Source organism: Lithobates pipiens, unplaced genomic scaffold (assembly GCF_037356315.1).
Source record: "Lithobates pipiens isolate NorthernLeopardFrog02 unplaced genomic scaffold, aLitPip1_a1.2 Scaffold_22, whole genome shotgun sequence".
Lineage (NCBI taxonomy): Eukaryota > Metazoa > Chordata > Amphibia > Anura > Ranidae > Lithobates > Lithobates pipiens.
In genome coordinates, this window is record NW_027507784.1 from 261,861,113 (window position 1) to 261,933,201 (window position 72,089).

Here is a 72,089-nt window from a genome sequence, read left to right on the forward strand (position 1 = left end):
CCAGAGAGAATGGACCCATCTGTCGTATGACAGTGGGTCAACTGCGCTTGTAATCCCAGGTGATGTCAAGCAGGTATTGCAAGTTGGTGGTAGGTCCACGTAAATCACCGCGCTGTCTGCGGATTTCACGGACTTCCAGTATCAGAGGCTTGTGTCAAACCAGAGAGGTCTTCATGAATAAGATTTACCAAAGAATATGGGAAAATTATGCAGATCTCACATAGCAAAAGCCTGGAGTCCTTTATCACCTAAACCAGCCAAGGTTCTACAGTTGTTATCAATTGCTAGAGAAGCCTTCCGTTCTTCCATAAAATCTCTGTCTCCACTTACTTTGGTTATTGGTAATGGAGTTCAGGTCCCAGTATACGTGTGTAAAAAAAAAAAAAACGAACAAAAAAACAAAAAAAAAAAAACAACACATTCAGACTGCTCTTGTGCAGCAAGTTGAAATTCATGGAGTTTCTGCTTCTGAACAAGATACTATCCCACACAGACGTGGTACAGTCTTCAGTCCCACCTTTAGTTTTGTGGTGTGTCACAACTACACCACTTTTTGCTTCACTGGCAGAGAGAGAAGGATAATACCACATCTGATGGCATTTGAATCGCTTTGCCATAAGGAGGAACTTTTCGTCATGCCTTCTCTGCCAGTTAGGCATACCTGTTAACACTAGGTACCAAGTTCATTCCACCCCATCTTCAAAAATGGTAAACTTAACATCCAATTTACATCTCCCCTGCCCCCTAGCAAAAGGTGAAAAATAGGATTTTTGTACTCACTGTAAAATCCTTTTCTCTGAAGTTCATTGACGGACACAGCGTCTTCATCTTGACCTTAGGATTATATCGCCCCTTTAGGAGAGGACTAGGCAGAAAGTGCTAAAAACAGCAACACTTGCACAGGGGGCGGTCCTACTGGCTATAACCCCTCACACTGCATTCAGCAGCTCAGTTCATCAAAAGCAGTATAAAAACAGGAGGGGTGGGTGCTGTGTCCATCAATGAACTTCAGAGAAAAGGAGTACAAAAAAAAAAAAATTCTCTTTCATTCATTGACTGACACAGCATCTTCATCTTGACCTTAGGGATCTCCCCAAGCAGTGTCAAAGAAACGAGGAGTAGGAACAGCAAGAAAATAATTCCACCCATAAACAACCAGAGCTCAACAGAGTTGCAACACCCGCTTGCAAAACCTTGCGGCCGAAACAAGCATCCAAAGATGCGCTCACATCAATTTTCTGAAAGTGTGAACGGACGACCAGATCGCTGCCTTACACACCTGGGAAATGGACACCTGATGTCAGAAAGCCCAAGAGGCACCAATTGCCCTGGTAGAATGTGTCGTGGCAGGAAAGTGAGGCGCCCGCCCCCTTATGGCATAAGCCTGAACCAAAATCTGTCTGATCCACAGAGAAATGCTGGCAGATGAGACCGTCAGTCTCTTCTTCGGACCAGCCACCGACACAAATAGCGAGTCCGACCTCCGAAAAGGAACCATAGCAGACAGATACACCCACAGAGCCCGGACCACGTCCAAGGAATGCAAAGCCACCTCTTTGGTGTGTGACGGCCAAGGAAATAAGGACGGAAGCACAATGTCCTCATTTAGATGAAAGGCCGAAACAACCTTTCCCAGAAATGAAGGCTGCGGACGCAGCACCGCTTTATCCTTGTGGAGGATCAAGTAGGGAGACTTGCAAGACAAGGCCGCCAATTCAGAAACCCTCCTGGCAGATGTAATAGCCACTAGAAAGACTACTTTCTGAGAGAGTGACAATAAGGGGATCTCCCTAATGCTTTCAAACGGCTGTTTCTGAAGCACCGAGAGCACCAGATTCAAATCCCACAGAAGTAGCGGTGGTCGAACCGGAGGGGACACGTCGAACCCTCTGAACAAACGTACTCACCAATGAGTCGCCAAGGGTCGCTTAAAAAAAATAAAAAAAAAAAAAAAAAGACAGCCAAAGCTGATATCTGCCCCTTGATGGTGCTTAAGGCAAGTTTCTGATCCACTCCTCGCTGCAAAAACAGCAGGATCCTGGAAATTGAGTATGTGCACGGACGCTACTCCATCTCCTCACACATGGAGATGTAGGCCTTCCACGTACGATAAATCTTTGAGAAGATGACTTCCGTGCCCTCAGCATAGTGGATATTACTGAATCAGACAGACCTCGATCCCTTAGCACCTGGCTTTCAACAGCCAAGCCGTTAAAGCCAGTGACTGTAAAGCAGGATGAAGAATTGGATCTTGCGACAGAAGGTCCTCTTGCATCGGCAGTTGCCAAGGAACATCCGCCACCATTCATACTACTTGTCATGTTTATATTGCAACTATTGACATTAATGAATTGCTACACTAATAATTGTATATTTTCAGACTCCGGTAATATCCTGATGAAGCTATGACAGCGAAACTAGTTGAATAATTACCTCATTCGTCTCCATCAACGGAATCTTGTGATATTTTATGTATTTATTTTCTGTTTTCTCTAAATAAATCTTCTCTTTTTAAACATGACCCATTACCCTGGTATTAATATTTCTTTTGTATGATAAATATTTCATGTGCCCCGCAATAGTCCTTATGCTCACTTCCTCTTGTTGATGTCTCCATGGGGAGATAGGAGATATCTACATACCTCTTTGAACCATTCGTACTACGTCGGCGTACCATGGACGCCGAGGCCAATCTGGGGCAATCAAAATTACCAGAATCCCCTTGGCCTCCACTCTGCAAAGCAGACGTGGTAGAAGTGCATAAATCAGCCGATAATGCACCAATGCATCTGCCGCGTCCGCCCAGGGATCCTTTGACCTAGCCACAAACCTCTGTACCTTTCCGATTGACTCGCAAAGCCAAGAGATTCACATATGGCGTGCCCCACCTTAGGCAAAGGAGCTGAAATACATCCGGATGTAGCGACCATTCCCCTTGGTCCAGCATCCGATGGCTTAGGTAGTCCGCTTGCCAGTTTTCTACGCCCGGAATGTACACGGCCGACAGAGCCAGCACGCGCCGCTCTGCCCACCGGAGGATGTGAGCGACTTCCAGTGCTACAGCCAAGCTCCTTGATGGTTGACATACGCCGCCGCCGTGGCGTTGTCCAAATGGATCATGAACGGACACCCCTGCAGCCTCTGTGACCATGTGGAGAGGCACTGCCTGATTGCCTGAAGTTCCAGCACTTTGATCGGCAGGCTGGATTCTTCCTGGGTCCAGCGACCCTGGGCTGACTGTACGCCCCAAACTACCCCCCAACGGGTCAGGCTGGTGTCCGTTGTGATCACCGTCCAATGAAGAGGAAAGAATGGACTTCCCGGACCGAAAGGGCCGGCGACCTCAGCCATCAGAGCAGGGAATCCCTGACTAGCTGGCTCACCCGAATGACAATCCAAAAAAAAAATAAAAAAATAAAAACACGCAGCGACGACCACCTGCGGGACACCAACAATTTCACCACAGCCTGAAGAGTCCGCAGCTTGTCTGAAAGGAGAAAAAGATTCTCGCCTCTGAGGAGTCCAGAAGCAGGCCCAGGTACTCCAGGCGCCGAGTCGGCACCAACACCGTCTATCGGTTCAGTACCCAACCAAGCTCCTGAAGAGTTGGCATAGTAATTGCCACATCCTCCCTTAATTCTGAGGCGGAAGCTGCTCTCAGGAGGTTGTCCAGGTAACCCATGATTGTGATCCCTCGCTGCCTTAGCAGAGCCAAAATTGGGGCTAGCAACAGATTTGCTCGCAGGCTTATTTGGCTTGCAAAAGGGACACATTTGTCCCTCAGCAGGCAATTTGTCGGACTGGGAACGCTTACCTGCAGATCCAGGCCGACAAAAAATCTGCTTGCGAGTGGAAAAGGAGGGCCCTTGCCTACAGCGTGGCTCCTTCCCTTTTCTGGACTGTGAGAGCAATGTACTCCTACCCCCAGTAACATTCTTAATAATGTCATCCAGCGAGGCACCAAATAGCCTCTCTCCCTGGAAGGGCAAGTCCGCCAGTGCTTTCTTAGAGGTTTGGTCCGCAGACCAGCTTTTCAGCCAAATCAGGCGACTTGGCACTACTGCTGATACAGAGGCTCTAGAGAGCAAGGGGGCTGTATCTAAGGCCCTGTGCACCAACTGGTCCGCCAACTCCACGCAAACTGGGGAACCCCGTTGCTTCTCCAACTCACAGTGCAACAACTTTGCCCATTCAGTAAGCATCTGACACCAGGGTCGTGGCCAACACTGGCCGCAATGCTGACCACACCACCATAAACATGGACCGGGCAACCTCCTCGGCCCTTCTGTCGGCAAGGTCCTTGAAAGCAGGAGTCCCTTCCACCAGAATTGGGGTTACCTTATTTAACCTGGATACCGGGGGGTTTCAACAATCGGATATGTCAATTTCTTCAGGAAACTCTCCTCAAAGGGGTAACACACCGCCATACGTTTCAGGACTGAAAAGGCCACTGCGGTTTTCCCCACTCCTTGTAAACTTATCAAAATAAGTTGGTAAGGAAACACCTTAGCCGTGCGGGCCGGCTTGTGGGACCTGAAAGGGGCCAACACCTCTGTAGATACCCCCGCCATATCCTCCATTTTTAGGGTATCCCTCACTGCTGTAATAAGTGCTCCTACAAGTGCCTTTTCCTGCGCCGAGTCGGACACGGAGTCATCCTCACTGTACAAACGGTCCTGGTCTGCATCCTCTGATAAGTCAGAACAGGGGCCGCCTGTCACAGTGGGGCCCAAGTCTGAATCAGAGCTTTCCCCAGAAGACGGTGGGGGCGTTTCTACCCCCCCCCCCCCTTGCACCTGCACGTCGCTTCTACCCTGGCAACAAAGGCCCCCAGGACCAACAGTGTCCATAGGAACCGCAGGTGCAGGGGAACCAGTTGCAATAACAGGGTTGTCTGGGCAAGAAGCGCCAGCTCCCGACTCCATGCTGACCCACACTCTCCTGTCACCACTTAGGGACCTAAGGCAAGTCACAAAAAATGTCGACCCTCCTAGCTGCCACAGACTGAGGGGCCCCCCCGCAGGACTCACCACCCTGACCCAGGTACTGCGCTATGCTGCTGCTGTTGTTCACTCTCTCCTGTGTCACCCACGAGGTGTCTGTGTGAAAAGCGCGCTGTTCTAGGACGACACCAGCACTAGATTTAAAACTACCAGAGGCTACTAGAAAAAGTCCGCCACAGCAAAAACGACTGAGGGTGCAGAGAAAATGTCCGAACTACCAGAAAATGGCTGAAAGGCAAAAACTGTCTGTGGCTACAAAAAAATGGCTGTGGAGCACACAGCAGCCTCTCCACATCACACACAGCACAAACACCCCACCGTGGCCCAGGTATGTGCACCGCACCATGTGCCCAGTCACTCAGCGGCCCATAGCATGGGGAGGAGGGAAGGGACAGAGAAAAGAAAAGGAGAGAGACACCCCCTAGTCAACACCCCAGGGAATGCCCAGCTGCTCCATCCTACAGGTGGAACCATACTTACACCTCCTGCAGGGACTGCTGGATGCATGCCACGGACAGACCCATCACCCAAGCAGTACGGGGTGGCTGCCGGCCACAGCACACTGACAGACAGCAGTAGCCCAGTCACATGTGTGCTCTGGAGCATATAGCTCATCTGCCACCCCTGGATCAGACAGGGCATGTCGTGGCCGACCCAGCGCATAGCTAGGGCCTGCTCACGCTCGATGGCCTTGCCCAGATCACAGGAATCAAAAATGCAGAAAAAAATTCCCAGGACCCATGGTCCCACCGGGAGCCAGGCCCTTCTACACTAGGCAGAAACAAAAAGTGAGCTGCTGGATGCAGTGTGAGGCATTATAGCCAGTAGGACCGACCCCTGGGTGGTACTGTGCAAGTGTTGCTGTTTTTAAACACTTTCTGCCTAGTCCTCTCCTAAAGGGGTGCTATAACCCTAAGGTTAAGACGAAGATGCTGTGTTTTCTCCCATAGATCATTTATGGATAAATCAGCTCTACGATATTAACTAGATGGTACCTACCCCACTCCATCAAAATTTTCCCTCACGCTCCAGATAAGTGCTGGCAGTGTGGCAAGGAAAGGGGCACTGATGCACTTTTTTTGGAAATGCACTAAAAAAAAAAAGTCTTCAAATGTCTATAAATTTAAATCTTTCTGGACAGATGTCACCGGCACAATTTAACAACTCACCTCTGTATACCTGAGCAATAACCCAGTGGAATGACTTCTACATTTATTGGAGCAGCCCTATATGAAATACAAATCTTCTCTGACTATCTACCTAATAAATGTGGTGAAGACTTGCCTCCCTAGAAAAGTTATATGGTTATCTATAGTCAACGTAAATTCTAAAACATGGGAGGACTTTAAAAAGTTTTTGCTTTGAGGTGTGCAAAGTGTCAGTAGACTGCCTTAGCTTAGCAACACTTAATTTCACAGATGCTTAAACACCGACAACAACCCCCTAAACATATTGGCTGCATTCTTAACAGCTATATCCATTGAGCCCAACTCCAGCCTCGCCTCCCTTCAAAAGGAGGAACCCAACTTTAATTTTCACAAAGTTTGCTGCCTCAGTTTTTATGATGGCAATTTGCATATACTCCAGAATTATGGAGAGATCAGATGAATTGCAATGTTCCTCCTTGCCATGTAAAAAGTAATCTAAAAAAATAAAACATTAAATTTCCACTGCATTTGAGCCCCGCCACAAAAGTACCAGCTGATGGGTCAGTAATTCTCTCGTTAACACAGGTGTCAGCATTGTCAAGGACGAGGCTGGAAACTACTAACGCTGATTAAGCTAGAATAACAGACTGGAAGCTTTAAAGAGGCAGGTGGTGCTTGAAATCATTGTTCTTCCTTTGTTAACCATGGTTACCTGCAAGGAAACGTGTGCGGTCATCATGGCTTTGCATAAAAAAGGGGTTCACAGGCAAGGATATTTCAGCTAAGATTGCACCTAAATCAACCATCTACTGGATCATCAAGAAGATCAAGGAAAGGAGGTTCAATTGTTGTGAAGAAGGCTTCAGGGTTGCCAAGAAAGCCCAAGTGCCAGGACTGTCTCCTACAGTTGATTCAGCTGCATGATTGGGACACCACCAGTGCAGAGCTTGCTCGGGGATGGCAATAGACAGGTGTGAGTGCATCTGCATGCACAGTGAGGCGAAGAGTTTGAGGATGGCTTGGTGTCAAGAAGGGCTGCAAAGAAGCCACTTCTCACAAAGAAAAAACATCAGGGACAGACTAATATTCTGCAAAAGGTACAGAGGGACTGGACTGCTGAGGACTGGGGTAAAGTAATTTTCTCTGATGAATCTCCCTTCCAATTGTTAGGGGCACCTGGGAAAAAAATTAAAATAAAAACCTTGTCCAGAGAAGAAAAGTTGAGCTCTACCATCAGTTCTGTGTCATGCCAACATTAAAAAGCATACTGGGGCCATTCATGCATAAAGTTGCCTTTTAGTTAGGGGAGTTGGCTCACAATTTTGAGAACACAGCCATGAAGAATGGTACAAAAACATCCCGAAAGCAACTTCTCCCAACCATCCAAGACCAGTTTGGTGATGAACAAAGCCTTTTCCAGCATGAGAGCACCCTGCCATAAGCAAACATGATAAGTGCCTTGGGGAGGGGGGGGGGGGGGGGAGGGGACACATCAACATTTTGTTCATCCCAATGAGAACTTGTGGTCAATCTTCAAGAGGCAGATGAACAAAACCTCCACAAATTCTGAAAAACTCCAAGCATTGATTATGCAATAATGGGCTGCCATCAGTCAGAATGTGGCCCATAAGTTGATTGACAGCAAGCCAGGGCAAGTTTCAGAGGTCTTGAAAAAGAAGGGTCAACACTGCAAATATTGACTTTTTGTATAAACCTAATGTAATTGTCAATAAAAGCCTTTAACACTAATGAAACGCTTGTAATTATACTTCAGTATACCATAGTTGGGGGAGGGGTTAAAACACATGCACACTTAGGCTTGGTTCACACCTATGCAGTTTGCATTTCTGCAGTGCTTTTTGCACACACGTTTTGCATTTGTATTTTTGGCCAATTTGTTATGGGGGAATGGGTAAATAATGTGCAAATCGTATAAAAAAAAAAAAAAAAAAAAAAAAAAACTCACTACATGCTTTTCTGCGGCTTCTCCATTGAAGTCTATTGAACCAAAAACAGTTGATTTTTTAAAAAGTCTGACCCTTTTCAAAAAGCAGATGTGAATGTGTCCCATAGGAAACCATGTTATATGAACTGTAGTGCGTTTCTGCAAAAAGCAATAAAAACTTATAGGTGTGAACCAAGCCTTAGGCTCCATTTAAACTCGTACTCCTGCATTTAACTTTTCTAAATGGGAAGAATCTGTGGGAAGTATACTTTATGACTCCAAGATCATTTTCCTCCTTTTAGATATTCCAGGTTTACAGCAGGTTCACAGACAAGTGTAATCAGATCCTGGAACCATTGAGGTGGATGTACTAAAGGCAAACAGTGCACTCATTTTCCCCAGCGCTTAGCAAACATGGTAAAGCTTCACTTTGTAAAAAAGATATCCAATCAGGTGCAGGGGAGGTTGGGAAATGTTAATTTTTCTTGGCACATGATTGGATAATTGAAAAGCAGCAGAGCTTTACCACATTTACTAAGCTCTGGGAAAAACGAGCGCCACACTTATAAAGAGCATGGTCTATTTGCCTTTACTGAATCCATCCCAAATAATTCTATTTTCTTTACATGCAGCTAAAATTACTTCAAGTATAAAAACGTAGAGTGTGAATGGCACCATTGAAAAATCATTACATGCATTTAGAAATATCATCTAAAACACATATGAAAGCAGGTTTGACAGTGCCAGTGATAAGCCCTTACATTTGAAAAATAATTAAAAAAAGACAGCTTTTTGTAGTTTAAGGATTTATTAATTCAAACATGCATGTAAAACACTAAACTGCATTAGCAAAAGATGTAAAAACACTGTTCACAATTTTTTTTATTTTTTTGCAACATTCTCAAATGCGCTTTGAATTTGTTCTTTGTAGAAAGGTTGAGCCATGTCATGTCTCATAGTGTTTAGTTAGGGGTGTGCATCATTAATACTTGTTCTATAATTAAGACCTCACAGACCCTATGGGACAGAACCAATAGAAGAAAGAAGAAAAAAAAAAAAAGAAGATAATTTCACTGGGGGAGGGGGGGTTAGAAGGGTTGGGGGGCTGTGGGTTGGTTGGAGCGTCAAGATGACAATATGAATTAGCTACTAGATCGAGTAAAGTACAATTTTATAGACTAGGAAAAATAATAAAAATAGGAAAAATAATAAAAATAGGAAAAAACATAAAAAAAGGGTTACTGTGTATAGCAGGTTCACATGATTTGTACACCTAGTGTTACAGGAAATGTCATGAAACGCACACCTTTATAAGCAAAATAACATAAGAAAAAAGTATTAGGAATAAACTCCTATAAACTACAAAAATTTCCAAGCTACAATATTTAGAAAGATATTAAAATACAAGATATTCTACAAGCAAGCCAACATAGAAAGCCTGTGCATATTAGAATCTGTGGGAATGATGGTTGTAACCTACAAGGGCACTATCCCCAACCCTTTCCCTCTTTAGACAGGCACATATATAGTGGTTGATCATAAAATAGCACTACCACATAGCCAAGAATAAAGAAAACAGAACAATTCTATACATCAACCAATGACATATGTTACCCAAGTGTTTGGCTGTCCCAGAAAGGAACCAAACAGCCTAAGTGAAAAGATGGCATGGGGATTACCTGAAATTAAATACTCAACTGTTTCTACTGCATTTATAACACATCTTAGGGCTGGTAGTCAAGAGCATTTCACTGCCCCTCTTTGTGCCATCTGCAAGGCACCTGTCATAGTTAATGGTCCTATAAAGTTGACACTGATGTCCACATTTGTGGACACCAGGCTGAGAAGTAGAGGCAACTAAGGAAGATACATCCAACTAAGGTCAGCGACTTATGACTCCTGCAGCCAGCATAGAATGCTTCAACCATATTCCCCCCCCCCCCCTCCTGCCCAGGAGTGGTTAAACAAAGAAGCAAATCAAACAGGACCAGGCCTTATACAATAAGCTATTGAGTGGGGTAAAAAGAGGATCTCTACAAAAGACCAACACTTTCCAATTACTAATGGGACGAAATTGTGGGTAGAAGAGGGCTGTATCATGTCTAAGCCCTTAAGGCTGAGAGCTTGCTGCCCCCCCCGCCCCCCCCCCCCCCCCCCCCCAGCTGGTCTCCAAACACTAGGTTTCAAAGCCAGGCTTAGGCTTCACACAGACCTCAAGTCTCCAAAGTTAACAAGCAGATGGCTGTGAAGCACTAAAATTCCTCCTTAGAAAAAAGCAAAAACATTTTTAATCAAAAGTCTCAAAAGCAGTAGTGTCACTTTTAAATACTGTTGCTTATGTTTGCTAGTAAAATCCTGAAACCCATTTTATATTTTTGCCTAAATAGTTTCCGTCCAAAAGAGCAGATTAGTACCCTTTAACCAAAACTTTATTTTTAGCTCAAGCAGTAAAAAGATACATAATTGATCTAACATTCCTAAATAACAATTTTGATTTACAATGCAATACAGTGAATTAAGATTAATAAAGTGTTTAATATATGCAGTAAGGCTCCTGCCTACTGTCAGTTTTTTGTTTCCTCCATCCAGAAAATCAGATCTGAGTAAAAAGTCATGTCTCTAATAGATTCAATGGCTCATGTTTGTAGCAGAAAATATAGAAACTGAGCTGAGTGGGTGTTTTGGCAACATTTAATTAGTTCAAGCAAAAAGGAGAAACCGTTTTCAGAAAAATAAGGCTAAATAGAGTGATCTATCCTTCAGGAAAGGGTTTTAGTAGAGTCTGAAAAAGATGTGTCACTTAATGGATTTTATATTTAAGATTTTATAGGCAGAGAATGAATTCTTACAAATAGGACTGGGGGTTGGCATTTTTCGGTGTGGGACTGGGGTAGGAGAAGGAGTGCAAGGATTACAAAATCAGACACTTTCTCTTCCTCTTCTTCACTGGTGGTGGGCAGAGAACAGCTCTTATTGCTTCATCGAAAACAGTCTTCAGTCCTCTTTGCGTAAGTGCTGAGCATTCTAAGTATTTCACGGCACCTGTCAGGAGAAAGTCAAAGTAAGACAATCGTTTCCTTTCTCTGGGGATTTCCCCCATTTGATAATGAAAAAAATCTATTTACGTCCAAAAGGTAATACTGACAAACCCCTTCGAGCTATGGCAAAGCTTTTACAATGTCAATGACTGTAAAATGAATTTTCTTGTTCTATTGACACCTGAGAAAAAAAAATAAAAAATCTTTGGCCATGCTAATGACATTCTAAAATGGTTTGCGACACCAAAATAAGACAGCCAAGCATTTACCAGAGAAAATATTAAACCTATTCATTTAAAAGTGGTACACCACATCAATTTTTTTTGACCCTGCAAGGTAAAGGCATAATGTGCTAGTATGCATCGAATACTAGCACATTATGAAATACTTAGAATGGTGGTTCTCAACCTGGGGGATGGGACCCCCTCGGAGGCCGAATGACGATTTGACAGGGGTCACTAAATCCTCGGCTGTTCCTGAAGCCCGCACCACTCTCCCAGCCTTTTCATGGCTGCCCAGGTTTATGTAGAGCAACAATCCTTTTTTTCCAGATCCTGAGTTCTTTGAAATGAAGTGCCATGTTGAACTTCCAGCAAACAGTATGAAAGAATGAGAGTGATAACACCAAATTCAACACACCTGCTCCCCATTCACACCCACTCCCTTGTAACACCAATGAGTCACATGACACGGGGGGGGGGGGGGGGGGGGGAGAGAGAGAGATTGGCCCCAATTTGGACATTTTTCCCTTAGGGAAGGGACTCACTTTTGTTGCTAGCGGTTTAGACATTAATGGCTGTGTGTTGAGTTATTTTGAGGGGACAGCAAATTTACACTGTTATACAAGCTGTACACTCACTACTTTACATTGTAGCAAAGTGTAATTTCTTCAGTGTTGTCACATGAAAAGATATAAAAAAAATTGTTATTAAAACGTGGGGGTGTACTCACTTTTGTGAGATAATGTATTTCCACCCTCACGTGCCCCTTCCCCTGACTTCTCTGTCAAAATCAACAGCTCAACTAAATCAACCTGTCTCCACACGCCAAGGTTCTAGGTGTAATCCTGGAGTCCGAATTATCCTTTCGGCCCCACTTCCAATCTCCATCCCTGTCCACTTTCAGACAATTCCTGAAAACTCATCTCTTTAGCCCAGCTAGCCCCCCACCCAACAAATGTACATTTATTTTCTTCATCAGCCCATCTCTCCCACAATTACTACCTCTATCTCTTGGCCCTCTCAGATTGTAAACTCTAACAAGGAGGGCTCTCTGGTTCCTACTATATTAAAATTGTACTGTACAGTCTGCCTTTAAGTTGTAAAGCGTTGCGTAAACTGTTAGCACTCTATAAATCCTGTATAATGATAATTTCCATTTGAGTGCACCAAATTTCAGATTTGCATTTTAAATGGCTATGCAAATAGCATGCAACATCAAAAATTGCAACAACCACCATTTTAGTCTCCAGGCTCTCTGCTTTCAAAACAAATATGTTCTAGCAAAAAAACAAAAAAAAAAATATATATAAAAAAAAAAAAACACACACATACACTAAATATACTATACACACACACTTTTTTTTAAAACAGGAGAAGTGTCAGAATTGGCTCAGGGGTCAAGTGGTTAAGATAATGGACCTAAAGACTGTAAAAAAGGAGATATTTCAGATTCTGGAACAGGATATCAGAAGTCAGGTGAATAGCAGCTGATAACGTGCCAGAATACAGAATCTACTTTGCCAACGTAAACACATTACACAGCCTATGACTCATTTCTTATTGTACTTTGTCAGCTAACAGAGAGATAACATTGTATAGGATTTCAGTTCTGACTTATGTTTGCTTTTTGTGGGAGTAGAAACCTGTAAAATGCGTTTTAGTGTTAACTAGGCCCATGGATATTTGCCTGGCGAGTCCCTAATTTATTGAGTGGAAATTCCCCCTCCCCGCACAGAACAAAAATAAAAAGCTCATAATGCTTATTGGATGCCAGGGCTTCTAACCATCTGTGATGAAGAATTACTTTAACTGACAATTGTGTGGTCATGCAACGCTGTACACAAAATGAAATTTACCTAAAAAATTAAATAAAAATTCACACAAAGTCTTCTTTTGGTGGTATTTGATCATTAGGGTTTTTATTTGTTTGCGCGCTATAAACAACCCCCACAAGATTTTTTACTTTCTGCTATAAAACCTATCAAATGAAAATATGATTTTTTTTGTACTCGCCATAAAATCCTTTTCTCTGTAATTCACCGACCGACACAGCTCCTCTCTGTAACAAATGGGTTGTTAGCCTTATCACTAGGAGAATACTAGGCATAGTTGTAACACTCAGAACTCTTTAGTTTCGCCCAGGGAGGCGGTCCCTCAGGCTACAACCTCACACCCTGCCATGCAGCCATCAGTACATCAACAAGCAGTATAACAAAGATAAAAAGGAGGGGCAGGTGCTGTGTCAGTCGGTAAATTACAGAGAAAAAGGATTTTACGGCGAGTACAAAAAAAAAATCCTAATTTCTCCGACCGACACAGCTCCTCTCTGTAACAAATTGGACATCCCCAAGCAGTGCCAAACAAGGGGTGGGAAAAAAATGGCACCAAAAAAATAAATAAAAAACTTAATCCACCATGGCAAGTGGGAACTAGTGAAAACAGTGCGTGGAAAACCACCACAAAAAAACCAGGGTATCCTCAACAGGAGTGAGCACCCAAGACTGCACCAAATTGCGGAAGTAATGCAACAGTGCATTAACATAACAGTAGGTTTTTTTTTTTTCCTCGATAAAAACAAGGGAAAGAAACAGAAAACATTGCATATTCAGTTGCAACTAAGCAGCCGCCTGCAAAACTTTGCGGCCAAAACAGGCATCAGCTTACCTTGTAGAACTTGGCAAACGCATGGACAGACGACCAGGTCGCCGCTTTACACACCTGAGCGGCAGACGCTTGGTGTCGGAAGGCCCAAGACATACCGATTGCCCTTGTGGAGTGGGCCGTGACCGGAAAGGGGGGGGGGGGGGGGGGATCTGCCCCTTCAAGGCATAGGCTTGTAATACAATGTGTCTGAGCCACCTGGAAATAGTGGTCGAGGAGACCGCCATGCCTTTCTTTGGACCAGTCACTGACACAAACAGTGAGTCTGACTTCCGAAAGGGAGCAGTGGCAGACAAATACACCTTAAGAGCCTGAACCACATCCAGAGCATGGTCTACTCCTTGCTGAAGAAACAGCAGGATCCTGGATATGGAAAAGGAGCGCGGATGCCATCCTTTCTCCTCACACATGGAGATGTAGGCCTTCCACCTGGTATATCTTCCAAGAAAATGATTTTCTTGCTCTCAACACAGTTGGGATCACCAAGTTCGTCAGACCCCGGTGGCTTAACACTTGGCTCTCAAGTCAAGCTGTTAGCCATCGATGGTAAAGCAGGATGGAGAATCGGACCTTGAGACAGAAGGTCCTCTTGCAACGGCAGTCTGCCACCAGACGCACCAGGTCTGCGTACCAAAGGACGCTGAGGACAATATGGGGCAACCAGTATTCCTGGGATCCCCTCAGCTTCCACTCTGCAAAGCAGACGTGGTAACTGTTTCAGTGGAGGAAAGGCGTAGATCAGCTGGTACTGATCCCACGGAGCCACCAGCTTGTCTGACGCGTCGGCCCATGGATCTCGTCCTGGACATGAATCTTGGCATCTTCCGATTGATACGGGAGGCCAACAGACCCACGTCTGTTGTGCCCCACCTCAGACACAGCAACCTGAATGTCTCTGGATGCAAAGCCCATTCTCCTGGGTCCAGCATCTGTCGACTCAGATAGTCCACCTGTCAGTTCTCCACTCCCGGGATGTAAATGGCCAACGGGGCCGGTACGTGCCATTCTGCCCACTGAAATATGTGAGTGACCTCCCATGCAGAGGCTGAACTTCTTGTCCCCCTTGGTGATTGACGTATGCCACGGCCGTGGCGTTGTCCGACTGGATCCTGATCGGACGCCCTTGCAGTCTCATGGACCATGTGGAGAGGCACAGCCTGATCGCTCTCAATTCGAGCAGATTGATCAGCAACTTGGATTCTTCCGTCGACCAGAGGCCCTGAGCCGACTGAACCCCCATCACTCCACCCCAGCCAGATAGACTGGCGTCCATTGAGATCACCGTCCATTTCAGAGGAAAGAACGATTTTCTGGACTGAATCACCGGGGACCTCAACCACCAGATCAGTGAGTCTGACTGGCTCACCTGGATCTGTCGATCCAGGGACAATGGAGATTTGTCCCATTTTGTCAAAATCGCCTTCTGCAGGACTCTGGTGTGGAACTGGGCATAAGGTACTGCCTCGAAGGAGGCTAACATGAGCCCCAGTATTTGCATGCAAAAGCGGAGCTACGATCACTTGCGGTTCATCAGCAGTTTTACCGCAGATCTGAGAGTCTGCAATTTATCTGAAGGGAGAAAGACTCTCGCTTCCCTGGAGTCCAGCAGCAAGCCTAGGTACTCCAGATGCTGGGTCGGCACAAGCACCGACTTAAGGTTCAACAGCCACCCAAATTCTTGCAGCGTCTGCATGGTGATCGCCACATCCTCCTAATTCTGAGGTGGAAGATGCCCTCAGGAGGAGATAGTCTAGGTATCCCACAATCGCAATCCTATGTTGCCATAGCAATGCCAAAACTGGAGCCTATACCTTGGTAAAAACTCGGGGGGGCGGGGCTGAAGCCAGACCAGAGAACACTGAAAAAATGTGTTCAGGCTTCCAGAAAATGGCCGCCAGTGTCCTGAATAGGAGATCACTTGGAAAATGCCCGCTGAAGCCCAGGAAGGCATGCTGCCTCACCCACACCTAAAATGGGCGCCAGCAGCTCCATGAGGTACAGAAAGAAAAAAAAGACAGACACAGCGCCGCACCCGACCACAGCAGACCCTCACAGGCACCTTCCGGGAGCTTAACACAGAGGACCCAGGACACCTCTAGCCAGCCAACCCCCATCTCAGTTGAGAGCACACATACACCACTCAGCAGCCACATGCAGCATCCCCCCCCCGGGGGAGGGAAGATGGGGACAGGGGAGAGAAGAGAGGGAGGTGAGGGACCCCAGAATCAACCTCGAAAGGAAATGCCCAGCCGCTCAGCCCCACTGAGGAAGGGAGATCTGTACTTACCAGTCCTGAAGAGCTGGGAGACATTCCATAACTACTCACTGATCAGTACAGGGTAGCTGCTGGACTCGGCATACTGTGACGCAGACATCAGTAGCCCGGTCATATGTACACCCCGGAGCATAAAAGCTCACCGACCAACTCTGGAGCTGAGGTTTAGTCATAGCCTGCCGAGCCGTAGCTGCTGCACACGCTCTATGGCCGGACAGGGGAGACGATAAGGGTATCCAGCCTGTCACCCAGCCAGCTGTTGATTGCTTATCACGGGATCATTCATCTTGCGCAAAAAGCCAGGCTTCTGCATAACAAAAGCACGGACCGATGGGCACCGAGGGTTCCTAGGTCCTTCTACACTAGGCAAAAAAAAACTGATGACTGCATGGCAGGGTGCGGGTTGTAGCCTAAGGGACCGCCCCCCCTGGGTGGAACTAAGAGTTCTGAGCGTTGCGTTACAACTATGCCTAGTATTCTCCTAGTGATAAGGCCAACAACCCATTGGAGCCGTGTCGGTCAGTGAATATAAGAGAAAAAAAGTTTTACAAGAATCTTATTTCATAAATTTAGGCCCATTTGTATTTGAGTTCTGAATTCATCATACATTTTTTTACTTAACTACTTGCCGACCGCTGCATGTATATATATATATATATATATACACACACACACACACACGTCAGCAGAATGGCACAGCTGGGCAAATGGGCGTACAGGTAGACCCCTTTGAATTTGCTGTGTGGTGGCGGGAGCTCCGTGAGTAGGTTCGCGGACTCTACCACCGTGGGGAGACCCATAATTGCCTCACGGAGCTGATGAACGGGGAGATGCTAATGCAAATAAGCATCTCCCCATTCTGCCTAGTGACACTGATCATAGCTCCCCATGATCGGGAGCTATGATCAGTAAAGTGTCATTCGTAGCCAAGCCCCCTAATAGGTAGAATCACTCCCCAGGATACACGATATGTCTGCCATAATGTAGCAGTCACGAACAAAAAACGATATATATAAAACATACACACATACTTTTTCCCCTTAAAAAGCAAGGGGGGTGGTGTGTTCTAGGTCGATCCCCGCATCTCTCTCTCTCTCTACACATACATATACACACAGAGCTCGACGAACCCCGAGCGCCTGGTCACATTTGCGACTAGAATTAGTGACCTGGCGCAGCACAGCTGGGGGTATCCTTTCTCTGTGCACCCCCCCCCCCGGCGTGATCGCGCCGCCGGCCATTAAGGCCGCGGCTTTAGGCCTTCTGCGGTCCTATGTTTCCTTCTGGTGCCCTCTAGTGGTGGCTGTTGGTATGACAGCCAGCAATGCTAATGGAGCTTTCACTGCCCGCCCATCTCCTCCCCTTTACTTTGAACCCCTAAACATTATATATTTTTTTATTCTAACAACCTAGAGAATAAAATGGCGGTCGTTGCAATACGGTCTGTCACATCGCATTTGTGCAGCGGACTTACAAGCGCACTTTTTTGGGGAAAAATTATTTAATAAAAAAAAAAAAAAAAGACAACAGTAAAATTAGCCCAATTTTTTTTATATTGTGAAAAATAATGTTACACCGAGTAAATTGATACCCAACATGTCACGCTTCAAAATTGCGCCCGCTCATGGAATGGCGACAAACTTTTACCCTTTAAAATTTCCATAGGCGACGTTTAAAAAAAATTCTACAGGTTGCATGTTTTGAGTTACAAAGGAGGTCTTGGACTAGAATTATTGCTCTCGCTCTACCGATCACGACGATACCTCACATGTGTGGTTTGAACACTGCTTTCGTATACGGGCGCTACTCACGTATGCGTTCGCTTCTGCACGCAAGCTTGGCGGGACAGGGCGCATTTAAAAAAAAAAAAAATTTTCTTATTTTAAATTTTATTTTTTCACTGTTCATTAAAAAAAATATACATACATACATTTTTATTCCCATTATAAGGAATGTAAAAATCCCTTGTAATAGAAAAAAGCATGACAGGTCCTCTTAAATATGAGATCTGGGATCAGAGACCTTAGATCTCATATTTACACAAAAATGCAATAAAAAAAAAAATAATAATAATAATAATAATAAAATGTCCCTCTAAGAGCTATGGGCAATGACTTGGAGACAGGTGGGGGGCTGGGGGCTATCTTCCCCTCACTCGTCTCCATGTCAGGCCAGGGACAGGTCCGGATTGCCGTTACGGACCTGGCTCCTAACTTTTTTAGCTGGCTCCTAGATTCCAAGCAAATTTGTCAAGCCCTGCACATACATACACACACATAAACAGAAGAAGAAATTCGTTTTTAAAAACATTTTTTGGGGATATAGCAAAAAGTTATAAAAATATTGTTTTCTCAAAATTGTCGCACTTTTTTGTTCAAGATGACTGGAGTGCAGTGGGAGCCCTCTTCCACCACCGATCAAAGTAATCTCCTTGCGAATCCACCGCAGAGACCACTTTTATCTGAAAACAGGCTGCCCGCTGAAGAAAAAATAAATACGGGGGTTATGGAGGCTAGCTGCTGCCATAACGATATTCCTCTTCAAAGTGCTGCCATATATCCATGGTGGCTAGTCCGTAAGTGGTTAACAGGGGGAATTATAAAACTTGTTCCTGGTCTGTTACATGACAAATTGACTAAACAAAATTTAGGATGAACTCAAGCCATTATTTTGCCATGTTGGAACGCATGTTTCACCAGTTATAAATAGAACAGAAAAAACAAAAACACCACATACCAATCTCTTTTGCCATGGCAAGTCCCTGAGGATAAGTTATGGGTGTAAGCTTCTTCTCTTTCAGTTTCTCAATTGTGTCTTTATCATCTCTCAAATCAAGTTTTGTACCCACAAGGATGATAGGAGTGTTGGGGCAGTGGTGTCGGACTTCTGGGTACCACTATTTGAAAATACACAAATTATACACAGAATAAGTTCTAGTTAAATAAAAGATCTAGTAAAGTTTCCCCAACCCACAGGTAAAACTAAATGAACAAACATTCTGCCTTATGCCTACATGGACAAAGGGGTTCAAAACTAACAAAATGAGCAGGGCAGATGTCAGGCCACCAAAATATCTCCATTTAAGACAATGTACCATTTATTTTATTTCCCGAGCCGGCTCTAAACTGCTCACCCCCTCCCCAATACATATAAACATCCTTACATTCCTGTAGTGTGGAAGACCCCAGGTTAAAAAAAAAAAAAAAAAAAAAGTTTACCTTGGCACGGACATTCTCAAATGAAGCTGGGCTCACAAGTGAAAAGCAAATTAGGAACACGTCCTAAAAAGATAAAAAGGCAGACGGTACATTAATAAGTCTTTCAACAATATTTGATTAAGCTGCAAAAAAATTAGATCTTGCAGGAGGAAGAAAAAAAACCAAAGTGCATTATATTAGAATCAGGAAGTGAAACATTGAAAACATAGAACATGGAGACTGAATTACCAGTTCCTCTATTTGTTTTCCCCCTTACCAGGACGTTTTAGATTGCAGATCAAACGGGACAAGAAAAGCATTAATTGTGCTTTACAAGCAAGGCAATAAGCTCTGTAAATTGCAACCCACACCAACAGAAGGTGGCACGCATGGACGGACGGACGAACGAACAAATGAATTGCAAACCCCTCTGCTAGCAGCAGGTATTAATTAACTCACCGAAACATTGGAAGCTTGGGGGCTCGGGCTAAAAGCCTAGTAAGAAACACTCAGATTCAAAAGCAGATTTTAGTGCTTCAAAATTATCTAAGCTCCCTTTTAATGGGAGACAGATACATTTAGGAAATATTTTCAGAAAGGCCTTTTGCACAAACATCAGGAAAACAGAAATGGTTTAAAAGGAAAAGAAGCAATAAATTCTGCTTTGTAAAGCGAGCAACAATCCTTGCAAAAAAATAAAATAAAAACCTTAATTCTTGTCTAGTTGATAAAAAAAAATTCCTTTGCAGGAAACAAAACTTTTATTGCAGGATATGGTTAAGATTTGTAAGAGAACCTTCAGGAATTTGGCAAGTTTCTATTTCTACATAATGGATTACAGAAAAAAAAAAAAAGGTTTAAAGTGGCCCATTGGGTACACTACCCAATGATGCAACAGGGAAAACAGCCACCAACAAGCCCCATCTGTTTATAATAGAAATTAGAGATTTACCTTAACCACTCCTAAAACTGCTGAGGAAAAATAAAAGGCAGGCGCTGGCCCACACATGAAAAGGGTTGCTGTTGACATTACATCCGCAGTATGATAACGAAGGGCATGGAAGAGGGCAGAAAGCCTTCTGGACTGTGACAGCTAATGTTACAGTGGCTACTTAAAGAGGGATTCCACCAAAAAATATTAAAAGCCAGCAGCTATAAATACTACAGCTGCTGACTTTTAATAAATGGACACTCACCTGTCCCGGGTTCCAGCGATGCCGGCAGCCGAGGCCAATCGATCGCTCGGCTGCTGCCGCCACCATTCTAGGTGAGGGAATCAGGAAGTGAAGCGAATCGGCTTCACTTCCCGGTTCCCTACTGCGCATGCGCGAGTCGCGCCGCGCAATAGGAAATCTCCGCGCTGTCACTGGGACCCGTGTGTGTCCCAGCAGACAGCGCGGCAGGGCAGGAAATGGCGTAGACTCCCACGGGAGTCTATGCCCGGAAGTGGGTGTAAATACCTGTCTTTGACAGGTATTTACACCCCCCTCCCCCCTGAAAGGTGTCAATAGTGACACCGGAGGGGGGGGGGGGGAGGGATCCGATCAGCGGAGGTTCCACTTTAGGGTGGAATCCCGCTTTAACCACTGTGGGCAGCATCAAATATTGCTTGTGTGCCTCCTTAATAAAATAAATATATATTGGAGGCACAAAGAAATACATCCAACACGGAACAACGTGATCCATTCCATAAACCCGGTGCTTTCACCCATGCTCACATAGCTGTACAAAAGATTAAAAACATGGATCCTTACCGTCTGTGGATAAGACAATGGGCGCAGTCTATCGTAATCTTCTTGTCCAGCTGTATCCCACAAGCCCAAGTTAACTGGTTTTCCATCAACCATAACATTGGCAGAATAGTTGTCAAATCTGAATTTGGAAATTAAAATGTATATGTTCACTATAGCTTAAAATATTTTTCTCTTTTAATTAAAAACACCCACACAAAAAAAAAAAAAAACGGGATCCTCCAGCAAGTGTTTTTCAAGGCCTTCAAGCCCCAAGGCTGCTTTCAAACTGCAGCTGGCGTGCATTGACCCTCGTTTTTGCAGAGGTTTTCAGCTGCTAGCGAGTGCTTTTAACCCTCGCTAGCATCCAAAAGGATTTAAAAAAAAAAAGACCCACAAAGCACCGCTGCAGTGGCACTTAGCCATTGGCGCTGCCCATTCATTTCAATGGGCAGGAGAGGTGTATACACCGCTCCAAAGATGCTGCTTGCAGGAGTTTTTTTTTTTTTTTTTTTTAACGTCCTGCCAGTGCATCGCCTCAGTGTGAAAGCACTCAGGCTTTCACACAGACTGCAGGAGACGTTTTTCAGGCACTATTTTTAGCATAAAAGCGCCTGAAAAACTCCTCAGTATGAAAGGGGTCCAACACTAACATACTTCCTTTAACTGGCCCTAGCATCCAATATGTTTCCATGTTAAAACTAAAAAAGGTACTACATGTAGAACCTCCCACAACGCCATCAATTTTTCCAGATAGACTCAATCACCAACTAGGGACAGCATCTACTTCCTGGACTGAGATAATGGCTCAGAGAGGTCATTCATGTTAATCCTAGTGTGTCAGAGTCAAGCCTGGTACACACCAAGTTTTTTTGCTCAGCACAAACTGAGGAGCTTGTCAGGTCATTGTACCAACTATCCGATTTTAGAACAGTGATCTCCCCGCTATTGTGTTCTGACAGGGGGACCACCCCCAACAGAACATACTGATCAGCCATTGGCTTAGCGTGCTGATGTGATGCCGATCATCTGCTGGTGTTCCAGCAAGCTCATGCGACAGAAGACGGCTGAGAGATCAGCTTTTGCCAAACAGACTTGCACACACGGGCCGAATGTCACCCAGTATCTATTGTACTGGCTGATTTTGCCCTGTGTGTATGGGCCTTTACATTTGGTGCATTATTTAGAATGTTGCACTCCTTTGAAAGAGGAGACTTATTTCAGGGCCGGTTGATACGAACGTGGTGTGGGAAACCCACGTTCCTCCCCGTTTCCCGTACTGCGTTCAAAACACGTTGCAGTATGCAGTGTATGTCAATATTAAATTAATGACACCTTAATAGCAGGTTGCAAATAGTATGCGTTTGCCCGCACTAGATCTCATGGCACAAAAGTACAATGCAATGGGGTTGCAGTGAATTTCCAAAAGTAGTGCATGCACTACAAAAAATAAATAAAAATTTGTCTCAAATAGCACTGCAGGTATATCGCACAGGAACACGCTTCCTGCGAAATTCCCAGTGTGAACTGGCCGTTTGTCTGGGCAAGTTGCCTTGATTGAAGCAAAACAACTGCTTTGTAATATTGAAATGGTACAGCAGTTTTGAAATATATATACTGTTGAGGAATATAGAGACCTGTCAGAAACTTGGTCAAGTAGACTTGTCCACTTTAAATGGCGGATTAGGCAAATTAAAAGTTTACAATGACGGGACCTTGTTTTTTTACTTACACAGTTGGGATGTATTCTCCAGGGAATGCATTGGTGGTGTAACTGATCAGCAAACAGGTTTTACCAACCGCTCTGTAAAAGAAAAAATAAATAACTCAAATGCTTTATTTCAATATTATTGTAAACAATTAAAGAACAACTGAACTGAAAGTATTCATACCCCTTGAAATTTTCCACATTTTGTCATGTTCCAACCAAAAATGTAAATGTATTTTATGCGATAGAGAAACACAAAGTGGCACAGAATTGTAAAGTGGAAGGAAATAATAAATATATATATATTTTTTTTTTTTTACAAATAAATATCTGAGAATTGTGGCATGCATTTGTAGGCAGCCTCCGTTTATTCTGATAACCCCAACTAAAATCTGGATGTTTGTTAGAGAACTTCTGTGAACAAACAGCATCATAAAAGGACAAGGAACACACCAGACAGGTCAGAGATAATTTGTAGAGAAGTTTAAAGCAGGTGGGGTTATAAAAACATATCCCAAGCTTTGAACATCTCACAGAGCACTGTTCAATCCACCATAAAACGGAAAGAGTATGGCACAAAGGCAAACCTACCAAGACATGGCCTTCCACCAGAACTGACAGGCCGGGCAAGGAGAGCATTAATCAAAGAAGCAGCCAAGAGACCTATGGGAACTCTGGAGGAGCCGCAGGAATCCACAGCTCAGGTGAGAGAATCTGTCCACAGGACAACTACTAGTCATGCACTCCACAAATCTGGCCTTTATTTAAGAGTGGCAATAAGAAAGCCATATGTTGTCCTGCTTGCGAGAAGCCATGAGGGGGACACAACAAACATGTGGAAGAAGGTCAGATAAGACCAAAATTGAACTGTTTGGCATGAAAGCAAAACGCTACGTGTGGTGGAAAACGAACACTGCACATCACCCTGAACACACCATCCCCACCACAAAATATGGTGGTGGCAGCATCATGCTCTGGGGATGCTTTTCTTCAGCAGGGGCAGGAAAGCTGGTCAGAGTTGATGGGAAGATGGATGGAGCCAAATACAGGGCAATCTTAGAAGAAAACCGGTTAAGGATCTGCAAAAGACGAGACTGGGGTGGAGGTTCACTTTCCAGCAGCACAACAACCCTAAACATACAGCCAGAGCTACAAAAGGAAGGTTTTAGATCAAAGCATATTCATGTGTTAGAATGGCCCAGTCAAAGTCCAGACCTAAATCCAATTGAGAATCTGTAGCAAGACTTGAAAACTTCTGTTCGCAGAAGCTCTCCATCCAATCTGACAGAGCTTGAGCTATTTTGTAAAGAATGAGCAAACATTTTACTCTCTGGTAGAGGCATCCCCAAAAATACTTGCAGCGAAAGATGGTGCTACAAAGTATTGAATTGGGTGGACTGAATACAAATGCACGCCACTTTTCACGGTAAGAAAAAACACTATTGTTTATAAAATTTTCCTTATACTTCACAATTATATGCCACGTTGTTTTGGTCTATCACATCAAATCAATTTGTTTTTGGTTGTAACGTGACAAAATGTGGAAAATTCAAGGAGGTATGAATACTTTTCCAATACCTCTTTTTGGTTGACCGTTATGAGCTATTTTTCTGTATTTGCAGAGACTTCAAATGAAATATGGTATGGGTAGGTTTTTGTATTTTGCCTTGACAAACGCTTTAAGGAAAGTGGCTATATTTAGCTACAGGAGCCATCGAGCCGGCTTACATCTCAGCCTAATGGATCAAAAGTGGGGGTAGAAGTAGGAGCTGCTGTCCAAAGAAGTCCATTAAATCTAATAATCTAATCATTATCCCACTGAATAAAAAGGTGAAAATTATTGCAACACCTGAAATTTTCTGCTTATTTTTTTCTACACTTTGAAGCCATCAGGCCTGTCCCTTACCTGAGAAAAGTAGGCAAACCAGGAATTAATTTTTCTAGGTCAGGGACATTCGGGAAAAGTCACAATTCTGATTCTGTAAAGATTCCCTATGGAGGACACAGTAGGGAGGTAAAACACCTGCTTGCATTTGTTGCTCCCTTGCAGGCTGGATAAGTTACACGTCACTTTTCAGCTGGCGACCTACATGCTGACATCCCACCGGTTCAGCCTGTCAGCAACACATACAAGCAGATGAATTGTAAATTTTTGCAGTTCGTTCTCTAGAGAGTTCTTGCCAGTGACAGGATCACAAGTGTGACAAGGGCCTAAAGCGATTTATTTTTTTTATTTTTTTAAATAACATACATGTTATACTTACCTCTTCTGTACAGCTAGTTTTGTACAGAGCAGCCCCCATCCTGTTCTCGGGTTCCTCTTCGTTGCTCCTGGCCCCTCCCTCCTGTCAAGTGCCCCCACAACAAGAAGCTTGCTATGGGGGCACCTGTGCCGAGCTGCAGCTCCATGTGTCCATTCAGATATGGAGCTGCAGCCCAGCCCTACCCCCTTCTCTCCTGATTGGCTGACAGCCGTGAAAGCCAATGGCACCGCTGTGTCTCAGACGGCTAAAGACACTTGTGGACATTGCTGGAGAGAGATGGGGCTCAGGTAAGTATTAGGGGGGGCTGGTAAAGCTGCTACAAAATATTTTTTTTTATCCTAATGCATACATTAGACCTTTTCACACCAAGGCAGTTTCAGACGTTTTAGCGCTAGAAATAGCACCCCTAAAGAGCCTGAAAACTGCCCCTCATTCACTTTAATGTGTGCTTTCACACTGGGGCGGTGCGCTTGCCGGACAGTAAAAAACGTTCTGCAAGCAGCAGCTTTGGGGTGGGTTTGTAGCGCTATAAATAGCGCTCCAAAAACACCCCCCCCCCCCCCACTGAAATAACTACTTCCGGACCACCCAGCTTGGATTTACATTGCTACTTTGATGTTAAATACTGTTATACTGTTATGGCAGCAGATAGCTGGGACGCTGGGATCCGTCGGTATAGGCGGAGAGGATCCGCTGCTATCCCGAGAGGCAGGCAGTCGAGTGAGGGAATGATGGCTTCCACTCGACTCAAAGTCATTGGATAACAGAAGCGATGTCAATCGTCACTTCTGCCTAACAACCTTAAAAAGGGGCAATTTTTTTTGTATTGCACTTAAAGCGGAGTTCCACCCAAAAAATGTTTACTTCCGCTGTCCAGATTCTCCCACTTCCGGCGAAAGGGCGCCACAGTATCAGAAGCGATCTATGCCATGTCTGGCCCCACCTCCGTTGCACCCCCCCACTGTCTTCTGGGAGGCACAGGTCCCAGAAGACAGCAGGGGCTACTCAGAACATGCAGACTTGCGCATGCACAATAGGGAACCAGGCTGTTGTAAATGTGAAATCTGAGGTCTTTTTGACCCCAGATCTCACATTAAAGAGGTCCTGTCATGCTTTTTTTCTATGTTTACATTCCTTGTAATAGAAATAAAAGTGATCCAAAATTATTTTTTTTTCTTCGCTGTCCCTTTAAAAAAAAAAAAAAAAGACTTCCCCCTAAACTAAAAACTGGTAACCTGTAGAATTCTTTAAACATTGCCCATCAAGATTGTCAAAGTTTGTCACCATTTCACGAGTGGGTGCCATTTTGAAGCATGACATGGTCGGTATTTACTCAGCGCAACATTAGCCTTTACAATTTAATAGAAATAAATAAAATTGGGCTCTCTTTTTTTTTTTTTATTAAAAAAAATTATATATTTTTTCCCCAAATAAAAAAAATTGCGTTTGTACACACATACATAGTAGTTTAAACTATTTTTTTTACATCTTGTCTGGTCATGTGATCCAGCAGCCCCGACTCCGGTGTAATGAAACACTCAATGGCTGTTCATTATCAGCATCGTCCGACTTATTGCCTCTCCATTGTCAGGAGAGGAAGGCAACATTTTAAAGAATAATTGTTATTAGCTTTAACTTCCATGTTAGCAGCCTACAAAACACCTTAAAGAGGGATTTCACTGGAAAATTATAGGTGAGGGAATCAGGAAGTGAAGCATTGCGGCTTCACTTCCCAGTTCCCTACTGTGCATGTGCGAGTCGCGCAGAGCGATAGGAACGGTCCGCGCTGTCTCTGGTACCTGTGTGTGTCCCAGCAGACAGCGCGGCAGGACAGGAAGAGGCATAGACCCGTGGGAGTCTATGCCTGGAAGTGGGTGCAAATATCTGTCTTAGACAGGTATCTGCACCCCCCTCCCCCCGGAAAGGTGCCAACAGCGACACCAGGGGGGGGGGGTGTTCCGATGAGCGGAAGTTCCACTTTAGGGTGGAACCCCGCTTTAAAAAAAAATAAAAAATGGCTTTTTATTTTACTTATCAGCACAAAAGTGTTATTGACTTAGATAACATGAACACAATTACACAAAGATTAGGAGACAAGATCAATTCATCTAGAAATTACTTTCAGTAGGATGTAAATAAAATAGTTAATCAGACAGGTCTAACCATTGCTGACATGAAAAAAAAAAAAAAAAAAAAAAAAAAAAATCCAACTAGACAAAATTCACAAATATAGAAACTTGCTTCCTGCTACAAAATTTCCCAGTTCAGTAAACAGTTGACCTTAGGATTACTGCGAGTTCAGATAAAGTAACCGTTAAGTGACCAGTCCCTCACTTCCTCCTACGAAAAAACAGGTTTGGGTTTTGGGCAAAATTAGAACATTTGTGTCTCAATTCATGCTGGACACTAGTTAGAAACTTTCCCCATCAACTGTGTTCCCTCTAATAAGCCAGTGCACACAAACACTTCCCTGGCAGCTTTCTATAAGGGTATCGTAATCCAGCTGCAAACAAACGGCAGTTCTATAAAAAAAAAAAAAATAAAAAAAAAAAAAAAAAAAAAAAAAGCATAACTTTACCCATATAAACTTGCTATATATATATATATATATATATATATATATATATATATATATATATATATATATATATATATTTTTAGCAAGCAGCATACATTCCACATTATTAAATTACGCTACCAAAAATAGTGGGCGCTGTAAATGGCCTCCAGCATGGACTCTTCTTGCTGGAAGCTGCCATTTTGCTGAAGTTCAGAGCCCCCGGCCTCTAGGGGCTCTGATTTTCAGCACAGTGTCAAGAAATTGAGAGCAACTGAGCATGTACAGAGCAGGGTGAGACAGTGAATTACTGGATTTTAAAAGTGTTACATAGTCTAGCCCTTTTTTGCAGGTATAGCTGACAAGATCCAGCAACACAAAATTTTCTGACTAAAGTTCCATTTTAAAGTGGCATTACTTAACTTATAAAATCTTTACTAAATCCCCCAAAGGATCCCAGGAAGTGTCCAGAATAGTTAGATACAACGAAGATCAAAATGAATATTAATTTCCCCAATCTCCTCTGCAACTAATGAAGAAGCAACAATGATATCACCACTTCTAGTGTCAGAGCTGTCATTTAGCGGCTACTGTAGCCAAGGATGCAGCTAATCACGCATGATCTGAGCTTGGTAAACTGCAGTAGAAAATTGGGGTCCAATAGAGCCTCAATATCTCCATAAGTAGTACCTGTCACCCGACAATGATACCAGATTTGCTTGTTAGTCCCCTTGGGACAGCTAGAAGGCTACATTGTACACTAGCCAAAATGCGTTTTTCCCCGCCGGCTGTGGTCAAAACATTCTCACCCTGAACAATTCTTCCACATTTATGAGAGGGAGGTTCAACCTCACCTAAAAACGTGGCAGCTCCTAAACTCTGCTAAAAGCCCATGTGTATATGGGGACACAGGCTTTTATGGAGTTGAGTTAAAGGGATTGTAAAGTGAATTATTTTTTTTATAAATAACAAACATGTTATACTTACCTCCACTGTGCAGCTCGTTTTGCACAGAGTGGCCGCGAACCTGCTCTTCTGGGGTCCCTCGGCGGCTGTCTCGGCTTCCTCCTGCAGGCGCTTCTCACGTTCATTTTGAATGACAATTACTCAGTCATGCAACACTGGACCTATATGAAATTTGTCCTTTTTTCACATAAATAGAGTTTTCTTTTGGTGGTATTTAATCACTGCTCGGTTTTTTATTTTTTGCGCTAAGAAAAAAGACCGAAAATTCTGTAAAAAAAAATGAATTTTTCTTTGTTTCCGTTATAAAATTTAGCAGATTAGTAATTTTTTCTTCATAAATTTTGGCCAAAATTTATACTACTACATATCTTTGGTAAAAATAAGTACAAAAATTGGTGGATATTATTTGGTCTTTGTGAAAGTTATAGAGTCCACAAGCTATGGTGCCAATATCTGAAAATTGATCACACCTGAAGTACTGACGGCCTATTTCAATTCTTGAGACCCTAACATGCCAGAAAAGTACAAATACCCCCCAAATGACCCCTTTTTGGAAAGAAGACATTCCAAGGTATTTAGTAAGAGGTATGATGAGTTTTTTGAAGTTGTAATTTTTTCCCACAATTCTTTGCAAAATCAAGATTTTTTTTACTTTTTTTTCACAAAAATATTATCAGTTTATTTCTCACACACAGCATATGCATACCACAAATTACACCCCAAAACACATTCTGCTATTACTCCCGAGTACGGCGATACCACATGTGTGAGACTTTTACACAGTGTGGCCACATACAGAGGCCCAACATGCAGGGAGCGCCATCAGGCGTTCTGGAGCATCCAGGACAATTCTGACGTTTCTCTCCTGCATGTAAAAGAGAATACAATGGTGGTCGTTGCAACTTTTTATCTCGCACGGAATTTGCGCAGCAATTTTTCGAATGCTTTTTTTGGGGAAAACAAAAAAAACAAAAAAAACCCACACAGTAAAGTTAGCACAATTTTTGCATAATATGAAAGATGAAGTTACGCTGAGTAAATAGATACCCAACATGTCACTCTTCAAAATTGCACACGCTCCTGGAATGGCGCCAAACGTCGCTACTTAAAAATCCCCATAGGCGACGCTTACATTTTTTTTACTGGTTATACGTTTTGAGTTACAGAGGTCTAGGGCTGGAATTATTACTCTCGCTCTAACGTTCACAGCGAAACCTCACATGTGTGGTTTGAACACAGTTTTCATATGTGGGCGGGACTTATGTATGCGTTCGCTTCTGCATGCGAGCAAATGGGGACAGGGGCGCTTTAAAAAAAAAAAAAATGTATTGTTTATTTTACTTTATTTTAGTTTGAAATTTTTTTCCCCCAAAAATAAATTTTTTGATCACTTTATTCCTATTACAAGGAATGTAAACATCCCTTGTAATAGGAATATGGCATGACAGGTCCTCTAAGCTGGGAAGCCTGAAAAAAAAAAAAAAGATTCTGGCTTTGATCGTATTGGCGAGTCAGTAGAAGCACCGGAGGGCGGCGGGAGGGGTTGTCTATGGCTGGGTATCTCCGAGTATTGGCTGCAATTGTACTACAGAGTATTTGCAGGGAATTGAGGGGTTAAATTCCGGTGAGCAGCGATGTGGGCACTGCAACACCGCAACCTTTTTGCGGAAGTAATGCAACAGTGCATTAACCAACAGTACTGCGTTTTTAATCGAAAAAAAAAAAAAAAAAAGAAGATCTCAATTGCAACTACACGGCCGCCTGCAAAACTTTGCGGCCAAAACAGGCATCAGCCAATGCACTGACGTCTACCTTGTAGAACTTGGTAAACATACGGACAGACGAGCAGGTCGCCACCTTACACACCTCAGCGACAGACGCTTGGTGTCGGAGGCCCAAGACCTTCCAATAGCTCTTGTAGAGTAGGCCGTGACTGGAAAGGAGGGCACCTGCCCCTTCAAGGCGTAGGCTTGGACTACAATCTGTCTGATCCACCTGTAAATGGTGGCCGACGAGACCGCCATAGCCTTCTTCGGACCAGCCACTGAAACAAACAGCGAGTGACTTCTGAAAGGGAGCCGTGGCAGACAAGTACACCTTCAGAGCCCTAACCACATTGAGAGCGTGAAGGGCCACCTCTTTGGGGTGCTTCGGCTTAGGACACAACAATGGTAATACAATGTCCTCATTGATATGAAAAGCCGAAACCACCTTATCCCTGTAGATGACCAGATAAGGCGACTTGCATGACAAGGCCGCCAATTCCGAAACCCTCCTGGCCGATGTGATGGCCACTAGAAAGACCACCTTCTGTGAAAGGGTCAACAGGGGAATCTCCCTGATGTTTTCAAATGACGGCTTTTGAAGCACCGACAACACCAGGTTCAAATCCCATGGGGGTAAAGGCGGACGCACCGGAGGGACTACTCACAAAAAACATCAAACCTGCATCAAAAAAATGGACCAAAGGGCCTGCAGGGTTCCTAGGTCATTCTTCACTAGGCAAAATAAAACTGGGTTCTGCCTGGGAGCATAGAGGGTTGTTAGCACAGGGTGCGCCCCCCGGGGCGGGACTAAAGTTCTGTGTATTGTGTTACAATTTTTGCCTAGTTCTCCTAATGGCAGGCTAACAAACCATTTAGTTACAGAGAGGAGCTGTGTTGGTCTGTGAATACAAGAGAAATGCCCCTTTCGTCAATTTGCTGAAAGGAAAAAACGGCCGATAATTGAGCCAAATATGGGGCGGGGCATCTCCCCCGCCCCTGGTGCCGCCCATCATGGGGGGGGGGGTGTATAGCGCAGGAGAGCCACCTCCGCCGCCTGGTTGAATAGAGCACCGGGAACATCACAGCTTTAATTTTAATTGTCTGAGATGGGTGATCTGTCTATCAAAATTCCCCGGACAAGGGGGAGGAGCTGTATGTGACGGCACACACAGCTATTGAAATTAAAGCTGTGATGTTCCCGGCACTCTATTCAACCAGGCGGCTCTCCTCTCTTCCCTGCACTGGGGACAACACTGGCTGCACTTATCTCTTGTACCATGTCCCCAGTCTGACCATCTCCTTGTATAAAAATATTTTTTTTAAAGTAATTTTCGGTTTTAGTTTCTGGCCTAGTGTATTTTTCATTTTTGGTACCATTCGGTGCACCCCTAGTTAAAATAACAAAAAAAAAATTGCAAACAGGTGATTTTTTTCCTTCATTAATGTGAGCTGAGGAGGCAGCACTGATAATGACACTGATGATCAATGCCCTGATTGGTGTACATGTCCCTTTTAGGCCCGGTTCACACTATTGCGATGCGAGAACCGTGCGAATCTTCACACTGCCATATGCAAACTGCTGGGGAGTTAACGACACCCCCATTTCAACTCGAATATTGCACTGCGAACTGACAGTTCGGAAATTAATCGGATCGCAAATGTGTGTGAACACACATGCGTTCCGATTCTGGTCCGAACAGAAAAAAAAAAATTAAATAAATAAAAAGGGTCCTGTGCGTGTTTGCACCGGATGTGGTGCAATATCAGCCATACTATCTGTATGGCTAACATTGCATGTAATGTGAACAGCAGTGCACTGCGAATTACATGCGATGTCTATCGCAATAGTGTGAACCGGTTATCGGCTCTTCTCTCCTCATGCTGTCAGCATGAGAAAAAATTACCATAAACAGCTTCTGTTTACATCCGTAATCAGCTGTCATTGGACACAGCTGATCATGTGGTAAAGAGCCACAGATTTGCTCTTTACCTCTATGTGTGATCAGCATTGTCCCCCAGACAGTGTGATCACAGAGCACGCCGCCCTCGATCACGGTAGGCCACTATAGGACAGCCTCTTGGAACTAGCTGGCCGTGTTGTAGCCATCATGCTGCTATAGTGTGGTCGGCAAGTGCTTAAAATAATTTTTCCTGGAAATAAGCGAGACACACACGCATTGCATCCACAATCAACGGGGGGGATGCGGGGACTGATGCTCAGTAATGTTACACCCTAAATACAGGTGTAACATGTTATCAAAAAGGTGAACAGGCTTTAACCACATACCAGCCAGCCGTCGCAGTTGTACTGCAGCATGGTTCAGCTGCGCAAATCGCCGCTATGCTACATCAGTAACAAACAGCCAAGCACACGCCCCCGCTCGCTCCCCGAGCGCCTGGCAGTCTTGATTGCCATCGGGCTCCCGTGACCGCTCGGGGCACATGAAGAACCAGCAGCTGTGTGTTTAAACACACAGTTGCCGGTGTCTTGTCAAATAGCGTCCTCCATCAGATAGTGTCCCCTGCGTACTGCACATGTGCAGTACACAGGAACACAAATTCCGAAAATTGCCGAGGATGAACGGCGCCTGCGCCGTGAGTCCAGGTTCTATCCCCACTATCCAAGTGGACATAGAGTTAGAATAAAAAAGAGCGGAGCAAGGCCGAGCCCGAAGCGTGGCGAGCGAAGCGTGGCGAGCGAAGCTCGCCCGCGAGGGGCCCTCTAAAATTCACAACCCTATGTCCGCTTGGATGGTGGGGCTACCACCTCCACTCACGGCGCAGGCGCCATTCAGCTTCGGAGATTTTCCGAAGCTTCGTCTGCTCCGTACTGTGCATGCATAGCTGCTAGCAATAATTGCATTCTCCCAGCAGGGATGGCTCCCTGCGCCATGGTTGCAGGAAATAAAACTGCATAATTTATGTCCTACCTAAGCCTGCAGCCATTCACATTTGAGTGCAGTCTGAACTCATGCAGGGAAAAAAAAAAAAAAAAAAAAAAAAAAAAAAAATCACAAAATTAACATGAACACCAGGAAATGTGTCAGCCTACATACAGACCTTAAGGGGTAAGTTCACCTTTACAGAAAAATCTGTAAGGTGAACTTACAGGACCCCCCTCCTCACCAATACCACCACCCACGTCCCGCTGACCTGGAGCACGGCGATCACCCTCTTGGAGACATCGGCTTGCCTCCTCACGAGTCCGAGGCTTAGAAATCCCCCGCAGCTTAATCTCCAAAACGTATATCTCGCAAGGAGGTATGTTTAGGAGCGTTCTAATTGGTTAGCGCCGTCGCATGGGCAATGCCGACCAATCAGAACCCACGTAGCCCCTCCTAAAACTGCAGGCAAAGAGGAGAGAAAGCTGCGGGGATTTCAAAACCTCAGGACTGGTACAGTGGCAATACGATCTATCAGTGCGGGTGTTAGCCGGACTCCAGGTTAGCAGGACTGGGTGCGATAGGTAGGGGGCCCAGTGTAAGTTCACCTTAAAGATTTTATATAAAGGTGAACTTACACTTTAACCCACTTGTGGACCGCCCACCATACATTTACCGTGGCAGGGCGGGCGCTTTGTGCCACATCACGTACCTAGTATGTGAGCAGACACCTCCATGTCTGGGGCACGTGTGCCGGCAGCAACTCGCTCCTGCAGTGATCACACACACAGTAGGAGCCCAACAGCAAGTACCACGGATTCCACGGATGTCAACCGGCACCCGATGATTACACAGGAAAAAAAAAGGTATTGATCCTACGTTACTGCAAAGCAGGAACGGGATCTTTGCATTCCCCAAGTCAAAGCACCTGCCCCCCCCCCCCAGGGAGTGCTGACACTGGAGGAAACCAGATCTGTGTTTTCTTTGTTTACATAGACTGCCATTCTGCCCTTCTGGGAATGATGGTCCCCGCCACCAGACCCACTGAGCCCAATCACACTCGGAGTGGGGCTCTGGCAGCATGTTCACCCCAGAGCAGGAACAAGAAAATACGTACAGGTAGGTGACTTTGTGCTAAAAGGGCCACCCTGTCGCAATACATGTAAGTGGGGCGGTTGTTAAGGCACTTAGTGTTCTTTTTACAATCCCCTCTGTTATAGTAAATGTCCCCAGTCAGTGTATGTTTTTAAAAATACACTGGTATTAGATCTTATTGCGCCGCTCGTGTGACCAGCCGCCTCTCTCGAACTAACAGCTTCAGCGGGCAAGGCCGAAAATGCACACTGGGGACATTTACTATAACAGAGAGGATCATAGAAGGAACACTCCGTTATGATAGCAGCAGAAAGGGAGGGAACGGAGCTGAGAGGTGGGGGTGGGACAGGGGAGAGCTGCAAATGGAGGCACGTTAACTAACCACGGTGGTGTCGATAAATCATGGTCAGTTTACAGGAGGGAGGGCAGAGCCAGACAGGATCAGCCAGGTTTTTTTTTCTGTAAACAAGGGGTCAAATTACACAGCACAAGCACTGTATAACATGCTTTAAAGTTTTTTTTATCTTAATGCTAAATATAAAAAGCATTGCCCCCCAACCCCTAACGCTTACCTGAGGTCCCTCTGTCCAGAGATGGCCACAAGTGTCTCAGCCATCCGAGATTCTCCTTCCCGATTGGTTGAGAAAGCAGCAGCACCATTGGCTCCCACTGCTGTCAAAGTCAGATAGCCAATCAGCTGAGAGAAGGGGTGGGGCTAGGTCAGGGCTACATGTCTAAATGGACACAGGGAGCTGTCGAGTGCCCCCACAAGCTGCTTGCTGTTGGGGCAATTGAAAGGAGGGAGGGGCCAGGATCACAGAAGAGGGACCAGAGAGGAGGATATGGGCTGCTCTGTTCAAATCCACTGCAACATATCAGGCAAGTATAACACGCGTGTTATTTTTGTAAGGGGGGGGGGGGGGAATCTATGTAAAACTAGACTACAATCACTGTAAAAGCAGATGTATACCCTCTTCATTTTTACCAACAGGCTGTGTTAATTTCGTCAACTAAAATGCTATATTAGACTAAAACTAAATTGAAATTTGACTTCAAAATGAACACTGGTCTGTAGTGCATGTTCATACCCCAATACCATAATTAACATATTAGATTTTTCACTCCAGCAGTATATAATGGAAATTGAAGAGAAAGGTTAATGCATTACAATTTAATTACATCCATTCGATTTTAGACAACTAAAATGAGTTTGGCAACTAAAACGTACTGGAGATTTTAGTCGACTAAATACGACTAAAACCAAAATGTAATTTTAGTCCTAAGACCAAGACTAAAACAAACTTTGCTGCCAAAATTAATGCTGCCTACAGGCAAGTCTACAATAAGGCTTACCTGTAGGTAAAATGAATATCTCCTAAACCTGTATGGTTTAGGAGATATTCACTTTGCATGCAGCCGCTGACGTCAGCGGCACATGCACCGTGAAGGCCCAGCTGAAGGTCTGGCAGACGGTGCCGGACCTTGCCGGGAAGAAGACTCCACGGGAGCGACATAATAGTGGTTCTGGACACTCACATTGCCGAAACTCAGAAGAAACGCTGAGGGGAAAACGTCAGCTCCCTCAGCGTGGACCGGGATCAGAAGCCGACGCCTCATTCTAAGGCGAGTATTTCATAATGAGCTAGCATACTAGCTCATTATGCCTTTGCCTTACAGGGTTTTTTTTTTAATTGTGTGGGTATACAACCACTTTAAGGGAGCAGGACTTTTTATATTTTTTTGGGTAACAATCATTTTAAAGCGGAGCTCCACCCAAAAGTGGAACTTCCGCTTTAAAGACTCCTTACCCTCTGAAATGCCACTTTTGCGTGTCATTTTCTGACTTTTAATCACAGAAATGGGTGGAACTCCACTTTAACCACTTAAGCCCCGGACCAATTTGCAGCCAAAGGACCAGGCTCCTTTTTGCGATTCGGCACTGCGTCGCTTTAACTGAGAATTGTGCGGTCGTGCGACATGGCTCCCAAACAAAAATCGGTGTCCTTTTTTCCCCACAAATAGAGCTTTCTTTTGGTGGTATTTTATCACCTCTGCAGTTTTTATTTTTTGCGCTATAAACAAAAATGGAGCGACAATTTTGAAAAAAAATGATGCAATATTTTTTACTTTTTGCTATAATAAATATCCCCAAAAAATATATATAAAAAATATTTTTCTCCTCAGTTTAGGCCGATACGTATTCTTCTACATATTTTTGTTAACAAAAAAAATAAATAAAATCGCAATTAGCGATTGATTGGTTTGCGCAAAAGTTATAGCGTTTACAAAATAGGGGATAGTTTTATAGCATTTTTATAAAAAAAAAAAAAAAAATAAATAAATAAAACATTTTTATTTTTTTATTTTACACTAGTAATGGTGGCGATCAGCGATTTTTATTGTGACTGCGACATTATGGCAGACACATCAGACATTTTTGGGACCATTGTCATTTACAAAGCAATCGGTGCTATTTAAAAGCATTGATTCCTGTGTCACTGGCAGTGAAGGAGTTAACCACTAGGGGGCAGTGTAGTGTTATGTTTTTTTTTTATTGTACGGGGGCGTGGCCTGGCATGTGATGTCACTGATCGTCCTTCCCTATAAAATGGAAGAGACGATCGGTGACAGCCTCAAAGGGAAGCATGGGGAGATGTTTTTTTTACACAGATCTCTCCTTGTTCCTCAGCTCTATGACCCGATCGCAGGACACCAGCGGCGATCGGGTCCGCTGGTCCCGTAGCCAGAGAGCACAGGGCCAGGTGGGGAGCGTGCCACCAGCGCCGTGCTCCCGAACCCACGGATGGGCACTGAAAGAATCACGTACCGGTACGCGATTATGCCCAGAAGTGCCCTTCTGCCAACGTATATATCGGCGTGAGGCGGTCCTTAAAGTGGTTGTAAACCCTTACAAACCACTTTGACCTACAGGTAAGCCTAGATTAAGGCTTACCTGTAGGTCCAAGCAATATCTCCTAAACCTACATGGTTTAGGAGATATTTGCCCGAAAACGGGCACCGCTGTCTACGGCGCATGCGCCGTAGACAGCGGCACGCAGGCGCACTGAGCACGGCATTTCCAAAAATGGAGCTGCCGCGCGTGTCGACTCCCGTACGCATGCGCGGGAGTGACATCATTGCGGCTTCGCCGAATGACAGCGGCGGAGCTGCGAGACGCCACCAGCAAGATGGATGCGGCGGACTACAGGGGACAGCGGCGACTTCGCTGGCTCCTGTGTCAGGTAAGTGACACATAGTAGTCCATTATGCTTTGCCTTTGCAGGGAATGAAAGAGGAAGTAAACTCATCAGGGTTTACTTCCTCTTTAAGTGGTTAAGCTACACATACTTTAACCACTTCAATACCGGGCACTTAAACACCTTCCTGCCCAGACCAATTTTGAGCTTTTAGCGCTGTCGCACTTTGAATGACAATTGCGTGGTCATGCTACACTGTACCCAAATGAAATTTTTATCATTTTTTTCCCACAAATAGAGCTTTCTTTTGGTGGTATTTGATCACCTCTGCGGTTTTTATTTTTTGCTAAACAAATAAAAAAATACCGAAAATTTTGAAAAAAAAAAAAATATATGTTTTTCTTTTGTTTCAGTTTCAAAACTTTGCAAATAAGTAAGTTTTCTCCTTCACTGATGGGGTTACACTGATGGGCAATGATAAGGCGGCACTGATGGGCACCGATGAGGTGGCACCAATGAAGTGGCACTGATGAGGTGGCATTGATGGACACCGATATGTGGCACTGATAGGCGGCACTGATGGGTGGCACAAATTGGCACGGATTGGCATGGATAGGTGGCACAGGTGGGCATGGGTAGGCGGCACAGATGGGAACTGATAGGCGGCATTGTATTATAATATATTGTACTAATGGATGCCAATCAGTGCCAATCAATAATGCATGCCAATCAGTGATGCCCATTGTGGGCACTGATTGGCATCCATTATGGGCACTGATTGGCATCCATTGTGGCACTGACTGGAATCCATGGTGGTCTAGGGTGGCATACCTTGTCCTTGACATCCCTGGTGGTCTGGTGGCGTCCCAGGTGGTCCAGTGTGGGCATCCTCGGGGGGGCTGTGCTGATAATCGATCAGCACAGACCCCCCCTGTCAGAGGAGCAGCCGTTCGGGTCTCCTCTACTCGCGTCTGACAGACGCGAGTGAGGAAAAGCCGATCACCGGCTTTTCCTATTTACACTGTGATCAGCCGTGATTGGACACGGCTGATCACGTGGTAAAGAGTCTCCGTCGGAGACTCTTTACCGATATCGTAGTTGCCGGGTGTCAGACTGACACCCCGCAACAACGATCCCCGCGATGCGCGCCCCCGGGGGCGCGCAGCGGCTCATAATCCTGATCACGTCATATGACGTCCGGTCAGGATTATGAAACCACTTTGCCGCCGTCTATTTGCTATAGACTAGTGCTATTTTCATAGTACTAGTGGTGCATTTCCTTATTGCCCATATTCTAAAATAAGGTAGACGGGCATCACCTAGTCCTAGGAGTTCACGAGCTGCAGGAACAAGTTTTAATATGAAGAATATAAGTGATACACTAATCAATACCACTTGTATAAGGCCCCTTTCACACATGCAGATCCGTATTCAGCCATCCGCTTGCTCAGCGGGGATCGCTCCGTTGATCCCCGCTGAGCCGGCGTCTGACAAGTCTGTCTCTGCACACTGCAGGGGCGGACCTGTCAGATCTTCGCTCTTCTATTGGGGGGGGGGAAATCAATTCATTTCATCCAATTTGCCAGCCAGATAGAAAATAGGGTTTCCATCCATCTGGATTTTGCGGAGTGGATGTCAGCGGACATGTGACCGATGACATCCATCGCTCCATAGAAATGTATAGAGTGACCATTCAGATCCGCCTGTCTGTTTTTTCAGCGGATCTGAACGGTCCTCATGTGTGAAAGAGCCCTAACAGAATCTTTCAGGACAAAAGCAGATGAAGCAAAGTCTTGTATGTCCTCAGGTCTTTCTCCATAAAACATACCTAGAAAAAACCTGCACTTCGCCACCTGTAAAGGTTAGCGGCTCAGACTGGGACTGGCACTGCTTGACGTTGTGTTGTTACAATGCATTGTACGGTTTACATTTTTCAGAACTACTATAAGCACAGAAAATGACACTTCAATCAACTGAGGTTTGCTGTGTTGGAATGCTGCATTTTTATGCAGCACACATGTATGGACGTGAACAGAGCACATGGTAAACAATTGTATTTAATGCCAGGTACACACGGCAAGTTAGTTTTGTTCAACCCAGGGGCTGAACGGGAAAAATAAATAAAAATTAGGTCTCTACTAACTATGCAACGTTAGTACAGCAATCTCCCAGCTTTGCTACTGTGGTCTAACAGGGAATTTGCCAGTGCACCCTCAGAACACTCCAGGCATTGGCTGCTGGTTTTTCAACATAGTAATTCCACACAAGCCAGTTGTGAGATTGGCTTCTGTTGGACAAGGGAAGAACCTGTACAAACAGGCCAAATGTCAGCTGGTTTCTACTGTAATGGCTGACAGCAGCCTATATTCAGCCCCTGTATACGGAGCTATAGGTGCCATATCTTTGAGCCTGTATTGATCTGTGTGTGAATGAGCTGTCAGAGAAACAAGCAGCACCGGTTAGGTTGGAGGCCATTCTCTCCAGAGCCATACCATCCACAGTTTAACTCTTTCAATGGCATCTGATCTCTTAGCACAGAACCAAGCCTATTCTGTAGTTAGGAGCTTCATTTTGCTCAATATTCTAGAACAGGCAACTTTTAAACAGATCATTTCAAGCTGCTCTGGGTTACGGATCTCTGCTGCACTCTGCAGAGGCCTGATAAGTGTCATCTGACAACCGAGCCGTGTACAGGGTGATTCAAGAAAGATAATCAGCTTTCACCCAGTGCGCTTTACCACTCTGATTTTCTACCATGTTGAAAATCTCTGCAACTGATCATTTTTTTTCCCCCACGGTGAACAGCCCGCTTGCCGCATGTGTGCCATATCCAAGCATTGGCAATCAGTGCTGTCTACAACCTCATGGGGGGGGGGGGTTCCGGGTCATTTACACCAACATGCACCTGTGCTGGTGTCCATTGTGTAGCAGCAGTGCAATGTGTGTTCTTACAATTCATTTCACCGTTTACCTTTTTGTCCACTGTTTATATGTCAGATAAACTATGGACACCACAACCGTCAAACACGGCCATGTGAACAACACCATCCGCTGCAATGCACATCATTGACACACAGCATTAATAGGCACTTGTAAGGCTTCAAAACCGCAGCTGAAATGCCTGCTTTTGATGCTGGTGTAATATTAGCCTGAGGCCTTGTTTACACTGGTATTAGAAACAGACATTTGTGATGCGTTTTACGCTTCTGGAACGCTTAGCAAAGCAGCATACAATATAGATAGCGGACAGATATTCACATGCAAAAAAAATAAAAATAAGTTACACGTGGAGTCTGGAAGGCATTGAAGCTAGTCAACTGCTTCCATTTAGGTCTCCTCCAGTAAACGCAACCAAAGCCTTTACAGCGCGCTTGACAAGCGTTTATTAAGTATCAGTGAGGTGGTGCTTTACTGCCCCCCCACTCATGTAAACGCACTGCAAAACACAAATGCAGCACATGCGCCCCCATGGCGTTTACAGCACGTTTCAGATGCGTTTAGAAAGCGCTACTAGCTGAGCCAGTAACACAAGAATCCATACAACAGAAAAGCAAACGCATCAAAACACAATGAGATCATTAAGGGCATCTAAGATTCCTGATTACATCATAAATGAGCCCTACCAGTGTGAGCGGGGCACACAGGGAGCAATCATACCCATGATCCATACAGATCACCACACATGATGTGGATGAGCCCCACCTGGCACAGTCTAGGACCAGCCTGATGTACTGCACTAGAGGATCTCCAGCCTTCCCCAGGAGATCAGACATGTCACCTCATTGACTGCTGCCAGTGTCTGCCCCCTAGTGTCTGGGGTGATATCTAGAGGGAGATAAAACATGTCACCTCATGTGCTGCCCCTATCTGCCCCCTAGTGTCCCGGGTGATATATACAGGGAGATGGGATGGCAGAGACTCTACTCACCCGTCTCCGACCACCACACACTTGATGGCCTGCATGGCTGCTCACCGTCCGGGAAATAAAAGGGAACAAAATAAAAAATAAAGCCCCGAGGCGGCGCAGAGGAGCCCTGGACAGGCTAGAGGTGTCCCCCCCGCTGAGGTGTGCCCCGGTCCGGTGACACCGGCTGTCCCTGAACGAAAGTGTGAGAGGAGAAGCGTCAGAATGCGGCCACCACCCAGAGCCCGACCATCAAACACCTCAACAAGATACAGGAAGCGCTGTGCCCGCGTCACTACCGGCCTCGCCTTGAAACGCCGCGGGAGCGCGCTGGGTGCGCCCAGGCGACAGTGGCCGCGCTCGGAGGGGTTGACGTCATAGGGGAAAGCGCGGGCAAGGGGCGTGCTGGTGTGTTGTGTTTACAGGCTGAGGGAATCCGACCCCTCAGGGGAAATCCGCTCCCTTCCTCATCACATACCATTCATAATAAACCTCCTCCTCTCCGAGAACATGACATGATAATGAGAACCCTGGCCACGTTGTAGTAGTGTGGAAGGTGACTTCCTAGAGGAGATATAGAGCATAATACTGGAGACGGGGTAAATGTGTAGAATTATCAGCTGATAAGCCAGGAATAAAATGTAGGACTGGTAATGAATGAAAGCTGAAGAGGAATGGAATCAAAAACGCCCCAGGTGTGCGATCCGTTAGACCCCTTTCACAGTGTGGCGTTTTTCAGGCGCTTTTGTTCTAAAAAATAGCGCCTGAAAAACAGCTCCCCTGCAGTCTCAGCACTGGCAGGACGTGCAGGCCCCTTTAACACTGGGGTGATGGGTTCGTCGGCGGTAAAGCGCCGCTATTTTTAGCATCGCTTTACCGTTCATTTCATGGAGCTATGCGGCCGCTAGCAGGGCAGTCTTACCCCCTGCTAGCAGCCCAGAAAGGGTTAAAACCACCACATGCCGGTGGTATAGCCACGCTGCCCCATTCATTTCAATAGGCAGGAGCAGTTAAGGAGCTGTGTATACACCGCTCTAAGGCCCCTTTCACACTGGGAAGGTGGGTCAGTTGGCGGTGAAGCGCCCCCTTACCGTCGTATTTGCAGGGGTATTTGGCTGCTAGCGGAGTGCTTTTAGCCTCCGCTAGTGGCTGAAAAAGAGTTAAAACCACCCGCAAAGTGCTGCTACAGCAACACTGCCGGCAGTATAGCCAGACTTCCCATTAATTGCAATGGGCAGGAGCAGTATGCACACCGCTCCAAAGAAGCGGCTAGCAGGACTTTTTTTTACCATCCTACCAGCGCACCGCTCCAGTGTGAAAGCCTGCGGGGCTTTCACATTGGAGACAAAGCAGCGGCTGTTTCAGAGCACTTTTCAGGTGCTATTTTTAGCGATGCAGTGCCTGCTGCAGCGCCCCAGTGTGAAAGGGGTCTAAAGATGCTGTTTGTAGGAGTTTTTTTTAAATGTCCTGCAAGCGTACCGCTCCAGTGTGAAAGCATTCGGACTTTCACACTGGAGAGACAGGAGTGGCGCTTTACAGGCGCTATTTTTAGCGCTGTAACGCCTGTAAAGCGCCTCAGTGTTAAAGGGGTCAAAAAAACTTGTGCAAACAGCAGCTTTGGAGCGGTGTATACACCGCTCATAAACCGCTCCTTCCCATTGAAAGGAAAGGGCAGCGGCGCTTTGTTGTCGTTTTAACCCTTTTTCGGCCACTAGCAGCTGTAAAACCCCTGCAAAAATGACTGTAAAGCGCCCCTAAAATATAATCCCCAAACATAGATCACAAATGCAGTGCATTTGACTGCAGTGGATTGCATGGTACAGCGTGCCCTAAGTACATGGTGTATAGTAGTAGATGTAGGCTCTGATTATTACATTGGGCCTGCCTCAATTGCGGCCTCATGCACATGTGCAGACGGGGCCACTCACCCTAGGGGGTGTACCTTTTGCACAGGACCAGTCAGCAACCGTGTTCATGTAAGAATCAAACATTATGGCCGTTCCCCAACTTAGAGATGAACCGTACACTGTGTGCAATAAGAAACATTATACTTACCTGCTCTGTGTAAACCGTCCTGCAACCCTGGGACTGCAAAGTCGCATGACAAGTCGTACCCCATGATTTCCAATGAGTACCATTCATATCTGTGCAACTTCAAAGTAGTACTACTGCACTACTTTGGTTCCGACTTTGATACAATTTGAGAGCAAAATCGCATCAAAGTCGCATGACTTTCAGGTCGCACAAGTGTGAAAGCGGCCTAATGGTTTTGCACAAAGCAGCCCCCATCCTCCTCTTCTTGGGTCCCTCTTTGGCGCTCCTGGCCCTTCCCTCCTGTTGCGTTCCACCACAGTAAACAGCTTGCTATGGGGGCACCAAAGCCGAATCACAGCTCCATGTATCCATTCAGACACAGAGCCGTGGCCCTGCCCCGCCCACTCTCTCTCCTCATTTGCTTACTGGCTTTGACAGCAGCGGGAGCCAATGGTGCTTCGCTGTTGTCCCCAGCTAATGAAGAAGAGTGTCGTGCAACATCACCGAATCGAGATGGGGCTCAGGTAAGTATTAGGGGGGCAGCTGTACACAGAAGGCTTTTTATCTTAACCACTTACAGACCGGATCATTTTGCTGGTCAAAGACCAGACCACTTTTTGCAATTCGGCACTGCGTCGCTTTAGCTGACAATTGCACGGTCGTGCGACATGGCTCCCAAACAAAATTGACGTCCTTCTTTTCCCACAAATAGAGCTTTCTTTTGGTGGTATTTGATCACCCCTGAGGTTTTATTTTTTTTGCGCTATAAACAAAAATAGAGCGACAATTTTGAAAAACATTCATTATTTTTTACTTTTTGTTATAATAAATATCCCCCAAAAATATATCAAAAAACATTTTTTTCCCTCAGTTTGGACTGATACATATTCTTCTACATATTTTTGGTAAAAAAAAATCGCAATAAGCGATTATTGATTGGTTTGCACAAAAGTTATAGCGTTTACAAAATAGGGATAGTTTTATGGCATTTTTATTAATCATTTTTTATTATTATTTTTTTTACTAGTAATGGCGGCGATCAGCGATTTTTATTGTGACTGCGACATTATGGTGGACACATCGGACATTTTTGACACATTTTTGGGACCATTGTCAGTTATACAGTAATCACTGCTATATAAATGCAGTGATTCCTGTGTAAATGACACTGGCAGTGAAGGGGTTAACCAGTGGGTGGCAGTGTAAGGTTAAGTGTTCCTAGGGGTGTGTTACTAACTGTGGGAGGTTGGGCTTTCATTTAGTGAACACTGATCTCTGCTCCAATCACATGGAGCAGAGATCAGCGTCACTAGTTGCTAGGCAGAATGGAGAAATGCTGTTTACAACGGCATTTCTCCCTTCAGCCGTCCCGTGAGCCGATCGCGGGTATGCCGGACTCACGGGGGTCCCGTCCGGAACGCAAACGCGCCGCCGGCGGCGCTCTCGCGATGGCAGGGCGGCATTGAAGATTGGACGTACCTGTACGCCAATATGCCTGCCCGTGCCATTCTGCCGACGTACATCGGCATGCGCTGGTCGGGAACCGGTTAATGTATAAAATGCATTAAAATAAAAAAACCTTCTGAGTTTACAACCTCTTTAATTATGGAGTCCTTCTGTAGAATGTTGTCCCATGTCACCACACACTTCTCTTGCTGTATATTGCACTAAGGAGGGACACTTCTGAGCCCTCCACCATTCCTGCGTACCTCTGTCACCTCACTCCCAGTGACAGAATGGGATCCCACCGCGCACGAACCTTATGTGTGCACTTAATTAACTCTTATCACTCATCCGTGCCATGCAACTAAGCTGTGGGTCGCCGCAACGTGGGTTCGGTCCCAATAACTTCAGGTTACCGACAGCTGGGAGCAGGGTTGCCAACCTCCTGCGGCATTTTATACTGACACAAAATGGGAAATTTTCTAACACATTTTTTAGTGACAAACTGAAAAATTACAGAATTCCAATTTAAAACTAATGCCCCATACACAATCGGAAATTCTGACGGAAAAAGTCAGATCAGATCATGTTGTTGGAAAATCCGATCGTGTGTGGGCTCTATCAGATTCTATCGGAAAATCTCGAATTTTCGGACAACAAAATCCGATCAGACTTTTTCTGATTGTGTGAAGAGAATTCCGACGCACAAAGTGCCACGCATGGTCAGAAAAAATTTGGAGACGAAAGCTATTGGCTACTGGCCTCTGCGTAGTCCCATTGTATGTTTTGTATGTCACCTCGTTCCAAACGATCGGATTTTCCGACAACTTTGTGCGACCCTATGTATGCAACACAAGTTTCGTCAGAAAAAATCAGACGGATTTTGTGGTCGGAATGTCCGACCGTGTGTATGGGGCATAAGAATTGATATTTAGACAGTATAAACACGATATGGAAACACTGACAATACATATAGCAATTTACCTGGTATACACTTACAAAAGTCAACAGCATGACAAATTATCAGCCCCTGATATTTATGGATGGTTGTAAAAGCCACTGGGGAGGGAGCCAGATCACGACCCCCTCGCTACTGGAAGACCCTTCACCATGCCAGGTACCACACTTGATCAGCTGCAATGTACCTTGCACTAGTTCTTGTTTACTAGAGATGGGTGAGCTGTTCACGCCGAGCATTGGTTCGGCTCCGAACAGCACCTGTTCGGGTGTGTGCCAAGCGCACTGCACAGTGCATTCTGGGGCCTTGATTGGCTGAAGCACTGCACCTGTCAGGAACACACTGATCATGGTACCGCAGTGACTGTGAGGAGACATGCGCATGTGCGGGCGCAGATTAGGGTTGTCACAGCATCCCTTTAATCCAGGACACATATGAATTACACAGATTCTAAGGCTGATTTAATGCAGATAAGGAACCAATTGAGTTTAATTGGGAAAATATATAATCTAGATATATAAACTCGCGCTGATGGTGTGAAAAAAACTGGGTGATAAAAAAAATGAATGAAGCTGCTATGTACAAAGTGCTAGACACCTGGACATAGTAATAAAATATAAATACAGCTCTCACAAACAACATCCCATAATAAGTGATGACAAAAACATAAAGTCCATATAAAACTGTGAATGTGCTTCACAATTAAAAAATGCACGGAATGCTTCACATCTGGTGTGCAGAATTTTTTTGTAACATTTTCTGTGCACTTTCTGCACACCAGATGTGAAGCATTCCCTGCATTTTTTATTTTTGAAGCACATTCACAGTTTTATATGGACTTTATGTTTTTGTCATCACTTACTGTATTATGGGTTTTTGTTTGCGAGCGCTGTATTTATATTTTATTACTAATTGAGCTTAATTACCACCTTAATCGGCCACAGAACCTGTGTAATTAATGTGATGATGTGGCAACCCTAGTGCAGATCGAGCATGTATGTGCGCGGGGTAGCTGTGCCTTTACGCCCACTGGGCTATAAAGAAGCATCAGCTGCACTAGTTCTTTGCTGTTTGATCTGCAGCTGTACTCTGTGTTCTGATCCTGTGCCTCTATCTTTTTTATTACTATATATATATATATATATATATATATATATATATATATATATATATACTGTAAGAGAGCTTTTTGTGCTTTTAAGCACAGAGAAATTATTTGCTTATAGGGAGAGGCTTAGAATTTTGCTGGCAACACTTGAGGTCTATCTGCACGACGGGACCCCATTCTGTTACTGGGAGTGAAGTAACAGAGGTAACAAAGGTACAATGAACTCGTGGAGAGGGCACACACACCTGTATTGATTTATATAAGTGTAGCACGCTCTAGTGTTCTGCTAGTGTTAGTGCAGGCAAATTTATGTTATGACTCATGGTTAGCCTGTAAGTCTGAAATTGGGTCAGGGATTGCTGCGGGTCAGGATTTACTGCAAGTCAGACTGGATGACTCACATAGGAAGGTCTCTGGTATCTCCCCCTGAATCTGGAAGTTAGAGAACTTCTAGAAGTTAGTGGGTGGAGGCAGGAGAATGGTCTGCATACTTGAATGAACTAGGCCAATCCCCAGGCCGAATGCTCTGGTAGGGTAACTAGGTCAGCCATTAAAGTGGTTTTTAATGCAGAAGATAAAAAGCCTTCTGTGTGCAGCAGCCGTCCTCAGCCCCTTTCTCTTCAGCCATGTCCACAAGTGTCTCAGTCGCCCAAGATTCTCCTCCCGATTGGCTGAGACACAGCAGCGGCACCATTGGGCACATGTAGCAAGCTTTCAAAGGAAAGCACTGTGCTTAACCCTTTATCCATTGTTCTGGTAGATCTTCAAAACAGCTGGGTGGGCTTGTAAACATGCAGCTAGGAGGGCTGGTAGGTGGAGCTGGGAGCAGTTCTTCAAGAGGAGAGGTGATACTCCTGCATGCAGCTTTTCAATATTTTTTGCTAATTTTCAAAGAGGATTGAGAGCTCCTGGTCCATAAGGGACTTTGCCACTGATCCAAGAGACTGGGTCTTTCTAGCAAGAAAAGCAATTTAGGATTTTTTCTCTGTACTTTGGAAGGAAGTTGTCCTCATCTGTTTTTCTTCAAGTCGTTGGGAATCCCATAATTCCTATACTCTATTCAAGTTGTTTTTTCCAATAAAACAAGAAAAACAAGACAATGGACTGATTTCTTGTGTCTGATTGCAAGTTGTAAATGCGTGCTGCATAGCTATGCAGTAATATGAGAGCCAGTTACCAGCAGTGCTTGCGGGGGTATTGCTACAAGCATATGACACAAAAATGGGCCACTGGAAATCCAGTGGGACCACTGCGCTCCACAAAGCAGCGCCTGAATGGTTAGGCAAAAACCAAATGGTTAAAATGTGATGCCAAAGTAGCAGTATACCATTTAATAATTTCAAAAAGGAAATGTAATACCGCAAATCAATTTATAGTTAATACACAAATGGAATCTGTTGTGTGAGTGCTGCAACCTGAAAATCAGGAGGGAATGCTCCATCTAGGATACACACAAGGGGAGAGAAAAACAACAGGCGCAAGGGCCACCATAGTGTAGTATTAAAAAAACAGTTTATTAAAACATTGTAAGTTGCACTCACAAGAGCAAGTAGTAGAAAGGCGGACGTGACAAGACTTGCAGCACCGGGGATCAGCATCTGACCACGAGGGAAGTCATCAGGTAACAGCCAAAGAGATGGTGTTGGGCGCTGGGTGCCCATGTATAGACGCTGCGACTCATCCATGTGATTGGAAAGCATCTGCGAAAACAAGGAACGTCCTCCTCCGCCTAGCGCTGAAGACACTCAAGGAGCATGCACAGTCAATGAACGTGTTTCCAGGCGTATCTGCCTCTTCATTAACCAGCCCCTAAATACCAGAAAACTGCGCCACAACCATGCATGATTTGTGCGGTTGCATGACAGTTGCAGGCTCCATTCGCTTTAATGGGTTGTACTCTGCAGGCAGTACAAAAGGGGTTTAATTCATGATGTGGCTGTGAAGCAAAGCATTGCAGCTGTGGCATGTGTTCACCTCCAGCCACTGCTTCTGCAGCATAAGGGGGAGCGGTTGAAAGGCTAAACCACAGGGTTTCAAAGCCCCCAATTACAAATCTAAATATGTTTACTGCCTCACAGAAGATGTCTATTCAGACTAAATTTATGCCAGGCAAGGCAAGGAAGCGTCAGTGATATCCTGGCGCCCGTGGAGGATGAGTGTTTGTTTTCTAATGCCTTTTGTAACTTTGCTGCTCTAAGTAGAATTTTATTAAACCTTGTTGTTTTTACTGGACGCTGCGCATTTAATTTTTTCTCTTGTCATTGACATACTGCATGGCTGGTCTGAGGGCTCTTAAGAATATATTTTTATGGTGACTTCCATCAGTGGCATCTACAAGGCGGCTGAAAAGTAATGCTGACTTATTCCTAGAGTGAGGGGTCAAGCTGTCATGTGAGTACAGGCCTTAATTGGTCTAAGGATCTGGTAAGCAAAATATATTTGCCCTGATTTCCTATGGGGAGCACGGGGTGTTACACCTAATAAGGACCGGAGGATATTTGCACTTAGTTGTGTATCGCCTTTATGGAATTTTTCTTTAGACACTTAATTCATTTTATTCCTTTAAATTGAGGACTTTATAGTTAATCACATTATTTGTGGAGATATACTGTATGTAATTATTATGTGACAGTGCAACATATTTTTATTCTTTATTTGCAAATCTAAAAAAGCCCTTGTGACTTGTTCACATGAGCATCCTTAAGCGTGCACCCGTGTGAGGATCGCCCTCATGGGATGCACAGGTGTTCCATGCATCCACGTGTAGGCAGTACTATTCATATTAATTGGGCCACAGTGGCTGCACAGACACAGTTGATCCTCCCAATTTGACATCCATGTGGTTGCAGTTGCATGTCTCCCAATGCAGATAGTGTGGGTTCAGAGACACTCACTGGCACACAGGAGGATGTCAACTTGGGAGCAAGGGCTTTGTTCTTGCAGCAACGTAGGCCTTAGTGTTTACTTTATTATTTAGGTATGTTATTATGGTATGATGGTGGTAATTGGGTGTGCAATTCCATGACTCTTTCATGACCTACATGTAAACATCAGTAGTGCGCAATTGGCTTGGGTGCTTCTACTGTGAACTTTGAAGATGATCCGATCCACAGTGCCTTTGCACACAGAGGTCAGTGAGGACTATTTTAAAGCTCATTTACTGCTTGTTAAGAACACGTGAATACTTGAGGGCCCCTTCAGGCCTGTCTGGTCTACATTGGGGCATTAACACACACACTTACTAACCCATAGTATTTCACATGTCTGCCTAAAGACCCCAACAGCCAAAAAAAGGACATGAATTTTCGTTGTAACCCTATATACTGTATTTTCCAGCGTATAAGATGACATTTAACATCCCTCAAAAATTGGGGGGTTTTATACACCGGTATAAAATGTGCAATTTTAGTTTGTTTGAGCCAAGTTGGCCCAAAATGAACGTCCCTAATCTGTCAGCCCGCTGTATGTGCGGTAATACTATATGCAACTTCGGCTACATACAATATACCACGCTGAGCCAATCATGGCAAGCAATGGATTCTAATAATGAATACAAATCCTGTTTAAATTGGCTTTGAGAGTCAGAGAGGCGTGGGCTGATGATGTTACAACCTTTGCCAATCCGAGCAGGCTTTGTATTCATTGCTAGAATACATTGCTCGCCTTGATTGGCTCAGCGCGGTATACTGTATGTTATCGAAGCTACTGTACATATGGTATTACCACACATCCAGCGGGCTGACAGACTAGTTGGAAGGGGGTCATCTTATACGGTGAGTATAGGCCAAAACCAATGTTTTAACTGGAGAATTAGGGGATCGTCTTAAATGCCAAGTCGCCTTATATGCTGGCAAATACCTTATGTTACTATTGTATGAGTGCATTGATTTGTGCTTTACCACAGCACAAAGGTCAAAGGATGCAGCCATAATTTCTCATCACATAAACTGGCTGTACTTTCTTGTTAAGCTGGACATATACTAGTGGAATTTCATTAGAAAATTTCAATTTTTTTAATATTTGTTTGATTTTCTAATGGTTACTGGGGTCAAAACAACATTCATTTTTGACAGTACTAAAACTTAGAAGGTTCAGAATCTTTTTTTTCCCCCATTCTCAAATGAACAAATTTAAACCAGTATATGTGGTTTCGTTTTGGAAACTCTATTCATACCAATATGAAAATGAAATTACTTTTGAACGACATTTGTTGCCTTCGTGTTACCGCCAAGACATTTCTTATAAACCTTCAATAAAAACAACTGTATGGATAGCTTTATTATTACAGTATAATGGTTGTACAATGCTCTCGCTCTCTGTAAGCTCATAGCTGCTTCTGCAGGTCTCACATAGACTTTATGATGTGACACCACTTTACATGACCAGACTCAGGGAACAAATGGGAAAGCAGGGGATTGATACACTTGCTGCAATAATTATTTTTGTGTAACTGAAGAAGAAATAAGCCTGAAGTAAACATTTCGGGTTCTATTTATTAAAAAGATAAAATATTGCATAGCCCAGTAAAAGTGCATGTACTTTTTTTCACCCCCCAACTACCTGTGCCGTCTGTTGTGGCTCTCTCCCTGTATTCACACGACAGAGAGGCAGCAGCGGGCACATGCACCTTGGATGTTTTGCTAACTCTCTAAGCCCTTGTACACACGATCGGACATTCTGACAACCAAATCCGTTGGATTTTGTCCGACGGATTTTGTCCGAAACTGTTGCATACACACGGTCAGGCAAAGTTGTCGGAAAATCCGATTGTACATAACGTGATGACGTTATTTCGTTACGACGGGACTACGTTCAGGCTAGTAGCCAATAGCTTTGGTCTAGGAATTTGAACTGAGCATGCGTGCCACTTTGTCTGTTGGAGTAGGCCACACATGATCGGAGTATGTCCGATCGGAGCATTTTGTCGGAAAATTTTACGGACAAGTTGGAAAACTTGGTCCGTCGGATACTCCGACGGAAACAGTCCGATGGAGACCACACACAGTCGGATTATCCGACAAAACGGTCCGATAGGACACATTCCGTCAGAATATCTGACTGTGTGTACGTGGGCTTAGACTGCTTTCCTCCTGGCAGCAGTTTTGCCAGAAAAAATGCTTGATGCTTGTAAACTCATGTAATGCAATTAGGCATATCAAGCGCTTGGGCATTACTTAATTTTATTGGCGGGAATAATTATTTATTTGATCACCTCTGCGTTTTTTTATTTTTTGCGGTATAAACAAAAACGAGTGACACTTTAAAATATATATATATATATATATATATATATATATATATATATATATATATATATATATATATATTTTTTTTTTTTTTTTACTTTCTGCTATAATACATATCCCAAAAAATATATATATAAAAATAATTTATTCATCAGTTTAGGCCAATATGTATTCTTATTTATCTATATATTTTTGGTAATAAAAAATCGCAATAGGTATATATTGATTGGTTTGAGCAAAAGTTACCACGTCTACAAACTATGGGATAGATTTTGGAACTTTTATTTTTTGGTTTTACTGGTAATGGTGGCGATCTGCATTTTTTAGCTGGCCCCAAATGACAATTTTTGCTATAAAATGCACTGATCAATGTATAAATGACACTGACAGGGAAGGGGTTAACACCAGGGGGCGATCAAGGGGTTAAATGTGTTCCCTCAGCGTGTTCTAACTGTAGGGGGGGTGGGCTGCTGGGACATGACAGATATTGCGGTTCCAGATCACTGTAAACATCAGATCTCTGACATGCCCCATGTCAGAACGGGGACCCGCCTTGTTTACAAAGGCAGATCCAGATCCCCGCTCTGCCTTTGTGTACAGCAATCCTGGGCGTCCTGTTGACATCAAGTCCGCCGGACCCATGGGCGCGATCCAACGGCAGATGGCTAGTGCGCGCCTACCATCTCACATGCACGGACCGACCTACAGGTACGTCGGTTCATGCAGGAAAGCCGACCTGTCACAGTATAAGTCGTGCGGCTGGTCGGCAAGTGGTTAAGATGAAAAGCCTTCTGTGTGCAGCAGCCCCCCTCTGCCCCCTAATCCATGCTTGAGCCCCATCTCTGTCCAGCGATGTCCATGAGTGTCTCAGCCGTCTGGGACTCTCCCTCCTAATTGGCTGAGACATAGCAGCAGCGCAATTGGCTCTCTCTGCTGTCAACCAAAGTCAGTTAGCCAATCAGGAGAGAGGGGGGGAAGTGCCGAACCGCAGCTTTGTGTCTGAAGGGACACACGGAGCTTCATCTCAGCTCGGGTGCCATCATGGCAAGCTGCTTGCTGTGGGAACACTCATCAGGAGGGAGGGACCAGGAGCACAGAAGAGGCAACTGAGAAGAGTAGGATCTGGGCTGCTCTGTGCAAAACAACTGCAAGAGAGCAGGTAAGTATAACATGTTTGTTATTTTTATAGAAAAAAAACTAGACTTTACAATCACTTTAATGTATTAAAAACAGAAAATGCCAGCTTGACATGATGGGTTTCTATCTACTCAGCACAACCTCATCTTTTATATTTTACAAACCATTGGGAAAAATATTGCATTTATGTGCCCTAAAATTAAAGTGTAACTAAAGCTGATTCTTCATTTCAATAGATTTTTATTAAGGTTATAAAAGTATCAAATAACAAAATACAGACAATGCACCAATTGGTGAGTGCACTTTGCGAGGTTGTACACAAGGTGTAAAGAACAATTCGTCTGGGTAATACGAACTAAAGACGGTGTCAAACATAACTTACAAGCATAACTAAATAAAAGTGAGTATAAAGTCACTGTGTAGATCACTGTTATCAAAGTATAAATAATGAACATTTAGAATACAAAAAGGTCACTTAAGGTCAATGGACTTGGTCATACCAGTCATTCCATTTCTCCCAGGAAGATTTAACCAACTGGTGGTTACCAACAGATAAGGCAAAAGACTATTCAAACATGGCATGAGTGTGTACTAGTTGAATTACTTCATTAACGAAAGGTGTTTGGGAATCTTTCCAATGCCTGACCAATGATAAACGAGTAGCCAGTAAGATGTGCTTGATTGGGCCTTTTCATTTAGATTGCACTTCATCTAGATCCAAGGAGAGTAGTGTACCAATATGGCCGCAATCTCTCCAACATAAGGATGATGATTGTGGCGAGAATTTGGATATCCTATAGTGAGTCAGATACCATCTACATATTAATGCTTTTAGTGGCAGAATAGGTAGATCTGAGTGCATCTTGCCACTGCTCAGATGAATGTACTGATCCCAGTTCATTTTCCCAGGCTGTGATGAAGACATTTCACTAAATTTGTCTTTGTTATTAAGTACGTTGTACATTAAGGATATGCCCTTGATTTTAGTATTGGGTGAAGTGAGAAACTGAACAATTCTTCAGGGGAATAAGAAGTTGAGTGACGGCGGCGGCGGACGTCTCTACAGGGAGCTCCTGACCACCGCCGTTAATCCACCGCCATCCGAGCTTTAATCAACGGGCTCGACGCACAAAAATCCGCCGACACACTTCCCTGGGCTCTCCGGAGGTGCCCCGGGATTATATTGTCCAGGTTTGAGGGGAACACATCGAGAGGATTGTCTCCTGGCCCTCCGCGGCCGCCGGAGGCAGAGGTAGGGGACTCTGAATTACCCCCATCCTTGTGCGGAGACTTGTGGGACACGGCCTAGAGGCCTCGCTGGGCCCCAGTGACGCGGCGGCCCATTCCGGTTTAGTGCAGCCTGCACATCCCCGCTGTTTCCTGGGGCGGCGTCCCCGCCGGAGCACACCGCGGCCGGTCCGGCCTTCACCGGGGGCACAGGCCACCTCTCCACACCTGCCCAATCAGTCTTCCTGGTCCTAGCCCCAGCCTGAGGTGCCACCACAGCCCGTGGCTTAGGGATTTTGCAGGCTGCGGCTTATGTCACTGTGCACTGGACTCACTACACTATTAAAAGCCCAGCTTCCCAGCCACATTGGCAAGCCTCTCTTTGCCTGCCCGTAAGGGGACTGTGAGACTGCAGGGGGGCACTGCCTTTGTGGAAGTCTGGTTTGTGGGATACTAGGGGCGTTTCTGACTGCCCCTCAGCAACATCTTTGGACCAGGGGTGGGAGGGGAAGGGTGCCCACAGAGAAGCCCCTGCTGCCCTTAACATGATAATACCCTGCTCTGGTGGCTGTGATTTGAGGATGGCTGGGTGAAGATAATCCATGGGGGGGCCCACTGCCTGACTCAGACCATACAGGCCACAACACAACTCCCCCAGATGTGAACTCGGCATGAACACACCCAAACGATACAGGACACGATCAGTGACCCGTGGGACCCATAGTAGACCCTCACAGCCCGGTATCCAGCGTTTTTTCCGAGGGATCCCGTGCACCTCCCCTGGTGCCATTCCCACCACGCCTCGGGGTCACACACAGAAACAGTCCCCCCTGAGACACGGACCTCTCCTGCTGCACACACCTCAGACCCCCTCTCAAGGGCTACAACTGTGTCACAGTCTGAGATGGCCGGCTCTACCTCCGACCAGGGAAACCTGGATGATGACCTTCGCAGAATGCTGCGGGCCCTACCTACAAGGGCGGACATTGAGACCCTCCCCACAAGGGCGGACATTGAAGCCCTAATCCTGCGGATAGAAGAGGCACACAGCAGGGACATCCAAGAGGTGAGAACGGAGCTGCACGCAATAGAAGACCGGGTGTCCTCAGGGGAAACCCAGATTACCTCGCTGGAGACTAGGGTGCAAGCCCTGGAACGTGCGCAGGATTCCTAGGCGGTGGTGGCACAGGAAATGCAGCTTCATCTGGAGGAAATGGAGGACCGTAGCCGCCTTAATACCTTGCGACTGCGGGGACTCCCGGAGGCTACAGGCCCTGAAGATTTGGGTGAGACTGTTACCGCTATCTTTCACAGGCTCCTAGGAACTCCGCCTCCCTCTCTGGAAATTGATCGGGTTCACCGTGCGTTGGGCCCCAGATCTACAGATCCGGAAAGACCCCGTGATGTTCTGTGCCGCCTCCACAGATATGCACAGAAGGAAGTACTCCTGAAGAAGGCATGGGAACATAGGGTCATTGACTTTGATGGAGCGCAGATCCAGATACTCCCAGACCTAACCAGGGCCACCCTACAGTGCCGTGACATGCTGAAACCGGCTCTTGAAGTTGCGAGACAGTTATCTTTCGCACGGATAGCATCTCCTTTACACTGCGCACACCAGCGGACCTCCCTGCCCTCTTTACTTTCCTGGGGGCAGAACCGGTCCCAGTATCGAACTGGCTAGCGAGGATCCAGCGCCCTGCAGGCCGCTTAGGCCCACCATCAGGCAGACCCGCCCTACCAGCTCGCTCCCGGAGGCCCCGAGGTCGGTCCCGTACCACGTCCACATCTGTTAATGGATCGCGTGAGACATGACTGCGCCCTTTAGCTCTGCTTATGTTGTTCTGCACTGGTTGAAATTTTCACCCCTCATTAGCACTACTCTCTTTTGACCGGCTTCCCCCTCTTCTGGACTTTGCCCCTGCCCTATGGCCGCCACGGCTGCTAATGCCATGCAGGAGCGGAGCCGCGCCTTGGCGGCCCCGGGCGTACCTACAGGTATGTTCACGCCCGTGGGTGTAGCGACACCACCCTATGCAATACATTGCAGAGGCAATGACGACCCCCTGGACGAACGGGGCAGCCTCCAATCTCAGGGTCCTTTATGGCCCATCTGCCTGGACCTCATGGCTGATACACTCCTGAGGACGCCCGGAGTTTGGCTACCTCCCGGAACTTGTGTGGGGACCGGGTGGGTCCCTGGGGCGGGTTTTGTGCTGCAGTTGGGTGGTGGCTGGGGGGTGATGTCTGACTTTGGGGTGTGGGGCCCCTTTTTTATTTATCTTTTATTTTTTTTTCTCTCCTCATCCCTCCTCTTTCCCCCCCCCCATCCCTGCTTCCCTTCCTCACCGTCACCCTCATCCCATGATTTGCTGATGTCTCCGGGAGGGTGCGGGGGAAGCTGTGCCAAACTGATGGACAAGGGGGAATGTTGGTTAAGAGATGTTTTATGGTTTTCACTGTTTTGCTTTAACTAGTTTGTTATGTCATCAGCCAGTGTAGCGACTCTGTAGGTATTCATGCATCGTTATTTCTTGCCTAGATCTGTGATATGTTACGCTTACACGACTCTTGGGAGTTTTCTATTCTTCCGCCCACACCAGTCCTGCCCGTACGGGCACCATTCAATTGTTCACATCTACACATGCACCTAGGGCCTGGGGCTCCTGGGGGGGGGGGCTGGGGAGACTCCCCGTTGGCCCGCGTTGGACACTCCCCCAATTAGGTTGACGCTTTTCATCCAGGTATACCTGGTGGGCATTGAAGCAGCCACTAGCTGCATTCTAGTTCTCCAGCTCCGCTGGACAGTGCTGGCTGAGAGTCTTTTCCCTCTCGGTCACACCCCCATACATTCCTTACCCCGTTAACTTAGCACTACTACTCTCCAATGATACATTCTCCCACCCTCACTTCTTTCCTCCCTTCCTCCCCTCTTCTCCCCCCTCCCACTCCTCCTACCCCGACCCGATCATGGATGTGCTTAACATAGTTACCCTCAATGTGAAGGGACTCAACGTCCCCGAGAAGAGACGCATGCTGCTAAACGTCATGAAACGACAGAACGCTGACATGGTCGTAATACAGGAGACACACTTTAGGGAAAACTAGTTCCCTATTTTGAAAAACAGATACTACCCGACAGTCTACCATTCCACATACACGGCCAAATCTAGAGGGGTCTCCATTCAAATAGCGGCCAGAGTACCGTGGACTCTGTTAGACTTAACAAAAGACCCAGAGGGAAGGTTTTTATTCCTTAAAGGCCTGATTGGTGGTGTGAAGGTTACCATTGCTAACTTATACGCTCCTAACAGCAGACAAGACCTGTTTGTGAAAAGACACTTAAACTTACTTCAAGACTTTACGGAAGGCCAAATGATCATAGGCGGAGACCTAAACATCCCCTTAATACCCGCAGAGGACACCTCTACAGGGCTGTCCTCTGTCCCCCGCGGTGTAAGGAAGGCTGCCCACGCAGCCTTGCATGTCGCACAGCTGATTGATGTGTGGAGCCTCTTTCACCTCGGGGAACACCTTCTTTTCTAGACCACACAACGGGTACTCCCGCATTTATTACTTCTTGATGCCACACAACCAACTTCAGACAGTCAAAGGATCCACCATCGGGTCTATCACGTGGTCTGACCACGCCCCAGTTACATTACGCTATGCCTTGACCGACTTTTACAGAAGAGACAGAAGAAGCCATGGAGACTCAATGAGAGCCTCCTCCAGGATGCCGAGGTACTGACGGACGTGACGACAGAACTATCCCATTATTTCCACACTAACAACACCAGGGACTGTGATGCGGGCCTAGTTTGAGAGGCACACAAGGCGGTGATTCGCGGGGTACTGATAAAACACGGCGCACTACTTAAAAAACAGTGAACCGCTCAACTGTCCGAGTTACTCTGTAAACTTCAAATTTTAGAAGCAAAACACAAACAGACACCGAATACTCCCTTAGGTAGTGAGCTGGATACGATACGTTCCCAGATAAACGATCTCCTCCACTTTAAAGCTAAGGCAGCGCTCCAGATCTCCCGTAAAAGAATCTACGAATCAGGTAATAAATGTGGTAGATTACTCACGCAATCTCTGAAAGCCCAATGGGTGGCATCGTATATACCTCACATTCTCTCTCTTTCGGGGATGTGAGAGACGCTGCCCCAACAAATTACCAATACATTCAAGTCCTTTTACGAGACTCTCTACAACCTAGACACAGCCCGTCCCTCCCCAGTGCACATAGCCGATTACATAGCCTCTTCCAAGATGCCCGGCCTGCCGACGGAGGCAAGGGGCGTCTTGGAGGAACCTATAACATTGTCCGAAATCCAATTGGCAATAGGTAATACCAAGCGAGGGAAGGCCCCGGGTCCTGACGGCCTAACACTACAATATTATAAGACTCTACTCCCGTCACTTGGACATCATCTACTTCACCTTTTCAATGATCTTACTAAGGGGAGCAAGCTCCATGAGGCCACGTTACAAGCCCATATAGCAGTGATCCCTAAAGAAGGCAAGGACCCATCTCAGTGCGGGAGCTACCGTCCAATTTCCCTATTGAACACAGATCTTAAGCTTTTTACCAAAATCATAGCTACGAGGCTGCAGTCGCACATCCCCGATCTGATACACCTTCACCAGGTAGGCTTTGTCCCCACCAGGGAGGCTAGGGACAACACCACCAAAGTCCTGAACCTGTTGCATGCTGCCACCTTGGAAAACAGGCCAAGTATCATTCTCAGCACAGACGCTGAGAAAAACAGGGTGAGTTAGGATTTCATGTCTGCCACACTACGTCATATAGGACTGGGTAACAACATGTTGCGATGGATCCATGCAATATACACAACACCGTCGGCCAGGGTCAGAGCCAATGGGGTACTATCCGAATCCTTTTGGATTACAAACGGGACGCGACAGGGATCACCCCTCCTTTTCGCGTTGACCCTCGAACCATTCCTATGCCACATTAGATTAAACCTGAACATCACTGGTATTTCGGTTAAACATACCCAATACAAAGTGTCAGCCTACGCTGACGACTTGTTGTTCTCACTCTCAAACCCGGTGATATTCCTCCCAAATTTGATGCGGGAATTTGAAACATATGGGACACTCTCGAACTTAAAGATTAACTTTGCCAAGTCAGAGGCGATGGGCATAGGGGTACCGGTGGCGCAGCTCAGCCACCTTCAAGCCAGCTTTAACTTGAAGTAGACAAACAGGGCCCTGAAGTACCAAGGTACATACATCCCTCATACACTCTCAAAACTGTACAAACTTAACTTCCCACTACTACTATTGTAAATAAAAACACTTCTGACCCAATGGCAATCGGGCATGCACTCCTGGATAGGACGTTACAACATCTTAAAGATGTCTATCCTCCCAAAAATCCTTTAACTGATGCAGGCCCTACCCATACACATACCAACCGGCTTCTTTAAAAGGGTACAATCTGCATTCACAGAATTTGTCTGGGTGAAAAAAAGACCTAGACTCGCCAATAAACTCCTTGTGCTCCCCAAATCGCACGGTGGCCTAGCCCTACCGAATATTCGAGCCTACTATCAGGCTGTTCATCTGGGGAGGCTCATAGATTGGTGCCGCCATCAGGGAACCAAGCTATGGGCCAGGCTGGAACAATCCCAAAGTGTGATTCTGCTCCGGGGGGTGCCATGGTGCTACCCAGCACTGCCAGCGGAGATAAAACATCACCCACTGATTGGTAACTCGGCGAGGGTCTGCGCTCAAATAATTTTGCAAGCGTCCCTCACCTCCTCGAACTCACCCCTTTACCCTATCATAGGCAACCCCTTATTTACTCCGGGTCTTTATGATGGAGGTCTTCGGAGTCTGGGGGAGGCGGCCTACATCAAGCTTCCCACTTCAGTTCCGGTGGGCGCTGGAAAACGATGGCGAATTTCCTAGATCCTACGGGACGGTTCCGCCTAGACTTCCTGAGGACACTCCAACTAACTCATTTCCTCTCTACGATCCCACCCCCCAAGGAAGACGCTCAGACGCTCACAGCCCTGGAGGTGCTATGCACTGATGCGGGTGCACTTCCACACACACTTTCACTGACCTACAACCTTTTAAATGCTCCCTCAGCAGACTTTATTCCCCCGGGACTACTCAACTGGGAAAAAGAGTTAGCTTGCCAATTCAATGACACCAAGAGACAGCGTATTCTCCGATTTACACATAAATCCTCTATCTGTGCCAAGATCCAAGAAACAAATTACAAAATTCTCTCACGGTGGTATAGGACCCCTTCGCTACTCCACCAGCTCTAGCCGAATACATCAGACCTATGTTGGAGATGTCACACTGACAAAGGGACCATGCTACATATTTTCTGGTCTTGCCGTAAACTTACGCACTTCTGGAAAGTTGTGCGTGAGACAGTACAACAATTCACGGCCCGGCCCCTCACAGACGACCCAGCATTCTTTCTCTTATACGCCTCTGACATCCCTGACAGGAATTACAAGAAATCAGTGATTCGCCACCTACTTGATGCAGCTAAGGCCTGCATACCACTCCAGTGGAAATCGCCCCCTTCCGCCGACCATTGACCTCTGGCTTCGTAAGGTGGAGGACATCAGGAAAATGGAGGATCTTATCCTCACAGCGCAAAATAGAGAGGAGACCTTCACTAAAACCTGGCAGGGTTGGAATGGGTTTATATACTCGGCTGAGGGCCAGGCCCTGAGAGGATCTGACACGGACACATAATGCCGCATGCAGGGACAAAGATTTGTTGAGTATGGTGGCCATGGACAGAGGCCCCGTAACTGCAACTCCGATTGGTTATCTGAGCACTCCAGTAACACACCTTGCTTCCCCCTTCCCCCTCCCCCCACCCCTCTCCCTCTACCCCCCATACCCGATTCACCCCTTTTTTCTCTTTTCCCCTCTGTCTTTCCTACTCCTATGCTTCACCTCCCCCTCCATATATTGGAGGTGGTACCAATGTACTGTAGATACTAAGTTAGTTAAAAAGAAACTGGGAAGTGAGGCCACGGGATGACGAGAATTCACAACTCCACATGCTGATGTTTTTTTTTACTCTTGATGATAAGGCTAGCTGAGATTTGATGTTGTATTACCTGTACTGCTTTTCTCTCTGTAGGATTTGTGGAAAGTATGTAACCTGTTGGTCTATGTGGACCCATTTCCTGCTATAAATAAATAATAATAAAAAAAAAAAAGATATGCCTTATTCTATTTGTAGTGCTCTGAAGGTCTTAGTAGCTGGATCTATTAGGATGTCATCCAGCAGTTAGATACCCTTATCTACCCATTTTGCCACCATTATATGGGTATGATAGGTATAATATGCAGTATACTCATAATAGGCAATTGAATAATGGTTCTGGGTAAGTTGTCAAAAGGAGTCTGAAATAACAGGTGCCATGCTAGTATCGTGGCCTTAATGGCAGGGGACATTTTGTTGTCGCTACTTTTATAGAAATGACTGGCCAATAGGTAGTAGTAGAGATTGTTACCAAAGATTTGCGATTTTTCTAGCTCTGTCCAAGGTGCTTGGTGGGCTTGAGGAAACCAGGCTTTATTTGAGTTAATAAAGATGCCAAACAAAAATCTCTAAGCACCGCATGCCTTACTCCTCCTGCTTTCCTAGTTGTTAGCAGCTTTCTAAATGCACATTTAGCTAATTTGCCCTCCACAGATATGAATTGAGTAAAGATGTTTGTTTTGAAGAAGGACATTGGTACAGGTATAAGCAAGATAAGCTTGGGAAGCAACATCATCTTAAAGTGGAAGTAAACTCCCCTATCGTTTTCAACCAAGGAAGCTGCCATCTTTGCCTCTGTTTAATCTTCAACTGCTATGGTGCTGCACATGTGATTCGTTATGACACCAGCCATTGGTTTGATAGTTTGGCTGAGAGCACGGCCAATGTGCAGTTAGCATTCCCGGCATGCCTTTTTTTTTTTAGCTGTTTATTTCCATGGGTTTACTTCCACTTTAAAAACCACCAACCTACCATAGCAGGACAGTTCCAACTTTGCAAGGTCCTGTAACTTAGACCGGATGGTGTTCAAAAAGGGGGAGTAGTTTACTGCCACTGAAAGGGTAGTATCTGAGCTTAGTGTGATTCCCAGGTATTTAACACCTTCATGTTGCCACATATGGGAAAAGGTTCTATAGCCTTAATTGTATGGGGGAGGTAACATTCGGACACAGTATATGAGATTTCAATTTGTTGACCTTATAATAATTATTGGTTGAATAACATAAGCTTTGAATGCACTGAAGCCATGGAAGTTTCTACATTAGTTAACATTATTATGATGTCATCCGCAAAGAGATTAATAACATGGCAAGAGTCCTGGACTCGGAAGCCAGAGATCTTCAGATGGGAATGTATATTGATGCTAGTGGTTCTATCAAGAGGTTAAAAATCAGCAGTGCCACGGGGCATCCCTGGCAGGTGCCATTAGTTATTGTGAATGGAATAGAGAGCATCCCCTGAGGAGTAGACCTGAGCTTTGTATATAATGCCATGATCGCAGTAAATATGGGGCCCACAAATCTGAAGGAAGTCAGTACCTGGGCTATGTAATCCCAATGGATTCTATTAAACGCCTTCTCTGCATCCAAAGCGAGGAGAAGAGAAAGCGTTTGTTGCAATTTAGCAAGATGAATTATGGTTAGTCTGCGGGTGGTGTCAGTGGTTTGACATCCTTTAGTGAAACCAGATTGGTCTGGGTTAATGTGGGGGGGTAGAATGTCAGTCAGACAATTATTTTAACATGCATTTTTAAAGCGGAAGTAAACCCTGATGGGTTTTACTTCCTCTTTTGCCCCCCGCAAGGCCTGCAAATTAAAAGCATAATGGGCTAGTATGAATCGCATACTAGCCCATTATATGACACTTACCTTCAAATGAAGCCTGCGCTGTCCCCTCCTGTGCAGGCAGCGTCATCTTCACCCCCTTCCTTTCGGGGCCATGGACTCAGGCTCTGTGACTGGCCGTAGCCGCGTGATGTCACTCCCGTGCATGCGTGCGGGAGCCGTCAGTCACGGCATATGCTGAGGAAGAAATGGCATGGTGATCCGTTTCTTCACAGCTCATGCACCGATGACGAGATTGGCACACTACAAGTGAAATATCTCCTAAATGGTGCATGTTTAGGAGATATTTATTATTATTATTCTATTATTATTATTCTAGGCTTACCTATAGGTAAAAGTAAGACAAAAGGGTTTATAACCACTTTAAGTCATTGTTTAGGGAGATGGGCCTAAAGTTTTGGGGTGAAGCGGTGCCACGGCGATGTGACTCCCGTGCAAATGCGCGGCGTCATCGTGGCCTGGCCTATCAAATGGTTGAAGGTAAGGGACCCAGAAGGAAGAGCGGGCAAAGATGGAAGCGCTGGGGGCCCATCGGATCAGTCCAAGTGCTGCGCTGGAGGATATCATATGACAGGTAAGTCTGCCATAGTGTACTAATATGCTGTGCATACTAGTACAATATGGCATAAACTACCTGGAGGGACTTTAAAAAAAAAATTATAGTGGACTTTACTTTCGATTTAATGTATTTTTTTACTAAAATTTGGGCACTTGATAAATCTTTGCGCAAATATTGCCTGACATAAAAAATTGGAACTACAACTATTTTATTCTTCAGAGTTTCTGCTTTCAGAAAATATATAATGATATTTTAACTAATCTTTAGGCTTAAAAATTTTTTTTTGAAGTGCAATAAAATGTAAAAAGGACTCCTTCAGGGAAAGCGTTAAATGGAGGTTTATTTCTCTGCTGTGCTTGCTGAGTGTGAGCTGCAATACAGGTTGCACAGACACATAAAAAAGAATGTTCATGTATAAAAATTCTAATTAGCACTCTTAGCCCTTGTACACATGGTCGGAAATTTCGACGGAAAGGGTCCGATTGGATTATATTGTCGGAAAATCCGATCATGTAGGGGCTCTATCAGACTTTTTCCGCCGCAAAAATTTAAGAGCAGGACCTCAAATTTTCTGACAACAAAATCCGATTGGACTTTTTCTGATTGTTTGTAGAGAATTCCGATCGAACAAAGTGCCACGCATGCTCAGATCAAATTACGAGACCAAAGCTATTGGCTACTAGCCGCAACGTAGTCCCGTCGTAACGAACGAACATCATCACGTTCCGAACGATCAGATTTTCTGACAACTTTGTCCGACCGTGTGTATGCAACAGCAGTTTCGGACAAAATCTGTCTGAAAAAAATCCGGATTTTGTTTTAGGAATGTCCGACCATGTGTACAAGGGCTTCGATTTTTTTAGTTTTGTAAACTGAAAGAGTACAACACTATGGTGTTTTTATATCGTGACAGCAGCCAGCAAGAAAAATGTTGTGTGCAGTGCTATGAAAACAGGTATGCAAACAGATGAAGAGAGTATGAAATCCTAGTCAGACTGATATTTCATCAAAGATGTAAACTAATCTTTTTGTAACATTCATTCAATTCCACATTAGCATTTCAAGCTGCAGCAGTACAGCAATTTTATTGTCTTTCCGCTTCAGTATGTTTTTGTATATCATCCAAACTGTGATTTTATAAGTGTCAGTGATGTCTGAATTTTGTCATTTTTATTAATTTATTGAAATTCTAAGAGCAAACTAGCTCCCTTGGAAACCATGCTGTCTCCGTTATGCGGTTTGCATATTTTTTTCCATTTGCAGGTCATTTCTTCAGGACTTTAATAGTTGTTCCTGCTGTCACAATGATTGAATGCTTTCTTGCTGCAAGAAGCCCACCTATCCCCAAGGGGCTCTTGATGCCACAAAACACAGCCCTCATTTGTTGATCACACCCAAACCAGTGAATTACAATAAAAAGAATTATCCAATTCCAAGAGAATGATTGTAGTGTGTAAAAGAAAATCAGTTAGAACATTTAATATTGCTTATAAAGATCATGAAAAGACATTTATGAAAACCAAGCAAGGTTTTGAGCAGGTTGCACTGACAAGAAATATAGTACATACAGGAAGGAATTTTATGGCTTAATTCACACAATCATAAACAAAACGCATATATATATAGGTGTTTTTTAATTATGGACCTGAACACAGCTGCATTATTTTCAATGGAGCCATTCACAAAAGTGCATAAGCATGCACTGCATTCAGATCCATAACACAGAAAACAAAAAACTGCATCCAAGAACATGTGATTACTTGTATAAATATATGTAGTATATATAGTGCCAATTAAATCGGGAAAATAAATTATCAGTATCTATGCATATGTGTCTTTATGAGTCTAAACAAATCTATATTCAAGTATTTTAAAGCGGTTCTGCACCTTTAAAAAAAAATATTAAAAGCCAGCAGCTACAAATATTGCAGCTGCTGACTTTTAATAAATGGACACTTACCTGTTCCAGGGTCCAGCGATGTCAGCGGCAGATGACGAGCGATCGCTCGTCTCTCTACTGCCCCCGCTGCCATCCTCTGTCAGGGAATCGGGAAGTGAAGCATTGCGGCTTCACTGCCCGGTTCCCTACTGCGCATGCGCGAGTCGCGGCTGCGCGTCTCTGCTGGTCCCCGCTGTGTCCTGGGAACCGTGTGTTTCCCAGAACACAACGGCATGTGCGGCGGTCTGTCCCAGAAGTGGGTGCAGATACCTGGATTATCCAGGTAACTGCACCCCCCTCCCCCCTGAAAGGTGCCGATTGTGGCACCGGAGGGGGGGAGGGATCACATGAGAGGAACTTCCACTTTAGGGTGGAAAACCGCTTTAATGATCATTACACAGAAACCTTTCTCCTAGAAAACCCACAGGTCTAACAAAAAGCAAAATAACAGTGGGGACACTAATGCCGTGTACACGCCGTCGGATATTCCGACAACAAATGTTCGATGGGAGCTTTTTGTCGGAAATTCCGACCGTGTGTAGGCTTCATCAGACAACAAAATTTATGATCTGGATCCCAAATTTTCTGACAACAAAATCCATTCTTGTAAATTCCAATTGTGTGTACACAATTCTGACACACAAAGTTCCACTCATGCTCTGAATCAATTATGAGACAGAAGCGCTCGGTCTGGTAAAACTAGCGATTATAATGGAGATAGCACATTCGTCACGCTGTAAATTTTGAAATCTTTTAATGCAGCGCATCCTCTTCTTTTTTATAATGCTAGAAGGTGTTTTTCTGCTCATATTCACAGAGTTCTGACAAACTGATTTCTTTATTATTTCTCATGATCTCATGAATATTTTTCTTTTTTGTTTTCGTCAGATCTCCATAATAATGTTTAGAATTTTTGGCTATAGTGTTTTTTTGTTTTTATCCAGATCTCCTATTTTTTTTATAGTGATTGTTTCTTTTGTGTAAAGTTAGCACACCATTATTATCTTTTATTTTTTAACCTCAAGGAGGTTTATTGGTGTTGGTGTCTCTTGTTAATTTGACATTGTATTTTTGAAATGCACCACCCTACTCACAAACAAACTGTCCTTTTTGAAGTAAAACACACAGCCAAGTATTTGTGAACAAAAAATAGACATTTATTATGGGTCATAACAAAATAAAGAGGCAACATTGGAGAAACTGGTGAAATTTGGGAAACCTTTGTACCCCAGGGCACACATCAATTATTTTACAGTCAAAATTGTTGGCTTGAGGAATCCTTATAATAGTGAGCACAATCCTGCCCAGGACTACAAGAGATCAGGAACAGCAGCAGATGACATATCTGTCCCCAGGCTGTGGTCTTACAAAAGCCTGCGTCTTTTGTCAGGCCAGACTGAACCCAGGCCATCACTCTCTTGTCTTCCTTACACGCTTGCTTTCAGGCTGTGGCTCTGGTGTTGGAGTTGTGGCAGGAGGTGGAGGAGGTGGACTATGATTGAACTCACAAACCTGGCGTTGGCTTGTGAGTTTGCCCCTCAACCTCTTATTTAGGGCTTTTAAGATAACTTCCTCACATAAGCGGTGTTGGCCCTCCTCCATTTCCTGCATTTTGCAGGCTGTCATGTAGGCATAGCCATCTTGATTTGGGGGGGGGGGGGGGTTCTGAGGGCCACAGTAGCCTTCCGAAATAGGCTAAGTGATGCCTCCTCCAGGTTACTACTCTTCCTGGTACTTTTCTGTGGAAGGCGGAGGGGAGGCACCTGGGAATCGGGCAGGCTACTGGGCCCGGCCCCCTCCTGGCTACCACTTACCCCCGCCACCTCCTGGCTGCCTCTTTCCATGGCCTCCTCCTGGCTGAGACTTTCCTGTGTATGAAAAAGGGACATAGTTTTAGTTTTTGGTTCATCAATTACACACAATTTTCAGCTCATAACGGTTGCAAATTGAGTGTTAAAGAAATAGAAAAGACTATCATTCTGACATTCTGACATGTGCACACGCACATACATACAGACACATGTGCACAGACACACATACAGACACATGTGCGCACACACACACAGACACATGTGCGCACACACACACAGGCACATGTGCGCACACACACACAGGCACATGTGCGCACACACACACAGGCACATGTGCGCACACACACACAGACACATGTGCGCACACACACACACATGTGCGCACACACACACACATGTGCGCACACACATACAGACACATGTGCGCACACATACAGACACATGTGCGCACACACACACAGACACATGTGCGCACACACACACAGACACATGTGCGCACACACATACAGACACATGTGCACACACACATACAGACACATGCATACTTACACACACACACACACACATATGAATAAAGCCTTTTTTAACACTAATCTAGCTTGTAGCATAGTACAGTACCGTTCCAGCTTCCTCATTCAGCCGGGTACTGCACTGTAGGGGGAAGCAGAGAGCACAGCACACTTCCCTGCACTTTACTTTCACTTTTCTCACAGTGCTGGGGATTGGGCTCATCTGACAGCCCTGATCCCGCAGCACAATAAATTGAGAAAGACCAGACGGGCTGTTCAAAACCGGACCGCGGGCCGGACTTTGGACATGCCTGGTGTAAGGAATAGGCGGAACTGGCTGGCCATTATCCCGAAAGCATTCTCCACCACTCTTCTGGCTCTGGCCAGATGGTAGTTAAAAACCCTCTGGTCTGGGGTGAGGGTTCTCATGGCTTCAAAATGGTCAGCTAGTCAGAACGAACTAACAGAAAGCACTGAAAAACAGAAAGGCCGGAGATGAAAATCAGAACCATGCAGACAAGAAAACACTGAAGATCAAATACGTAATATAAATATGAACCCACAAGCAAAAACTGAAGAGCAGTAAGGATCGGAAAAGCACAAGGCTGAAAAGCGCGAATTGTCTCCCACTAAACGTCTACTAACACGAGATTAACAGAAGAAGACCAAAGGGTGGCGCACTGGCTATTGAACTTCCTCTTTATAGTACCGTCTTATGTGTTGTATGTCACTGTGTTCTTGACGCTCGGAATTTCCAACAAGATTTGTGTGACCGTGTGTATGCAAGACAAGTTTGAGCCAACATCTGTTGGAAAAGAAACATGGATTTTGTTGTCGGAATGTCCGACCCTGTGTACGCTGCATAATAGTTCTCACATTTGTAGTAGCCTATCCAGCACTAATTTAGAGGGGGCTAGACTTGGAACATCCAGCCAACCTTGCGTATAGTAACATGGGTGACTAATGAAATAGTGTGTGTGACCTGGATTCAATAACGTGTAAGCTTCGGACACCTCCAAATTCTCCGTCATAAGACTGGCATTTGTGACATAAAGGCGAGTCCCTCCTCTACCAGTTATGCAGCTTAATTGGTGTTCTATAGGTCCGATGTAAAATAAACAGTTGTGAAAGTTTGTGGGAAGCAGACAAGGATATAAAGGGGATGGATTCCAGGGGCCATATCACATTGTTCACCAGTTATCTCCCCAATATCCTCTGACCATGGAGCCTAAGTGTAGCACATACCTGTATAGAGGAGAGTAACCTCTGATATATACGCAAAATCAATCCCCTTTTCTCCACAGCCAACACCACCTTTGTAACTTATGGCGATTCTGAATGAAGCATATCTTTCTCATGCTGCTGAGTCTGAATTGCATGGCGTAGCTGCAAATACTAGTAGAATTATTTATGTGATAATGCATAGTCAGATCGTAGCTGATCAAAAGACTTGAATATATTTTTCTGGAACACCTGTCCCATATATAAAATGCCCTGCCTCTTCTAATTATAGAACCCCTGTAATTGAACTATTTCAGGGTATTCTGAGTTATGCCACAGGGGAGTGAAACTCAGAAAACCAGTTATATTTAGCAAGGTTTTTAGGGTACTCCAGACCCTATGCAGGAGAACCATGATAGGGGACGAGCAGGCAGATCCATTTCTAAGTGTGAAATCGCAGGTAGCATAGGAATGGGGTTAGCGATTAGACGGGCAGTAGGGTCCTCGTAGTCCACATGTCCCCAGCTAGCCAGCTGCTGGAATTGGGCTGCTAGCAAATACATTTTAGAGTGAGGTACAGCTAATTGTCCTTTGTCTTTAGGATATTGCAGCGTAGTACGTTTAATTCTGGGTTGCTGCTTTTTCCAAATGCGATCCCTGAATTGAGAATCAATGCGGGAGAACCATTTTTTGGGGTATCCACATAGGGGGGTTGTGAAAAATATAAAGGATCTGCGGCACCCATATCATTTTGATTAGGTTAACACTGCCGCCTACAGACAGAGGTAGTTTACACCAGTTGCGGCACTTCAGGCGCTGCCCATCCAACAAAGGGGCTAGATTCAGCTTCAGGTATTGTGCCGGATCTGGGGAGATTATAACTCCAAGATATTTGAATGAGTTGACTATTGGTAATGGTATAGCCGCAGTTGGTAGAGGAGTGACTAGGGGATCTAGGGGCATATGGATGTTTTTTGTTCCGTTAAAAGCGAATCCCCAAACCTAGTGCTAAGCTGCATAAAGGCCCTCACGGATTCCTCTGTGTCTCAGAGATATAATAAGGTATCATCGACATAAAGAGACACTGACATGTACCTTAACCACTTCCCGACCGGTGCACGGAGATGTACGTTGGCAGAATGGCACAGACAGGCAAATGGGCGTACATTTGAGTTTGAAGTCCCTTTGAATTTGCCACCATACCATTGCGTGCACATGGTCTGGACCCCCTTGAGTCCGACCGCGGGTCCCGCAGACTCGATCGCCGTGGGGATACCTGCGATCGTCTCACGGAGAGGAAGAACAGGGTGATGTCGATGTAAACAGCATCTCCCCCTTCTGCCTAGCAACAAGTGACACTGATCTCTGCTCCCTGTGATTGGAGCAGAGATCAGTGATCTGTAAAACACAGCCACGCCCCCACAGTTAGAAACACGCCCCTAGGACACACTTAACCCCTACACTGCCACCTCCTGGTTAACCCCTTCACTGCCATTGTCATTTACACAGGAATCAGTGTATTTGTATAGCACTGATTGCTGTATAAATAACAATGGTCCCAAAAATGTGCCAAAATGTCCGATGTGTCTGCCATAATGTCGCAGTCACAATAAAAATCGCTGATCGCCGCCATTATTAGTAAAAAAATAAATATTTATAAAAAATGGCATAAAACTATCCCCTATTTTGTAAACGCTATAACTTTTGGGCCAACCAATCAATAATCGCTTATTGCGATTTTTTTACCAAAAATATGTAGAAGAATACGTATCGGCCTAAACTGAGGAAAAAAAAAATTTTATATATTTTTTTGCGATATTTATTATAGCAAAAAGTAAAAAATAATGCGTTCTTTTCAAAATTGTCGCTCTTTTTTTGTTTATAGCACACAAAATAAAAACCGCAGAGGTGATCAAATACCACCAAAAGAAAGCTCTATTTGTGGGAAAAAAAGGACGTCAATTTTGTTTGGAAGCCACATCACACGACCGCGCAATTGTCAGGTAGCCACTTAAGCCCCGGAGCATTTTCCAGCTAAAGGACCGAGCCCCTTTTTGCGATTCGGCACTGCGTCGCTTAAACTGACAATTGTGCGGTCGTGCCTCTGCGGTTTTTATTTTTTTTGCGCTATAAACAAAAATAGAGTGACAATTTTGAAAAAAATTCAATGTTTTTTACTTTTTGCTATAATAAATATCCCCCAAAAATATATAAAAAAAAATTTTCCTCAGTTTAGGCCGATACGTATTCTTCTACATATTTTTGGTAAAAAAAATCGTAATAAGCGTTTATTGATTGGTTTGCGCAAAAGTTATAGCGTCTACAAAATAGGGGATAGTTTTATGGCATTTTTATTAATATTTTTTTTTACTAGTAATGGCGGCGATCAGCGATTTTTATTGTGACTGCAACATTATGGCAGACACATTGGCATTAATA

The 72,089-nt window shown here is 45.0% G+C and overlaps 1 protein-coding gene across 2 annotated transcripts; it reads right to left on the reverse strand.

The window, feature by feature from the left end:
* Positions 1–8,885: 8,885 nt before the first annotated feature.
* Positions 8,886–41,854, reverse strand: LOC143924619 (ras-related C3 botulinum toxin substrate 1). Of its 2 annotated transcripts, XM_077449016.1 has the most exons (7): positions 41,582–41,854; positions 22,951–23,022; positions 21,243–21,360; positions 19,948–19,983; positions 19,510–19,572; positions 19,028–19,187; positions 8,886–11,138 (listed from the first exon to the last, which is right to left on the reverse strand). In XM_077449016.1, exons 1-7 carry the CDS (start codon positions 41,614–41,616, stop codon positions 11,008–11,010), a joined length of 615 nt encoding a protein of 204 aa, XP_077305142.1. In that variant the 5' UTR covers positions 41,617–41,854; the 3' UTR covers positions 8,886–11,007. The 2 variants fall into 2 exon arrangements, with proteins under 2 accessions (XP_077305142.1, XP_077305143.1); XM_077449017.1 differs by lacking the exon at positions 19,948–19,983 and having other exon boundaries at positions 41,582–41,848.
* Positions 41,855–72,089: the final 30,235 nt, after the last annotated feature.

Bases quoted from the DNA above. Each gene is read 5' to 3' on its own strand.
- LOC143924619 (XM_077449016.1), bottom strand. From the start codon at position 41,616: ATGCAGGCCATCAAGTGTGTGGTGGTCGGAGACGG. The intron at 21,361-22,950 runs GTAAGTAAAAAA...TTCCAAATTCAG, and splicing joins GGAGAATACATCCCAACTGT to ATTTGACAACTATTCTGCCA. The intron at 11,139-19,027 runs GTATGTGGTGTT...TTCTCCTGACAG, and splicing joins TGCCATGGCAAAAGAGATTG to GTGCCGTGAAATACTTAGAA.